The sequence below is a fragment of the Triticum aestivum genome, chromosome 1D, assembly GCF_018294505.1.
Source record: "Triticum aestivum cultivar Chinese Spring chromosome 1D, IWGSC CS RefSeq v2.1, whole genome shotgun sequence".
NCBI classification, from domain to species: Eukaryota; Viridiplantae; Streptophyta; class Magnoliopsida; order Poales; family Poaceae; genus Triticum; species Triticum aestivum.
In genome coordinates this window covers 497,312,203-497,384,291 of record NC_057796.1, presented here as the reverse complement: position 1 = coordinate 497,384,291, position 72,089 = coordinate 497,312,203, and the positions used below count along the sequence as shown (strand labels likewise).

At 43.6% G+C, this 72,089-nt stretch overlaps 3 protein-coding genes across 3 annotated transcripts; 1 reads left to right on the top strand and 2 right to left on the bottom strand.

Annotated features, from left to right (window-relative positions):
* Positions 1-27,350: 27,350 nt before the first annotated feature.
* LOC123179737 (two-component response regulator ORR42-like) lies at positions 27,351-27,836 on the bottom strand. The gene is made up of 2 exons (XM_044591609.1): positions 27,639-27,836; positions 27,351-27,530 (listed from the first exon to the last, which is right to left on the bottom strand). Exons 1-2 carry the CDS (start codon positions 27,834-27,836, stop codon positions 27,351-27,353), a joined length of 378 nt encoding a protein of 125 aa, XP_044447544.1.
* A 15,850-nt stretch (positions 27,837-43,686) lies between these two features.
* On the top strand, positions 43,687-53,646 carry LOC123183433 (structural maintenance of chromosomes protein 5). The gene is made up of 28 exons (XM_044596244.1): positions 43,687-44,189; positions 44,413-44,486; positions 44,569-44,718; positions 44,845-44,949; positions 45,049-45,194; positions 45,595-45,706; positions 45,801-45,956; positions 46,142-46,263; positions 46,331-46,475; positions 46,563-46,628; positions 47,147-47,275; positions 47,669-47,767; positions 47,860-48,025; positions 48,108-48,253; positions 48,347-48,410; positions 48,475-48,599; positions 48,694-48,771; positions 49,097-49,169; positions 49,634-49,737; positions 50,523-50,639; positions 51,240-51,317; positions 51,422-51,521; positions 51,608-51,662; positions 52,371-52,419; positions 52,522-52,609; positions 52,723-52,795; positions 52,915-53,018; positions 53,111-53,646. The coding sequence occupies exons 1-28, from the start codon at positions 43,784-43,786 to the stop codon at positions 53,167-53,169; spliced, it is 3,189 nt and encodes a 1,062-aa protein (XP_044452179.1). The 5' UTR covers positions 43,687-43,783; the 3' UTR covers positions 53,170-53,646.
* Positions 53,647-54,861: 1,215 nt separating this feature from the next.
* LOC123179736 (putative RING-H2 finger protein ATL12) lies at positions 54,862-56,744 on the bottom strand. The gene has a single exon (XM_044591608.1). It carries the CDS (start codon positions 56,536-56,538, stop codon positions 55,234-55,236), a length of 1,305 nt encoding a protein of 434 aa, XP_044447543.1. The 5' UTR covers positions 56,539-56,744; the 3' UTR covers positions 54,862-55,233.
* Positions 56,745-72,089: the final 15,345 nt, after the last annotated feature.

Genomic DNA, 72,089 nt, shown 5'->3' with positions numbered 1-72,089 from the left:
ACGATAATAGTAATAATATAAATATATATAATGTGGTTAAAAAATACATTCGGCTGCCGATCTTTAAGAAAAAGCCCATAGGCCGGTATGGACCTCAAAAAATAAGTTGAAACCACTGTCACCCGTATGTCGTGGGCTACGCATGTTAAAATACAAAACCTAGGCCTAGCTGATACTTGTTCGCCCTCTGGAAAAAAATGATACCAGATCCCCGAGCAAACTGGATTATAGAGGGGGCCGGCGGCACGACTGAAGAAGCACATCAGGAGAGATTTTTTTCTTCAGTGGATGGCTCTCGATGGCGTTTTTTTACTTGCCTCTGCACCATACAACTTGTATTTTTAGCCTCCCAGTCCGTGGTGGACCAGCAGCCCATTTGCTGGGCGGGCCAACCTATAGAAACCAGCACTCGATTTTTCATCAAGCCCCAAAAACAACGCAGTACTATGTTTGTTTTGAGGCCGAAAACATTACGGCAGGGGTTGAGCGGGGGAGGGGGCAAGACAGAGCAAAAAGATTAAAAAGAGCTGATGCGCCGTTGCTACCCTAACAAAGCAGGTGCAATTCTTCTCGGGAAGAAGGTGTGCCATTGACACCCACACGTCACATACCCCACAGTAGGCATACTAACAAGTTCACACACAAGCACAACAGAAAAGGTAAACATTCGTATCAAACTCAGGTTCACAGGACACGTTCATATTCATAGCCAACATTCACTATCAACAACTCAAAAGATTCATATATACACAAGAGGCAGCACAGACAATCTGAACTTTTCTTGTAGGTTTATCCTCAAATAGTGGCCTCGTGTCGAGGGAGGTTTGAGCAACTTGGCCACTACTTTCATCCAACTAGTTTACTGGCTCATCTTGGTCTTGTATCTCGCCAAAATTCTACATTGCAGACGAGAAAGGAGGCGGTTGAGAAAATGAACCACCCAAATTTTTTGTGCAGTTCAACTGAAATGGAGCATCCCTGGCCTGTAGACTGATTAAGTGCTAGATGAATATATGTGTCAACCAACTTGTCTGGAATCTTTAGACTCCATGCCATACAGTTCGCTACCATATGTGCAGATAACCAAAAGGCACAAGTTGGGACCAAAGACTGGACTGCGTTTTTCTGGGCTATGCGCCAAGCAATATTTTTGGCGTTCACTCTCCTAATACTTGGAGTTTTACAATTGGTTGACGTCGGTTGATACTCGAATGAATATAGGCACTTCTTCTTGTCAACATCGATGCTTGTCTGAGTGAACTTTGGAGTACATAGCAGCAGCATAAGTACCTGTCCATCTGATCTTCAGTTCTACTGAAATCACCCGATGTAATGATTTGCCTGCGAGTTCAGGCTCCAAGTTACTCCTTTATGAAATCGGCAAACAGTAGCACAATACCAAATTACCAATACATATGACAAGCACAATAATCAGGATAAAGACCAGTACCAACCTGTGTGTGGTAGCATATCAATTACTATTTCCTTTGACTGGAAGCCGAGATAAGCCAAGCGACTGACAGCAAAGGAAGAATGCAAGTCGAGATTAGCGACTAACAGGAAAGGAAGGAAGCTGTCGAGGCAATGAAGCACCCAAAGTTTTTGTGCAGTTCCACCAAAATCGAGCATCCTTGTTGGCACATATATTGAGAGAGTGAGATTACTGTAATAGTGGGACTAGTTGATGAAACATACACTAACAAATAGAAGCACCCTCATTATCTTAATGGGTAAAGTTAGCATTCCCTCCCTGCTCCACCACATGATTCACCTCATAGACAAACATACACACGTACATGATTCAGCATAGGGTGCTACTAAAGATTTGTTTAACTCCGACAGGAAAATTAGGCAGCAATAAATTAGTGGTACTTAAGTACTCCTAATTAATTAAGTGAGACAGCAGAAGTGGAAGGGCTCCCTGGAGGATCGTCTCACATGTAAGGTAGTCATTGCCGGAGCCCTTGAATGGCCTCGACTGAGGCCTCTGGCTTCAGCAAGATTGCCTTGGCACTGTTTACTCTTCTTCTTCCTCCTCTTCATGCTCTGTTTCTCAGTCTCCTCACCAGTTGGTGAAACCAAGTACATGATTGGCCTTCTATTTCAGAATTGGTTTTATCAGTGAGGGAGTACAAGTGTACTATAAAAAATAGCATTATTTTCTCATGGCAGTCGCAGAATAGAGATGAACACATGCATTAAATATCATTCTTACCTAAAGGAAGGTTATGGTGCCAGCATGGATGATGAGGATTGGAACACAGATCTCCCTTTGTGCAGTTCCACCGAAATGAACCAACTGTTCCATTCTGACATTCCAGTTAAACAGCACAAAAGTCACTTCTTTTAAGAAGAGTTTTGTTCAGTGCACCAAAAGGTCACAACAGCAACCAGGTGAAATGGATATCCCTGTTTGCACAAAAAGCTACAGAGGAAACAGTCAGAGTCTCAAATAATTACAGGCAAAAACATTTGGCTAAACTTTTCATGGCTTATAACAGTGGCATGGCTTCATTTTTACCAGGGGCATTAGATTAAGAACAGCTAAATATTTGGTATAAGGGCATGGGACAGTGGGTGCACCAGCAGTCCAGCACCAGCAGTGGGTGCACGGAGCTACTCTAGCTAATTGCTCCCACTTTCAATATGTATCCAGATTGAGACTTAGAGTCATCTGGATCAGTGTCAAAATTTGCAACAACGTAACCCTTTACGACGAACCTTTTTGTCACCTCCATAATCGAGAAACATATCCTTATTCCACTAAGGATAATTTTGACCGCTGTCCAGTGATCAACTACTAGATCACTATTGTACTCCCTTGCCAAAATCAGTGTAGGGTATACAATAGATCTGGTACACAGCATGGCATACTTTATAGAACCTATGGCTGAGGCATAGGGAATGACTTTCATTCTCTTTCTATCTTCTGCCGTGGTCGGGCTTTGAGTCTTACTCAATTTCACACCTTGTAACACAGGCAAGAACTCTTTCTTTGACTGTTCCATTTTGAACTACTTCAAAATCTTGTCAAGGTATGTACTCATTGAAAAACTTATCAAGTGTCTTGATCTATCTCTATAGATCTTGATGCTCAATATGTAAGCAGCTTCACCGAGGTCTTTCTTTGAAAAACTCCTTTCAAACATTCCTTTATGCTTTGCAGAATAATTCTACATTATTTCCGATCAACAATATGTCATTCACATATACTTATCAGAAATGCTATAGTGCTCCCACTCACTTTCTTGTAAATACAGGCTTCACCGCAAGTCTGTATAAAACTATATCCTTTGATCAACTTATCAAAGCGTATATTCCAACTCCAAGATGCTTGCACCAGTCCATAGATGGATCGCTGGAGCTTGCATATTTTGTTAGCACCTTTAGGATTGACAAAACCTTCTGGTTGCATCATATACAACTCTTCTTTAATAAATCCATTAAGGAATGCAGTTTTGTTTATCCATTTGCCAGATTTCATAAAATGCGGCAATTGCTAACATGATTCGGACAAACTTAAGAATAGATACGAGTGAGAAACTCTAATCGTAGTCAACACCTTGAACTTGTCGAAAACCTTTTGCGACAATTCTAGCTTTGTAGATAGTAACACTACTATCAGCGTCCATCTTCCTCTTGAAGATCCATTTAATCTCAATGGCTCGCCGATCATTGGGCAAGTCAATCAAAGTCCATACTTTGTTCTCATACATGGATCTCATCTCAGATTTCATGGCCTCAAGCCATTTCGCGGAATCTGGGCTCATCATCGCTTCCTCATAGTTCGTAGGTTTATCATGGTCTAGTAACATGACTTCCAGTACATGATTACCGTACCACTCTGGTGCGGATCGTGCTTTGATTGATCTACGAAGTTCTGTAGTAACTTGATCCGAAGTTTTATGATCATCATCATTAACTTCCTCACTAATTGGTGTACGCATCACTGGAACTGATTTCTGTGATGAACTATTCTCCAATTCGGAAGAAGGTACAATTACCTCATCAAGTTTTACTTTCCTCCCACTCACTTCTTTCGAGAGAAACTCCTTCTCTAGAAAGGTTCCATTCTCAGCAACGAATATCTTGCCTTCAGATCTGTGATAGAAGGTGTACCCAACATTTTCTTTTGGGTATCCTATGAAGACGCACTTCTCCGATTTGGGTTTGAGCTTATCAGGTTGAAACCTTTTTCACATAAGCATTGCAACCTCAAACTTTAAGAAACGACAGCTTAGGTTTCTTGCCAAACCATAGTTCATACGGTGTGGTCTCAACGGATTTAGACGGTGCCCTATTTAACGTGAATGTAGCTGTCTCTAATGCATAACCCCAAAACGATAGTGGTAGATCGGTAAGAGACATCATAGATCGCACCATATCTAATAAAGTACGGTAACGACGTTCGGACACACCATTACACTGTGGTGCTCCAGGTGACGTGAGTAGTCAAACTATTTCACATCGTTTTAACTGAAGGCCAAACTCGTAACTCAAATATTCGTCTCCGCGATCAGATCGTAGAAACTTTATTTTTTTGTTACGATGATTTTCCACTTCACTCTGAAATTATATGAACTTTTCAAATGTTTCAGACTTATGTTTCATCAAGTAGATATACCCATATCTGCTCAAATCATCTGTGAAGTTCAGAAAATAACGATACCCGCCGCGAGCCTCAATAATGCTATACTACATGCATATATGGCTGGTGGAAAGCTCTATGGTTACAGTTTTGCGAAAAGCCAATTTTTCCCTACTGCAAAGGAATAAGTTATGTTTAACTATCATGGTGGTTGTTAAACATTGAGAAGGTACCTCCAACTCAATCCCAATTAAGTGTCATCATTAACCCAACAAAATTAATTAAAGTAACATGGTGATGAGATTCACATGATAATCCAGGTACTAGATACTCAAGTTGTCCATAACCGGGGACACGGCTAACCATGATTAGTTTGTACACTCTGCAGAGGTTTGCGCACTTTTCCCCACAAGACTCGATCGCCTCCGCTTGATTCTCGCACTGCATGATGTTTGAGAAACGGATGACCGAGACACAGTCTTTCAGAAGCGTTAACTCTCTACTCCGGGTAGACCGTACCACCTACATCCCCTACATCTGCTAGTCTACCTCTTCAAGAGCTCACACAACTTAATCAACTATGCTAGAGCCCATAATAGCTTGTGGCTGCACACGGAAGTTTCTAGCATGAAAAATCTCATGATCCCTTTTAGCCTGGGTGGCGGTCCATAGGATGATCACACGGGTACCCCGGGATATCCAAAAATACAGGCAGCACTAGGCTCCCCAGGTGCCTCAATCCACCCAGATGTGAGTTTTAGTTGCCACCTTAAGTAAACCATTATTAACAATCTCACATCTGTCATGAATATGTCTCAAACCCAATCCACGTCTACGAGCATAGCATGGCAATATAAGCAACGTAGAAGTAACTCCCAAGGGATTGATAAATAAAACAGGTAATAGGTACTACCTCAACTACTTCCCAATACCCACAATTTAATTAGATCCTAACCATGCAATGTTTGAGGATTGATCTAATGCAATAAAAACTGGGTATGGAAAAGTATGATCAAAGTGTTACTTGCCTTGCTGATGATCCGCGAAACCTAGAGATTCGAAGTAACAAGCGGCGCACTCCGGGTACTCTATCGCAAACAAACAAGCAAAGAATAAGTACTCATCTAATGCACAGGTAAAACTCGAATAAAAGATACAACCAGAAAGTTCAACTTAAGAACTCCGGTTTGCAGAAAGAATCAAATCGAACGAAGCAACGAAAGTCAAACGGCGAAAGAAACAAGCTTCGTTTACTAAGCTGGATCTAGGTCAAATTTAACAGTAGCAAAAACTTGTTTGAGTAGGTTAAACGGAAAGAGAATTTCGAGACGAAACTCTAGGCGCTTGAATCGCCTGATTTCCGATAAACGAGCAAAAAGTTAAATGAAAACGAAGATCCGATCAGGAATCGGGATCTGGAAAATCGCGGAAAAAATCCGACAAAAAAGAAAACTGACGAACGGTTAAACGAACGAACGTTCGTTAACAGCGAAAATCCGACGAACACGTTCGTTAAAACGAACGGGTCGGTGAACGTTCACTAAATAATAAAACCGAAAAAAAAATAAACCGATCTAGGGTTTAGAAAAAAACGAACGGTTTTTTTTAGAAAACCAGCAAACGGTGGCGGCTCGGTACCTCGTCGGGACGGGCTCCGGCGGGGTCGGCGAGGCTCCGGCGGGGGCTCGGCGAGGGCGGCTTGGGGCGGCGGGGCGCGGGGCGGCGAGGGGCGGCGTCGGCGGCGGCGCACGGCGAGCGGGGTGGCGGGCTCGGGCGGCGGCGCTGCGGGCTCCGGCGGGGTCGGCTTGGGGCGGGGACGGGGTGAAGGGGGGGCGGCGGCTTATAAGAGAGGGGGGCTGGTGGCGTGGGGGAGGGGGCAAGGCGGCGGTGGCCGTGCTCCAGGCGGACTCGGGCGCGGCGGCGGCTGCGTGCGCGCGAGGGAGACGAGGGAGGTGGGTCGGCCGGCTCGGCTGGGCCTCAGCCCGGTCGGGCGCGGGTTTTTTTTAATATATTCCGCCGAATCTAAAAAAATCGCAGAAAAATAAATAAAAATCCAAAAATGATAAAACAAATTTTCGCCGTCTAATAAAATTAATTAGAACAAGGTGAACATTTTTTTGACCCAAAAATGCAGTTTTGAAAACGTGCAATTTTTTAATGCAATTAAAATTGCAAATAAAATCTGAATAAAATCCAATATATGATTTTAATATTTTTCCTCCAGTATTTCAATTGTTTTGGAGAAGTCATATTTTCTCCTCTCATTTATTTTAATGTGAAATATTTTTCCGGAGAGAAAATAATTAAAACCAAAATCCTCGTTTTATTATTTGATGAAAATCAAATATGAAAAATCGGGAAAATCCCCAACTCTCTCCGAGGGTCCTTGAGTTGCTTAGGATTTATCGAGGATTTGCCAAAATGCAATAAAATATGCTATGCAATGATGATCTAATGTATAACATTCCAAATTGAAAATTTGGGATGTTACAAACCTACCCCCCTTAAGATGAATCTCGCCCTCGAGATTCGGGTTGGCTAGAAAATAGGTGAGAGTGGTCCTTCCGTAGATCTTCCTCTCGCTCCCAGGTGGCTTCATCTTCCGTATGGTGACTCCACTGGACTTTGCAAAACTTGATAACCTTACTGCGGGTAACTCGGCTGGCATATTCAAGAATCTTAACTGGTTTCTCCTCATAGGTCAAATCACTTTCCAGCTGAATCGCTTCCAGTGGCACTGTATCTCTCAGTGGTATCTCAGCCATCTCTGCGTGGCACTTCTTCAACTGGGAAACGTGAAATACATCATGAACTCCTGACAATCCTTCAGGCAATTCCAGCTTGTAGGCAACTTCTCCCATACGTTCCAAAACTCTGTATGGTCCAATAAAACGGGGCGCTAGCTTTCCCTTAACTCCAAAGCGCTTCACTCCTCGAAGTGGCGATACTCGCAGATAAACTCTGTCTCCGACTTCGTGAACTGTCTCCTTACGTTTTGAATCCGCATAACTCTTCTGCCTGGACTGGGCTACCTTGAGCCTATCGCGAATCAACCTCACTTTCTGTTCAGACTCCTTAATCAAATCTGGTCCAAACAACTGACGGTCTCCAACTTCGTCCCATAACAACGGTGTTCTACACCTCCTTCCGTACAAAGCTTCGAAAGGGGCCATCTTCAAACTGGTTTGATAACTGTTGTTGTAAGAAAACTCTGCATATGGCAAATTGTCGTCCCAACTAGATCCATAATCTAGTGCACAAGCTCTCAACATGTCCTCCAAAATCTGATTGACTCTCTCGGTCTGTCCATCTGTCTGTGGGTGAAAGGCTGTACTAAATTCTAGCCTGGTTCCCAATGTTTCATGTAACTGCTTCCAAAACTTCGAGGTAAACTGGGTTCCTCTGTCTGATACAATGGTCCTCGGAACTCCATGCAAACATACGATCCTGGTCATGTATATCTTTGCCAACTTAGCACTGGTGTAAGTGGTCTTCACTGGAATGAAATGAGCTACTTTCGTCAAACGGTCGACTACAACCCATATTGAGTCATAGCCTGAACGAGTCCTGGGCAATCCCGTGATAAAATCCATGCCTATTTTATCCCACTTCCATTCGGGTATTGGCAATGGTTGTAGCAATCCTGCTGGCTTCTGATGTTCTGCCTTCACTCTCTGACATACATCACAAACTGCTACATACTCCGCAATGTCCTTCTTCATTCCGGTCCACCAGAAAGTATCCTTCAAATCCAAATACATCTTGGTATTTCCTGGGTGAATCGAATACGGTGAATCATGGGCCTCTTGCAAAATCAACTTCCTGATCTCCGGATCATTGGGCACGTAAACGCGGTCCTCAAACCATAAGGTATCGTGCTCATCCTCACGAAATCCCTTGGCTTTTCCTTTGCTCATCTTTTCCTTTATCTCATCAATCTCCTTGTCTGTCTTCTGAGCTTCTCTGATCTTTTCCATCAAGGTAGACTGAATCTCCAATGTCGCTAAATAGCCTCTTGGGACTATCTCCAAACATAGCTCGCGAAGGTCCTCGGCTAACTCCTGAGGTAACTCTCCTGTCATGAGGGTGTTGACATGGCTCTTGCGGCTCAACGCATCTGCTACTACGTTAGCCTTCCCTGGGTGATAATGCAATCTCATATCATAGTCCTTAATAAGCTCCAACCATCTCCTCTGTCTGAGATTTAACTCCTTCTGCGTGAAAATGTACTTCAAACTCTTGTGATCCGTGTACACCTCACAATGGTTTCCGATGAGAAAATGTCTCCATGTCTTCAACGCATGCACTACGGCTGCTAATTCCAAATCATGCGTGGCATAATTCTTCTCATGGGGTTTAAGTTGTCGTGAAGCATATGACACAACTCTTCCTTCCTGCATAAGCACTGCTCCAAGTCCTCGACGAGAAGCGTCGCAATAAACTTCATAATCCTTGCGTTGATCTGGCAGAATCAACACTGGTGATGTAACCAATCGTTTCTTCAATTCTTGGAAACTAGCTTCACATTCCTCAGTCCAATTGAACTTGGTGTCCTTCTTTAATAGCTCAGTCATGGGTTTTGCAATCTTTGAGAAATTCTCAATAAACCTCCGGTAGTATCCTGCAAGTCCAAGGAAACTCCGGATCTCTCCAACTGACGTGGGTGATTCCCAACTTGTTACCGTGTCAACTTTGGCGGGGTCTACTGCTATTCCTTCTCCAGATATAACATGTCCGAGGAATCCAACTTCCTTCAGCCAAAATTCACATTTGCTGAACTTGGCGTATAACTGATGTTCTCTGAGCTTCTCAAGTACCAAACGCAAATGCTCCTTATGCTCTTCTTCATTCTTGGAAAAGACTAAAATATCGTCTATGAACACCACGACGAACTTATCCAAAAACTCCATAAACACTTTGTTCATCAGGTTCATGAAATAGGCAGGTGCGTTAGTCAGACCAAATGACATAACGGTATACTCATATAGCCCATATCTGGTGGTAAAGGCCGTCTTAGGTATATCCTGCTCTCGAATCTTTAACTGATGGTATCCTGATCGTAGATCGATCTTGGAAAATACTTTAGCTCCTTGTAAGCGGTCAAACAAATCATTGATCATCGGCAGTGGGTACTTGTTTTTGATGGTCACTTCATTCAATCCACGGTAATCAACAACCATCCTCAACGATCCATCTTTCTTCTCCACTAGAAGTACTGGTGATCCCCAAGGTGACGAACTTGGGCGAATATAGCCTTTATCCAATAACTCCTTAATCTGCTTCTTAATTTCCTCCAAATCTTTTGCGGGCATCCTGTACGGTCTCTTAGATATTGGCCCTGTGCCTGGCAAAAGTTCAATCAAGAACTCAATGTCTCTATCTGGTGGCATGCCTGGCAACTCTTCTGGAAATACATCCGGGTAATCCTTCACCACTGGTACCTCCTCCTGTACAACTCCTGATAAGGAATTCACTTGAGTCCTCTTTGGCACATGCCGGGATACATACTTGATCCTTCTTCCTTCCGGGGTGGTAAGCATAATCGACTTACTGGCACAATCAATGTTCCCTCCATACTTTGATAACCAATCCATGCCTAATATCACATCCAATCCTTGCGATTCCAATATTATTAGGTCTGAGGGAAACAGGTAGTTACCAATCCTTAACGGTAACCGTTCACACCATAAACTAGCCATATACTCTGCTCCTGGTGAGGTTACTAACATGGGTGACCTAAGGGCTTGGGTTGGCAGTTTATACTTATCCACAAATCCCCTTGATATGTATGAATGCGATGCGCCAGTATCAAAAAGAACGAGTGCAGTAAATGACTTAACCATAAACTTACCTATTACTGCATCAGGCTGTGCTTCAACCTCTTCCACGCTCACGTGGTTCACATGTCCTTTATTGAAAGGGTTCGGCTTCTTCCCAGAGCTTCCATTGCCATTTCCATTCTGGGCTTCAGGACAATCATTTGCATAGTGTCCAGTCTTCTGGCACTTGAAACAATTAATGTGGCTTAGATCCCTCTTGGCTGGGGTAGATGGGTTGGTGCGGTTCTGTCCGTTGCTTCCTCCATTCCCATTACCATTCTTGGAGCCATTATGGTTGTGCGAACTACTTCCTCCATGGGTATGTTGAAACTGCCCTCCTGGTTTCGGGGCAAAACGTGGCTTCTGCTGAGCTCCAGAATTGTACTTCCCTTGTCCATACTTCCTCTTACGGTTTTCAATCTGCTGCTGCTTCCCTTCAATCATGAGTGCTCTATCTACCAACTCCTGGTAGTTGTTGAAGGTTGCTACCATTAGCTGCATGCTCAGCTCATCATTCAGTCCTTCCAAAAACTTCTCCTGCTTGGCTGCATCTGTAGCAACGTCATCTGGTGCATAACGTGCTAACTTACTGAAATCCTCCACATACTGGCCTACGGTGCGTCCTCCTTGGCGTAGGTTGCGAAACTCACGCTTCTTCATAGCCATAGCTCCTGCTGAAACATGAGCTGTACGGAAAGCTTGCTGAAACTGGTCCCATGTGACAGTGTCAATAGGGTGTGTGGCTGTGTAATTCTCCCACCATGATGCTGCGGGTCCATCAAGCTGATGTGCGGCAAAACGCACTCTTTCCGCATCTGTGCATCCTGCAGTGGCCAACTCCCTTCCAACTTTGCGGAGCCAATCATCTGCAACAATCGGCTCGGTGCTGCTGGAAAACACCGGCGGATTTAGCCTCAAGAAACGGGCTAAGTGATCAACAGGTGGAGGTGGTGGGTTGTTGTTGTTGTTGTTGCCTTGGTTCTGTACCAACACTTGCATCAGGGCATTCTGTTGCTGAATCAACTGAGTGATCTCTGGTGGGAAAACAAATCCGGTGTCGCGTCTCGGAGGCATCTGATGGGTTAGAAAAGATGAGAGTTAAGAATAGAATGAGGTCTAGAGAGGAAACACTACCCATATGCTCATGAGACAAATACAATCAATATCACTCAATCAATTCAAACAAGGCATACAATCGATCTAACTAGCGTTACAAAGTGCTTGAACTATACTATTAAATGGGGGAAAACTACTACTGATATGGTGGTCTACTAGAAATTCTGATCAGTTGAAGACTCCATGATATCTGCTCCAGCTTCATCAACAAAGTCATCTTCACTGGGGTCCGAGTCGGTGTCGTCGATGATGATGTAGTTATCCGGGCAAGCGCATTCGTCATCTTCTGCTTTTGACACTGGATTTCCCATGAATACTCCAATCTTCTTCTCCAGGTCGTCATTCTTCCCTACTAGTGCGATGATTTCCTCCAGATAATCCTCGCGTGTAGCCTTGAGTTCTTCCTCCAGCTCCTTGATCTTCGTCAACGCCTTCTTCAGCTCTATCTTGTCTGAGCACATCTGGTTCTCCTGGCGACGAATGTGTTGGTTTTGCTCCTGGATGAAAGCTGCAATTGATCCATCCTTCTTGGTGCTGATCATCTCCCATTGCTCGTCTCGGCGTCCACAAATCTGATAAATAGTATCCTTAAGCTCCCTGTGGTAGACTTCTCCAATGCGTCCCATAGCGATGTGGGCTGCCATGCTCTTCCCTAAACTCCAGGTTGGTGCTTCAAAAGCCAATCTTATAGGTTCAGTAACTGGCGCAAACGTCCTTCCTGGAACTTGAACTTGAATCTTCCAGCTCTCCTCTTCAGGTAATGTGGCGTTGTAGGTTCCGGTGATGCTTGGTATTCCTATGTTCAAGTACGTAGTGACTTCCTTCAAGTGACGTCCAAAAGGCGTATCTTCATCTGGTTGCATGAACTTGCTCCTTGCATCCGCCATTCCTAAAAGAGTAGAAAGTGGAGAGGGGTCAGAAATGAGAAGAGAGAAGTGTTCTAGGGTTTAAGCTTAGTGGTCGTGTCCTACAGTCAGCGTGTGCTCTGATACCACCTTTGTAGCGACCAGACCTCAAACAGTCTGTGCTGCTGTGCACCAGTGTCATCCCTGGATCTATAATGCTGACACGCACAGTACAAATGGAGGATTTATAACAGAGTAGCAATCACACACTTATTACAATAAATATCTCAAAAGAGAATAAGTATGATAAATATGGCTTAAGGCCATCTAAAATGATAACAGCGGAAGGCTTCGAAGATAAGTGAGTCCATCAACTCCAACGGCATCACTGAGTATAAGACCACGACCTAAGGCACCTTACTCGTCGTCTGAAAAGTCTGCAACATGAAACGTTGCAGCCCGAAAACGGGTCAGCACATGGAATATGCTGGCAATATAACACATAGAGAATAATGAACATAATAATGCTATACTACATGCATATATGGCTGGTGGAAAGCTCTATGGTTACAGTTTTGCGAAAAGCCAATTTTTCCCTACTGCAAAGGAATAAGTTATGTTTAACTATCATGGTGGTTGTTAAACATTGAGAAGGTACCTCCAACTCAATCCCAATTAAGTGTCATCATTAACCCAACAAAATTAATTAAAGTAACATGGTGATGAGATTCACATGATAATCCAGGTACTAGATACTCAAGTTGTCCATAACCGGGGACACGGCTAACCATGATTAGTTTGTACACTCTGCAGAGGTTTGCGCACTTTTCCCCACAAGACTCGATCGCCTCCGCTTGATTCTCGCACTGCATGATGTTTGAGAAACGGATGACCGAGACACAGTCTTTCAGAAGCGTTAACTCTCTACTCCGGGTAGACCGTACCACCTACATCCCCTACATCTGCTAGTCTACCTCTTCAAGAGCTCACACAACTTAATCAACTATGCTAGAGCCCATAATAGCTTGTGGCTGCACACGGAAGTTTCTAGCATGAAAAATCTCATGATCCCTTTTAGCCTGGGTGGCGGTCCATAGGATGATCACACGGGTACCCCGGGATATCCAAAAAAACAGGCAGCACTGGGTTCCCCAGGTGCCTCAATCCACCCAGATGTGAGTTTTAGTTGCCACCTTAAGTAAACCATTATTAACAATCTCACATCTGTCATGAATATCTCTCAAACCCAATCCACGTCTACGAGCATAGCATGGCAATATAAGCAACGTAGAAGTAACTCCCAAGGGTTTGATAAATAAAACAGGTAATAGGTACTACCTCAACTACTTCCCAATACCCACAATTTAATTAGATCCTAACCATGCAATGTTTGAGGATTGATCTAATGCAATAAAAACTGGGTATGGAAAAGTATGATCAAAGTGTTACTTGCCTTGCTGATGATCCGCGAAACCTAGAGATTCGAAGTAACAAGCGGCGCACTCCGGGTACTCTATCGCAAACAAACAAGCAAACAATAAGTACTCATCTAATGCACAGGTAAAACTCGAATAAAAGATACAACCAGAAAGTTCAACTTAAGAACTCCGGTTTGCAAAAAGAATCAAATCGAACGAAGCAACGAAAGTCAAACGGCGAAAGAAACAAGCTTCGTTTACTAATCTGGATCTAGGTCAAATTTTACAGTAGCAAAAACTTGTTTGAGTAGGTTAAACGGAAAGAGAATTTCGAGACGAAACTCTAGGCGCTTGAATCGCCTGATTCCGATAAACGAGCGAAAAGTTAAACGAAAACGAAGATCCGATCAGGAATCGGGATCTGGAAAATCGCGGAAAAATCCGACAAAAAAGAAAACTGACGAACGGTTAAACGAACGAACGTTCGTTAACAGCGAAAATCCGACGAACACGTTCGTTAAAACGAACGGGTCGGTGAACGTTCACTAAATAATAAAACCGAAAAAAAAATAAACCGATCTAGGGTTTAGAAAAAACGAATTGTTTTTTTTTAGAAAACCGGCAAACGGCGGCGGCTCGGTACCTCGTCGGGACGGGCTCCGGCGGGGTTGGCGAGGCTCCGGCAGGGGCTCGGCGAGGGCGGCTTGGGGCGGCGGGGCTCGGGCGGGGCGCGGGGCGGCGAGGGGCGGCGTCGGCGGCGGCGCACGGCGAGCGGGGCGGCGGGCTCGGGCGGCGGCGCTGCGGGCTCCGGCGGGGTCGGCCTGGGGCGGGGACGGGGTGAAGGGGGGCGGCTTATAAGAGAGGGGGGCTGGTGGCGTGGGGGAGGTGGCAAGGCGGCGGCGGTCGTGCTCCAGGCGGACTCGGGCGCGGCGGCGGCTGCGTGCGCGCGAGGGAGACGAGGAAGGTGGGCCGGCCGGCTCGGCTGGGCCTCGGCCCGGTCGGGCGCGGGGTTTTTTTTAAATATATTCCGCCGAATCTAAAAAATCGCAGAAAAATAAATAAAAATCCAAAAATGATAAAACAAATTTTCCCCGTCTAATAAAATTAATTAGAACAAGGTGAAAAAATTTTTGACCCAAAAATGCAGTTTTAATGCAATTAAAATTGCAAATAAAATCCGAATAAAACCCAATATATGATTTTAATATTTTTCCTCCAGTATTTCAATTGTTTTGGAGAAGTCATATTTTCTCCTCTCATTTATTTTAATGTGAAATATTTTTCCGGAGAGAAAATAATTAAAACCAAAATCCTCGTTTTATTATTTGATAAAAATCAAGTATGAAAAACCGGTTAAATCCCCAACTCTCTCCGAGGGTCCTTGAGTTGCTTAGGATTTATCGAGGATTTGCCAAAATGCAATAAAATATGCTATACAATGATGATCTAATGTATAACATTCCAAATTGAAAATTTGGGATGTTACAATAAGGCATGGTTCGCAAGCATCAACTGATTCATAATCAACTGATTCCAAAAGCCCATCAGCATGGATTTTCTTCATGCGCTTTACACCAGTATGACCTAAACGGCAGTGCCACAAATAAGTTGCACTATCATTATTAACTTTGCATCTTTTGGCTTCAATATTATGAAAATGTGTATCACCACGATCGAGATCCAACAAACCATTTTCATTGGGTGTATGACCATAGAAGGTTTTATTCATGTAAACAGAATAACAATTATTCTCTAACTTACATGAATAACCGTATTGCAATAAACATGATCCAATCACATTCATGCTCAACGCAAACACTAAATAAAATTTATTTTAGGTTCAACACTAATCCCGAAAGTATAGGGAGTGTGCGATGATGATCATATCAATCTTGGAACCATTTCCAATATACATCGTCACTTCACCCTTAACTAGTCTCTGTTCATTCTGCAACTCCCGTTTCGAGTTACTATCCTTAGCAACTGAACTAGTATCAAATACTGAGGGGTTGCTATAAACACTAGTAAAGTACACATCAATAACATGTATATCAAATATACCTATGTTCACTTTGCCATCCTTCTTATCCGCCAATTACTTGGGGTAGTTCCACTTCCAGTGACCAGTCCCTTTGTAGTAGAAGCACTCAGTTTCAGGCTTAGGTCTATACTTGGGCTTTTTCACTTGAGCAGCAACTTGCTTGCCGTTCTTCTTGAAGTTCCCCTTTCTTCCATTTGTCCCTTTACTTGAAACTAGTGGTTTTTGTTTACCATCAACACTTGATGCTTTTCTTGATTTCTACCTTCGTCGATTTCAGCATCACGAAGAGCTTGGGAATCGTTTCCGTTATCCCTTGCATATTATAGTTCATCACGAAGTTCTACTAACTTGGTGATGGTGACTAGAGAATTCTGTCAATTACTATTTTATCTGGAAGATTAACTCCCACTTGATTCAAGCGATTGTAGTACCCAGACAATCCGAGCACATGCTCACTGCTTGAGCTATTCTCCTCCATCTTTTAGCTATAGAACTTGTTGGAGACTTCATATCTCTCAACTCGGGTATTTGCTTGAAATATTAACTTCAACTCCTGGAACATCTCATATGGTCCATGACGTTCAAAACGTCTTTGAAGTCCCGATTCTAAGCCATTTAAGCATGGTGCACTAAACTATCAAGTAGTCATCATATTGAGCTAGCCAAACGTTCATAACATCTGTATCTGCTCCTGCAATAGGTTTGTCACCTAGCGGTGCATCAAGGACATAATTCTTCTGTGCAGCAATGAGGATAAACCTCATATCACGGATCCAATCCGCATCATTGCTACTAACATCTTTCAACTTAGTTTTCTCTAGGAACATATCAAAAATAAAACAGGGGAGCTAAACGCGAGCTATTGATCTACAACATAGATATGCTAATACTACCAGGACTAAGTTCATGATAAATTTAAGTTCAATTAATCATATTACTTAAGAACTCCCACTTAGATAGACATCCCTCTAATCCTCTAAGTGATCACGTGATCCATATCAACTAAACCATGTCCGATCATCACGTGAGATGGAGTAGTTTCAATGGTGAACATCACTATGTTGATCATATCTACTATATGATTCACGCTCGACCTTTCGGTCTCAGTGTTCCGAGGCCATATCTGTTATATGCTAGGCTTGTCAAGTTTAACCTGAGTATTCCGCGTGTGCAACTTTTTTGCACCCGTTGTATTTGAACGTAGAGCCTATCACACCCGATCATCACGTGGTGTCTCAGCACGAAGAACTTTCGCAACGGTGCATACTCAGGGAGAACACTTGTACCTTGATAATTAGTGAGAGATCATCTTATAAAGCTACCGTCGAACTAAGCAAAATAAGATGTATAAAAGATAAACATCACATGCAATCAAAATATGTGACATGATATGGCCATCATCATCTTGTGCCTTTGATCTCCATCTTCAAAGCATCGTCATGATTTCCATTGTCACCGGCATGACACCATGATCTCCATCATCTTGATCTATATCAATGTGTCGTCACATGGTCGTCTCGCCAACTATTGCTCTTGCAACTATTGCTATCGCATAGCGATAAAGTAAAGCAATTATTTGGCGCTTGCATCTTATGCAATAAAGAGACAACCATAAGGCTTCTGCCAGTTGCCGATAACTTCAACAAAACATGATCATCTTATACAACAACTTATATCTCATCACGTCTTGACCATATCACATCACAACATGCCCTGCAAAAACAAGTTAGATGTCCTCTACTTTGTTGCTGCAAGTTTTACGTGGCTGTTACGGGCTGAGCAAGAACCGTTCTTACCTACGCATCAAAACCACAATGATAGTTCGTCAAGTTAGTGCTGTTTTAACCTTCACAAGGACCGGGCGTAGCCACACTCGGTTCAACTAAAGTTGGAGAAACTGACACCCGCTAGTCACCTGTGTGCAAAGCACGGCGGTAAAACCAGTCTCGCGTAAGCGTACGCGTAATGTCGGTCTGGGCCGCTTCATCCAACAATACCGCCGAACCAAAGTATGACATGCTAGTAAGCAGTATGACTTGTATCGCCCACAACTCACTTGTGTTCTACTCGTGCATATAACATCAACGCATAAAACCTGGCTCGGATGCCACTGTTGGAGAACGTAGTAATTTCAAAAATTTCCTACGCACACGCAAGATCATGGTGATGCATAGCAACGAGAGGGGAGAGTGTGTCCACGTACCCTCGTAGACCGAAAGCGGAAGCGTTAGCACAACACGGTTGATGTAGTCGTACGTCTTCACGATCCGACCGATCCAAGTACCGAACGCACGGCACCTCCGAGTTCAGCACACGTTCAGCTCGATGACGTCCCGCGAGCTCCGATCTAGCAAAGCTTCGAGGGAGAGTTCCGTCAGCACGACGGTGTGGTGACGATGATGATGTTCTACCGACGCAGGGCTTCGCCTAAGCACCGCTACGATATTATCGAGGTGGACTATGGTGGAGGGGGAAACCGCACACGGCTAAGAGATCCAAAGGATCAATTGTTGTGTCTCCAAGGGGTGCCCCCCTCCCCGTATATAAAGGAGTGGAGGAGGGGGAGGGCCGGCCCTCTCTATGGCGCGCCCTAGGAGGAGTCCTACTCCCCCCCCCCCCTTCCAAGTAGTAGGAGTAGGAGTCAAGGAAAGGGGAAAGAGAAGAGAAGGAAGGAGGGGGCGCAACCCCTCCCCCTAGTCCAATTCGGACTAGGCCTTGGGGGCGCGCAGCCTCTCCTCTCTCTTTCCCCTAAAGCCCAATAAGGCTCATATACTCCCCGGCGAATTCCCGTAACTCTCCGGTACTCCGAAAAATACCCGAATCACTCGGAACCTTTCCGATGTCCGAATATAGTCGTCCAATATATCGATCTTTACGTCTCGAGCATTTCGAGACTCCTCGTCATGTCCCTGATCTCATCCGGGACTCCGAACTACCTTCGGTACATCAAAACACATAAACTCATAATATAACTGTCATCGAACTTTAAGCGTGCGGACCCTACGGGTTCGAGAACAATGTAGACATGACCGAGACACGTCTCCGGTCAATAACCAATAGCGGAACCTGGATGCTCATATTGGCTCCCACATATTCTACGAAGATCTTTATTGGTCAAACCGCATAACAACATACGTTGTTCCCTTTGTCATCGGTATGTTACTTGCCCGAGATTCGATCGTCGGTATCTCAATACCTAGTTCAATCTCGTTACCGGCAAGTCTCTTTACTCGTTCCGTAATACATCATCCCGCAACTAACTCATTAGTTACAATGCTTGCAAGGCTTATAGTGATGTGCATTACTGAGTGGGCCCAGAGATACCTCTCCGACAATCGGAGTGACAAATCCTAATCTCGAAATACGCCAACCCAACAAGTACCTTCGGAGACACCTGTAGAGCACCTTTATAATCACCCAGTTACGTTGTGACGTTTGGTAGCACACAAAGTGTTCCTCCGGTAAACGGGAGTTGCATAATCTCATAGTCATAGGAACATGTATAAGTCATGAAGAAAGCAATAGCAACATACTAAACGATCAAGTGCTAAGCTAACGGAATGGGTCAAGTCAATCACATCATTCTCCTAATGATGTGATCCCGTTAATCAAATGACAACTCATGTCTATGGTTAGGAAACATAACCATCTTTAATTAACGAGCTAGTCAAGTAGAGGCATACTAGTGACACTCTGTTTGTCTATGTATTCACACATGTATTATGTTTCCGGTTAATACAATTCTAGCATGAATAATAAACATTTATTATGATATAAGGAAATAAATAATTACTTTATTATTGCCTCTAGGGCATATTTCCTTCAAAGAAGAAGAGAGGCCCAAGTATAATCTCCAGCCAGGATTTATGATGATTTTTATGAATTGGCTGAGAATGCAGGCCTCACCGACTTCCTCCGCGACAAACGTGAACAGTACCTCTTACTCACTAATATCTTTGTGCAAAATTTTCATTTCCATTCTAGGAGGTCACCACCTTTGGTGGATTTTTATTTATATGATGAGTATAAGGAGATGACCCTTCATGAATTTTGCGAGGTTTGCAAGTTGCCTTATCCGGGCAGCGTAGACGAACCACGTCGTGACGATGTGGAGGGGTTTATTGAAACAATTGTCGTAGGGGAAACTAGGAAAGTTTCCGATGCAAGAATCACTAGCATACATTTTCCTGTTTTAGGTTACTTTGCATTATTTGCTAGTAGATGCTTAATTGGTCGCGGAAACTGTGGCAACCTAAGTGCCCCTGATATTGTTATTTTGTGACATGCCTTGTTTCGTGACGATTCATTCAGTATGGGCGCTATTGTTGCAAAGCGGTTAAGTCTTAACCGTACTAAGGGCCCCATCTTGGGAGGCATCTTCGCCTCGCGCCTTGCTGCATACTTTAACATACCTATTAGGCATTATGAGAAGGAAGAAAAATTGTTGCCTACTGTTCTTCTAGATTACAAGAGATGATTGCACATGATTTCATTGTTAAGAACAGGAAAAAGGAGCTTAACTATAGACTGTTATTTGATAAAAATCACCCTGAAACTATTACCTTGCCTGCTCCTTCCTTGTTTGATTTAACTGCAGGCGAGTACCTTGTTCCGTTAGAGGCCATTCACGCCTACTGGAACCCCACATCAGCTACAGAGCCAGATCCGGAACCACAATTTGTTCCCCCACGCCAGTCTGTTTACCAGTGGAATCCGGAGGAGGTTGCCAACCAGTGGCAACCCGAGGCTTCATCTCAGTACGACCCCAGCTATAACTTTGGATATCCGCCAGGCCAGCTGTGGCCATAGACCAACTTAGGCCAAAAGCCTAAGCTTGGGGGAGTACGTATTTCTCACCGACATTACATTCATGTTTACACACTCATTGCTCGATGTCGGTGCTCATACTTTTTCATTGTACTATCCATGCTAGTTTATTTTCCTTTTTATGCTTTCTTCTTGTGTGTTTTAGAAACCTTAAGAAAAACTAGAAAAATCAGTAGTAGCTTTTAGCTAGCTTATTTTCTTGCTGTAGTAGTAGTACTTAAAAAGAAAACCCAAAAAGATTTCTCGTTCTTCTTTTGCTTGTTGGGAGCTTTCCCGTGTAAATAGTTTTATTTCTTTTCTTTTCTTTGGGGGTCGATAGGAGAAGACCATAATAAAATTGTTGAAGTGGCTCTTATATGCATTATTGTTGATTTAACCAAGAGCCCATATTGCCTTGTCTTCTCCTGTTTATTGAATGCTCGCAGATTCCAGCTTAGTCCAATGCACGTGCACTATTATTATTATTCACATCGTTCGGTCGTGCAAGTGAAAGGCAATAATGACGATATATGATGAACTGATTGAGATGAGAGAAGCTGGTATGAACTCGACCTCTCTTGTTTTTTTAAATATGATTAGTTCATCGTTCCTAATTCAGCCTATTATGAATAAACATGTTTGCAATGACAATTAGAGATTATAGTTGCTTATGCCATGCTTAATTAGCTAGGAGTTTATAATGGTTTACTTTGTGTGCCAACATGCTATTAAAATGGTTGTGATGTGGTATAATAGGGTGGTATCCTCCTTTGAATGATTCAAGTGAGTTGACTTGGCACATGTTCACGCATGTAGTTGAAACAAAATCAACATAGCCTTCACGATATTTATGTTCATGGTGGATTATATCCTACTCATGCTTGCACTTAATGTTTATTAATTTTAATGCATGTTCATGACTGTTGTCGCTCTCTAGTTGGTCGCTTCCCAGTCTTTTGCTAGCCTTCACTTGTACTAAGCGGGAATACTGCTTGTGCATCCAATCCCATAAACCCCAAAGTTATTCCATATGAGTCCACCATAGCGGTATCTACCTGCCATTCCAAGTAAATTTGTATGTGCCAAACTCTAAACCTTCAAATGAAATTCTGTTTTGCATGCTCGAATAGCTCATGTATCCACTAGGGTTGTCTGTATCTTCCATGCTAGGCGGGTTATTCTCAAGAGGAGTGGACTCCGCTCCTCACTCACGAGAAAATGGCTGGTCACCGGGATGCCCAGTCCCATGCTTTATGCAAATCAAATCAAAATAATTGCAAACAAAACTCCCCCGGGACTCTTGTTAGTTGGAGGCACTCATTGTTTCGAGCAAGCCATGGATTGATGCTTGTTGGTGGAGGGGGAGTATAAACTTTACCATTCTGTTTAGGAACCGCCTATAATGTGGTAGCATGGAAGATATCGCCATCTCTCGGTTGTTATGTTGACAAGGAAAGTATGCCGCTCAAAATATTATTTATCTCTATTTCAAAATCGAGCTCTGGCACCTCTACAAATCCCTGCTTCCCTCTGCGAAGGGCCTATCTATTTACTTTTATGTTGAGTCATCACCCTCTTATTAAAAAGCACCAGCTGGAGAGCACCGCTGTCATTTGCATTCATTACTATTAGTTTATATTGGGTATGACTATGATTGGATCTCTTTTACCATGAATTACAATGTTTAGTCAGTCCTTGATCTTTAAAGGTGCTCTGCATTTATGTTTTGCGGTCTCAGAAAAGGCTAGCGAGATACCATCTTGTTATATCATATTATGATTGTTTTGACAAAGTGTTGTCATCCGAGATTTATTATTATTGCTCGCTAGTTGATTATGCCATTGATATGAGTAAACATGAGACCTAAATGTTATTGTGAATATGGTTAGTTCATAATCTTTGCTGAAAACTTGAATGCTGGCTTTACATATTTACAACAACAAGAGTAAACAGAGTTTGTAAAAGTTTTTCTTTATCACTTTCAGTTTATCAACTGAATTGCTTGAGGACAAGCAAAGGTTTAAGCTTGGGGGAGTTGATACGTCTCTGTCTTATCTACTTTTCCAAACACTTTTGCCCTTGTTTTGGACTCTAACTTGCATGATTTGAATGGAACGAACCCGGACTGGCGCTGTTTTCAGCAGAATTGCCATGGTGTTATCTTTGTGCAGAAACAAAAGTTCTCGGAATGACCTGAAACTTCAAGGAGATTATTTTTGGAAATATAAAAAATATTGGCGAAAGAATCAAGGCCAGGGGGCCCACACCCTGTCCACAAGGGTGGGAGGCGCGCCTGCCCCCCCCCCCATGGCGCGCCCCCCTGCCTCGTGGGCCCCCTGGAGCTCCACCGACCTCAACTCCAAATCTATATATTCGTGTTCGGGGAGAAAAAAATCAGAGAGAAAGATTCATCGCGTTTTACGATACGGAGCCGCCGCCAAGCCCTAAACTCTCTCGGGAGGTCTGATCTGAGTCCGTTCGGTGCTCCGGAGAGGGGAATCCGTCGCCGTCGTCATCATCAACCATCCTCCATCACCAATTTCATGATGCTCACCGCCGTGCGTGAGTAATTCCATCGTAGGCTTGCTGGACGGTGATGGGTTGGATGAGATTTATCATGTAATCGTGTTAGATTTGTTAGGGTTTGATCCCTAGTATCCACTATGTTCTGAGGTTGATGTTGCTATGAGTTTGCTATGCTTAATGCTTGTCACTAGGGCCCGAGTGCCATGATTTCAGATCTGAATCTATTATGTTTTCATGAATATATGTGAGTTCTTGATCCTATCTTGCAAGTCTATAGTCACCTACTATGTGTTATGATCCGGCAACCCTGAAGTGACAATAATCGGGACCACTCCCGGTGATGACCATAGTTTGAGGAGTTCATGTATTCACTATGTGTTAATGCTTTGGTCCGGTACTCTATTAAAAGGAGGCCTTAATATCCCTTAGTTTCCAATAGACCCCGCTGCCACGGGAGGGTAGGACAAAAGATGTCATGCAAGTTCTTTTCCATAAGCACGTATGACTATATTCGGAATACATGCCTACATTACATTGATGAATTGGAGCTAGTTCTGTGTCACCCTATGTTATGACTGTTACATGATGAACCGCATCCGGCATAATTCTCCATCACCAATCCAATGCCTACGAGCTTTTCACATATTGTTCTTCGCTTATTTACTTTTCTGTTGCTACTGTTACAATCACTACAAAACTATCACTGTTACTTTTGCCACCGTTACCGTTACTTCCATACTACTTTGCTACTAAACACTTTGCTGCAGATACTAAGTTATCCAGGTGTGGTTGAATTGACAACTCAACTGCTAATACTTGAGAATATTCTTTGGCTCCCCTTGTGTCGAATCAATAAATTTGGGTTGAATACTCTACCCTCGAAAACTGTTGCGATCCCCTATACTTGTGGGTTATCAGTCATCGAGCTAAACGTGTGCAGAACTCGGAGGTGCCGTAAGTTTGGTACTTGATCGATCGAAACGAGAAGAAGTTCGACTACATCAACCGCGTTGTCAAACACTTCCGCTTTCGATCTACGAGGGTACGTGGACACACTCTCCCCCTCTCATTGCTATGCATCTCCTAGATAGATCTTGCGTGAGCGTAGGAAATTTTTTTAATTGCATGCTACGTTTCCCAGCAGGTTTGACCCGCAATTTTGTATGGCACTGAGTGTTGGCCGACTAAAAGGCGACATGTTCTACAGTTAGGCGTGGCGGAGATGCGTATGTTGAGATGGATGTATGGCCACACAAGGAAGATCGAGTCCGGAATGATGATACACGAGATAGAGTTGGGGTAGCACCAATTGAAGAGAAGCTTGTCCAACATCGTCTGAGATGGTTTGGGCATATTCAGCGCAGGCCTCCAGAAGCCCCAGTGCGTAGTGGACGGCTAAAGCGTGTGGAGAATGTCAAGAGAGGTCGAGGTAGACCGAATTTGACATGGGAGGAGTCCGTTAAGAGAGACCTAAAATATTGGAGTATCACCAAAGAACTAGTTATGGACAGGGGTGCGTGGAAGCTTGCTATCCATGTGCCAGAGCCATGAGTTGGTCGCGAGATCTTATGGATTTCACCTCTAGCCTACCCCAACTTGTTTGGGACTAAAGGCTTTGTTGTTGTTGTTGTTGTTGGATATGCTGGAGATGCTTTAAGAGCATCTACAGCTTGACCCCTCTCATATCGTCCCTGAAAGTCCAGAGAGATGGCCCGGTCAGTGACTGCTGACGGAAATGCGACCCAACCGCACCCCTTAAACCGGCCCTATACGTCTGGGTTGTCTGGCCCCCTCAAACCCATCCCATATATAGGGCGGATATGGGGAGGCCCGGACGCGTCTGCCACATCGGATCCGACAGACCAGACCCACCCCAAATCCCTCCAAATTGACCTAGTCCACCTAATTGACCGCCCTCCTCCCACGTATGCCTCCATTTCTCGCGTCCGAGTCATCGTCGTCCTCCATCATTGCTCCCAGTCCGCGTCGCCTCCCTCATCCACCGTCGTAGATGTGTACCGCGTCCCCCACCTTTGCCATGCATGTTGCCTTGGCGGAGTCTGTGGGGTCAGTTGTAAGGTGGAGAAGATCACCCGGAGGGAGCGACATGCCAGGTGGCGTGAATTGGAAGCTGCGACCAAGGAGGTGATCCACATCAACATGGATGCATCCGATCCAGTGGAGCCGACCGCCCCATACGCATCTGCCCCACCACCGAGAAAGAAGGTGCCATCCGCTTTGCTCGTGGCCGAGTCCGTTCCGCCGTCCGAGTGGGCGGGGATTCCGGATGGCTTGGCGAAACAAGACGCATCAGAGATGGTGTACAACTCGCCGCAACTCCATTGGGTGTAGACAACCCTAGGAACCATCGGCGCCAGGTTTGCCTAGGTCATGTTTGACGAAATCGTGGCGGAGGACATGGTACATTTTTTGCCACACTTTGTATTGATTCGTTCATTTGTTGCGTATGCCATTCAATCAATTGTCATTGAATCATTTTTTTGTGTATGCCACTGAATCTTTTAGTTGCACATGACATTAGTTTATTTGTGATCATGACCATTTTAGGAGGTTATCATGACATACATGGTCAATGACGGTCAATATCCTATGCATTATGACTTGGGCGATACCTCTTTTATGTATGATGTCGGGCAAACACCAACCACTCTAAACAAAAAAAGATGCTCAAGGCAATAGGTGTGACATTCTCAATTCATGAGATGTTTTGTTGTGTGAAGCTTGGTTGGCCACAAGTATGAACCCTATATATGGGACCAAGCAAAAGGGAAATAAGTATTGAGAAAAGATCCACAAGATTACCATCAACACAAGGAATATGTGGATTCGAGCCCTAACCACACCACCTGCAATGAGACCTCTCTCCAACATAGATGGTCGATCATCCAAGAGAGTGTGAACAAGTTTTGCTGCCACTATTCTTCCATGGTTAGCCGGAAACAAAGTGGCGTTGGAATCAAGAGTCATGTAAGGTGACTTGCTTCGTTTTAACATCATTATGCTAGCTTTGTTTGTTGCATTCTCATGAGTGATTCTTGTTTGCTAGATGAGGTCTTGCACCAACAAATCGAGGGGAAGTCATTCACTATGTGTCATTGTTGGTTGAAATTGAATGGGAAACCAAACTGGCAAAAATTCATCTATGACCTCAAGAACGACAACAAGAAGTTGAAGAAAAAATGATGGCTCAAGCTCCCAACAATCCATTGGATTGGGTGACGAAGATGAGGAAGGTGGAGGAGAGGAGGGACAAGCCACCATGCCAAAGAGGGACAACCAAGTGATGGGAAACAAGTGGGATAAAAGCAGGGTCTTGCATGACGTTGTGTCGAGCAAAGTGTCTGCCATCATGGAGAAGAAGGAGGAGGAGAGGTACAAGCTCTTCTTGGATGTGAAAAAGAGAGGATAGATTGGGACCGGGAGAGGATGAACAACAAGTTACAACTTGAGAGAGAGAGAGAGAGAGAGAGAGAGAGAAGATAGACTTGTAGGAGCATGAGGCGTATGCCAGATGGAAGCTCGAGAAGGCAAAGACTTTCGGATCAGTTGAGCTCGAGAAAGAGAGGTTGTAGCTAGCGCATTTGATTTCATTCAAAAAGTCTTTCAATATCAATCTGTGCCGCTTTTCTAATTTCATCAAGAAAAAATCAAATATTGGTTGGCGTATCTTTAGTGATTAAATGAGCCATGTATAAATATTTATTTATGTATTTATTTCATGTTTCTAGAAAGAAATTATGTGCACGCATGCGGTATGCTTAGCTTCACAGGTGTCGTTAGTTAGACGTACCATGCCAACAAGAGAAATCCAATCCATGAAACAATTATCAAATTAATTGGGTGTCGAATAACTTGCCTCTGGAACACTTGCACATGGCACACACACCCTGAAGCACAAATTAGCGAGAAGTAATAGAATAAATCATAAAGGTTACACATTACATTGATTCCAACTATCTCATTACTGGTAGCCTCTCTGCTTGTTCTTTTTTGCTTATCACGCCCGACCTTTAACATGACCTTGAAACTAAAATGACAACACGACAACAATATAATGCAAAACAAATTAAATCTATCAAACATTCACGGTATATCCCTCGCAAAAAATAACATTCATAGTATATGAGCTAGCTTAATTTATTCATCCATGGCTGGATCGAGCAAGCGTCACTAATTATTCTTCACGTTGATGACCTCCTGAATCATAGGCCCGAGAACCTCAAGCCTCATTGGTTTGGGCACAAAGTCATCAGCACCGGCACTCATGAAGGCCTCCATGGCGTTATCATCAGCGGACACCCCGACGATCTTCACATCGGTGGCTCCCATAGCACGGATCTTCTTGATTGCCTATATGGAGTAACATGTACAAGTGTCCGATGAGGTGACCATCCAATATATGTTATGTTCAAGCAAAAAAGGAAAAGAAAGAAACCGTAAATTAACTCAAGTACATACCTCAGGACCAGTCATTATGGGCATGTCCTTATCACACACAACAATGTCAAACTTGTTACCCTCAAGGAACATATCAACATCTTCTTTCCCATTCTTAGCCAGGATGACCTCACAGTGAAATTTGCGTAGCATGAAGGAGAGAACCATTCTGTCAACCGCAGTATCCTCAACAAGCAGTGCCTTGAGGGATGATGCCATGATCAGCTAGCTAAAGTAACTACAAACAGAATTAAATAAGGAGATTAGTTATATCTGATACACACCAAGATCAGCACACGTTTCATAGGCAACAACAGCCAGTGCAACAAATATTGGCAGTGCATGGTTTAGGCACCACCTCTAACAATCTCGATCTGTGTATGCATGGAGCCAAATTAAAAATAGTGCACCAGCAATGATGCAAAAAAAGTCAGAAGAAACAAATTAAGGAAGGAACAGATACAATCATCAGAGTACCTAGTTGTTGTTGCAAGAGGTACACTCTCTTAATTGGTAATCTACCCCTTTATGAAATGCTTCACCAGAAATAACATAAGGATACAAAAGTCAAAAAAATACAACCCAAAATGTTTTTTGGCCAAAATAGATGCCTATACATGGCTGCCAACAACAACCAGAAAGTGTGCTGCATGGACGATCAAAATGAACAATCTCGATCGATCTTTTAGGCATGCATGCAGAGAAAACTACTCCATCCGTTCCTAAATATAGGTCTTTCTAGAGATTTCAACAAATGACTACATACGGAGCAAAATGAGTGAATTTACACTCTAAAATATGTCTATATACATCCGTATGTGATAGTTCATTTGAAATCTCTATAAAGACTTATATTTTGGAACGGAGGGAGTAGTGGAAGATGCACGACAAGACAGAGATGGAGGACAGTGGGTATGAACCTTTGAGCTTATGACTGAAACTACTACGCGTTGCTCTTGCTTGCTGCTTGGGGCTTTGGTGGTGTTGTGTGGCTTGTACCCGGCCAAGGTACAGGGGCATTTATAGGGGTGGCCGGTCGATCTCGGCCGTCCACCCGTAATCGGGTTGCTTCACACATGCAAGTATCCATGTTGCACCGCTTTCTAACTCCACCAGGAAAATCAAATATTTCGCTGGCTGGCGTATCTTTTGTGTTTAAATGATATATGGAGTATCAAAGTATTTTCATGTTTCCGGAAAGAACTTACTACAGCAGAGTATATATGGCGTCAAAGCTTGTCGATTATGGCGCGTATATCTGCCTCGATCACAGCTAGCGTATATACGAGTATATCTGTCTCGATCGCCGCGTATATAGCTGAATCCCACAGCATGATTAAAATTAATTAATTCCTTGTTTAATTTGCAATCAGCGATGTGCGAGTGGCAGTTCATCCCGAGATCAAATAGATCGTGGCAATTAATTCTTGGTTTCATTATGAAAATAGACGTATTATGAACACGCCAAGATATATAAAGATCCATAATGTATATACTCCGTAGTATACTACAGTGTATTCCAGCTAGTGTATATACGTAGTATATCTGTCTCCATCCCAGAACATGATTAAAATTAATGTTTTTGTTTAATTTGCAATCTGCGATGTGCGGGTGCTAGTTCATCTCGAGAATAAATATGTCGAGGCAATTAATTCTTGATTTCATTATGGCAGGAAAAAGCAGACGTATTTTGGACGTGCCAAGATATATAGAGATCCAGACCATATATTGCGTACTATAGTGTATTCTTTTTTTTTGAGCATCAGTACAGACACAAGCGCTCATATACACGCGCATACACTCATCCCTATGAACGTACACACGCACACCCTATCCCTATGAGCACCTCCGAGAGACTGAGCCGGCATATCATCTTGAGATTTACGAAGTCACCGTAGGCGCCTCGTCGTCGACGGGAACGTCTCCTCCCACTAAAGCGCATCGCCGGAAATCCTGAAATAAATTCAGGAATAATGCGAGCATCATGATTTAAACCCTGGTGGGTTGGGGATACCACTGTCCACCTAACCAACTCAACCACTGGTTGATTCGCTTCTACAGTGTATTCTACCTAGCGTATATATGGAGTATATATGTCTCGATCCCAAAACATGACTACAGTTAATTTCTTTGTTTAATTTGCATTCAGCGATGGGCGGGTGGCAGTTCATGTCGACATCAAATAGATCATGGCAATTAATTCTTGGTTTCATTATGGTTGGAAAAAGAACAAATGTATTTTGAACGTGCCAATATATATAGAGATCTAGACCTTATATTGCACACTGCAGTGTATTCCAGCTAGCGTATATACGGAGTATATTTGTCTCGGTACCAAAACATGATTTAAATTAATTTCTGTGTTTAATTTGCAATCAACAATGTGCGGGTGACAGTTCATCTTGAGATCAAATAGTTCGTGATGATTAATTCTTAGTTTCATTATGGCAAGAAAAAACAGACATATTTTGAATATGCCAAGATATACAGAGAATTAATTAGTTAATGTAAGATCTATATTTATATATATACCTTAATTTTTTTACTAATGAACCAAGGTGTGTTTCTTCGATTAATTCATCCGTTCACTTCTGATTTTTTTTTTCCAAGGTGGTAACAATTTTTTGTGTGTTCGTATGCTAGAAAAGACAAAAACGGTTTTTCAGAATTCTGTATGTGGGCCGCGCGTGCTATGGCGCAGCTAAGCCAGCCCACTATTTTCCTGCCCACGTAGCTTGGAAAGCCATATTTGCCGCATGTGCCGGCAAATAGTCGCAGCCTCCCACAGGGTGCCTAAGATTGGGCTGGCCCATTTTCCTTTCTTGTTTTTTCTGTTTCTTTTTTCATTTTTTTGTTCCTTTCTCTTTTTCTTTCATGTTCCTTTTTTTCTTTTCCAAGTATATTTTTCTGATTTAGCTTTTTGTAAATTCGAATTTTTCAAAAGACTTTCGGAATTTCAATTTTTGTTATACTTTTTGAAAAGTGTTCAGAATTTCAAATTTTTGTTCCTGTTTTGAAAACTGTTCGGAACCTTTAAACTTTTGTTCTCATTCCAAAATTTGTTCATTTTAGAAAAAATCCCATTTTCAAAAAAATGTTTGTGTTTTCTAAAATAGTTCGAGTTGAAAATGATGCATTTTTTAAATGTTCCAAATTAAAAAAAACTTATTTTAGTGAAATGTTCATAAATTCAAGGGAAAAGTATTTTAAATAGTCCCACATTGCTTCTTTACATACGGTCCTACAAATTTATATACATGTTCGAATATGCCTATACTAATAACTGGATGAAGGATGGATGGATTAACTTGGATGAAGGATAGATGGATTGGTATGTGAGCTAGCTGGAATAGGACCCTGGATCTCTTAAACTAAAAAAAAGGTTCCCAACTTTCCAAAAAAAATGTGTTTTTCCAAAATTGATCGAGATTTTCAAAAAAAGATAGCAAAAAAATGCTCCAAATTTGAAAACTATTCTTATTTTAGTGAAACATTCACAAATACAAAATAATGTCCACGTTAAAAAAATACACATTTTGTAATACTGTTCTGAATATTAAAAACATATTCCCGTTTCAAAAATTGTTCACGAATTCAAAAAATATTTGTGTTTTTATAAAAGGTTCGTGTTTTCAAAAAATGTTTGTGAATTTTAAAAAATGTTCCTGTTAAAAAAATGTGTTTTCCTAAAATGTACGGAATTTTCAAAAAATTGTTCCCATTTTTTAAAATAGTTCGAGATTTAAATTTTTTTTCATCTTCCCACGAATATTTGGCAATTCATAATAATTATTATTTTTTGAATATAAGAAAACAAAAAAATCGATTCTAACATTGTACTAGTATATTCTTAAATATTTGTGTTGGTCATTAGTTAGCAGGACGTGTTTGTTTGGTGGCTGGCAACACTTTGTAAGGTCTTTGAGGTTGTGAGTTTGATCCTTGAACTTAACTTTTTTGGATTTTTACTCGTGCCTTAGCCGGCCTAACTATTTGGGAAATAAGGCAACAATATTTTAAAGAGTCCCACATTGCTCCTTTACCATACAATCATACCAATTTATATACGTGTGTGAAACTACATGTAGTAGGCTAGATGAAGGATGGATGAATTAAGCTGGACGAAGGATGGATGGTACATGAGCTAGCTGGAAAAAGACCTTAAATTTAAGAAAAAATAACTCTAGTACATGAGCCAGATGGATAGATTGTTACGTGAATTATCTACAGAAGGACTATGAGCTAGATGCATGAAAAAGATAAGACCCGGCTCACTTTCATATTATGGAACTTCACACCTTAAATCACGTCGATCAATGAATCAAAAAATAGCGGAGTAGAATTAATTCCGCTTGTACTATATCTGTGACTTGTACATGGAAAAAAGAAGACCCGCCTCACTTTCATATTATGGAACTTCATACCTTAAAATCCCCTCGAATGAATGAAAAAATAGACTGAATAATTCGTGGGCCTTCTCTGGCGTGCGATGACCTAACAAAACCCTTAAGTCCCCTCGATCATGAACCAAAAAATAGCGGATTGATTACTTCACACGCGGCGAAACCCAGAACCTAAATGTTCCTTCTCGGCATGCACACATAGTTTTGCTTGGAGAAAGCACAAGTGCTCCCTGGGTGGTTTTGGTAATTAATGTCAACATATCTCTGGTTGGACTAATGTTTTTGTCTAGAATATTTCAGACAAGTTCAACAGATGGAGTGGCGTGGACAAAAGGATGTGGAACCCCTTCAAGATGCTAAGGACAAAGGATTGGCTCAAGACTCTACATTTTACTTTTAGTGATCCAAGATCACATTGAGTCCATAGGAAAAGCCAATACTATTAAAAGGGGATGAGGTGTTGCTTAATGGCTTGCTTGCTCAAGATGCTTAGTGATATGCTCCAACAGCCCTCAACCACTTTCTCATATCTACATATGTCCCAAACCAAAAGTCAAACTCGGCCCCACTGAATGTTCTATCCGGCGCCACCGAGTTCACTTTACATAGCCACTGCCAGAAACCCTGGTCAATCCGGTCTCACCGATGGGATCCCGGTCTCACCGAGATGGGATTGCAAACTCTCTGGTTCCTATTGCAATAAATTCGGTCTTACCGAGATTTGTAATCGGTCTCATCGAGTTTGCTTGACCAACTCTCTGGTTAGCTCATTACCAAAATCAGTCCCACCGAGTTTGTGTAATCGGTCAAACCGAGATGAGGTTTTACCCTAACCCTAACACATCGGTCCCACCGAGTTGGTCATATCGGTCCCACCGAAATGCCTAACGGTCACATTATGAACTAAATCGGTCCGATCGAGTTTTCTGATTCGGCCCCACCGAGTTTGGTGAATTGTGTGTAACGGTTAGATTTTGTGTGGAGGCTATATATACCCCTCCGCCCACTCTTCATTCGTGGGGAGAGCCATCAGAACATGCCTACACTTCCAGCATATATTTTCTGAGAGAGAACCACCTACTCATGTGTTGAGGTCAAGATATTCCATTCCAACCACATAAATCTTGATCTCTAGCCTTCTCCAACTTACTTTCCACTCAAATCATCTTTCCACCAAATCCAAACTCGTGAGAGAGAGTTGAGTGTTGGGGAGACTATCATTTGAAGCACAAGAGCAAGGAGTTCATCATCAACACACCATCTATTACCTTTTGAAGAGTGGTGTCTCCTAGATTGGTTAGGTGTCACTTGGGAGCCTCCGTCAAGATTGTGGAGTTGAACCAAGGAGTTTGTACGGGCAAGGAGATCGCCTACTTCGTGGAGATCTACCCTAGTGAGGCAAGTCCTTCGTGGGCGATGGCCATGGTGGGAGATAAGGTTGCTTCTTCGTGGACCCTTCGTGGGTGGAGCCCTCCGCGGACTCGCGCAACCGTTATCCTTCGTGGGTTGAAGTCTCCATCAACGTGGATGTACGATAGCACCACCTATCGGAACCACGCCAAAAATCTCCGTGTCTCCAATTGCGTTTGCACACTCCAATCCCATCCCTTTACAGTCTCGCAAATTGCATGCCTTACTTTCCGCTGCTCATATACTCTTGTCATGCTTGCTTGATATGTATTGTGAATGTTTAAACTTGTGCTAAAACTCCACCTTAGCTTGAAGAAATTAAAAACTGCAACTTTTCTTTGCTAAGAGTCTATTCACCCCTCTCTAGACACCTCTTCTCGATCCTTTCAATTGGTATCAGAGCATTGGTCTCCATTGCTTTGGTTTAAACACCTTTGGAGGAAGATGGATGAGTCTACGTTGGGGAGTCTTAGACGTAGAGTGCCTATACTTGATGGAGAGTACTTTCATGAGTGGAAAAATGAGATGCTTGTGATTTTCAATGAATATCATTTGAGCAAGTATATTACTAGCCCTTGTGCACCTCATGTTGATCCTTTGCATCCTACCCTTGATGAGTCTATTGACATGATTCGCAACCTTAGAACTGTCAATCTTATCACTAGAGGTTTGCCTAGAAACTTGATTGGATGTTTGCCTACTCTTGATTGTGCTTACACTATATGGAGATTTCTTGAGGAACGATTCCCAAATTATTCCTTGAAAAATCTAGATGAGATTCTTCATAAGTCTATTGCCTTGAATAGGATGAGTACTAATGATCCTAAGTATGGTGATTGTTTGTTTGAGCTTCGTGATCTTATGCGTGCCAAAGGAGATGTTGGAATCATTAGCAATATCATTTCCGAAGTCATTAGAATCCATAGAGATGAACATTGTTACGGTCATACTTCTAATGAATCACTCTCTCTAGGAATTGAACCATCACAAGACGATGTTGAACATGGATACTATGATGAGGATGATGATAGTGACTTCGATCTCGATGAGTCTATGAGACACTTTGGTCTTATGGCTAATCTTCGTGGCTACATGGCTGGAGGAAAGGAATGGGTCCTTGATAGTGGATGTACCGATCATATGACCGGAGATAAGGATATCTTTCGTGAGCTTGCTGAAAACAACGACCCTCGAAAGTATGTCACTTTTGGTGATAACTCAAAGGGTAAGGTGGTTGGCCTTGGTAAGGTGGCCATCTCACATGATAGCTCCATACAAAATGTTATGCTCGTTGAATCTCTTGGCTACAATTTACTTTCCGTATCTAGACTTGCTGATTTTGGCTTCAATGTCCTATTTACTGAAGTAGATTGCCAAGTGTTTCGTAGAGATAACCATAACATGGTCTTTACCGGTATACGTAGAGGTGATATATGCATTGTTGATTTCACTAAAAAGGCTCAACCTAGAACTTGCTTTATTGCTAAATCTTCTAAAGGTTGGTTGTGGCATAGAAGGTTAGGTCATGTGGGCATGCGAAATCTTGATAAGCTTATTAAAGGTAATCATATCCTTGGAGTGAAAGATGTTATATTTGACAAGGATAGATTGTGTCGTGCTTGTCAAGCAGGAAAACAAGTTGGAGGAAGTCACACCGTGAAGAACATTATGACCACGAGAAGACCGCTCGAGCTACTTCATATGGATCTCTTCGGTCCCAATGCCTACAAGAGTCTCAGTGGAAACTCATTTGGTTTAGTTATAGTCGATGATTATTCAAGATTTACGTGGGTGTTCTTTCTTGATGATAAATTGCAGGTCCAAAGGATCTTCAAGAACTTCGCTAGGAAGGCCCAAAATCATTTTGAAGTGAAGATCAAGAAGGTTCGGAGCGACAACGGAACGGAGTTCAAGAACACGAATGTGGATACCTTTCTTGACGAAGAAGGGATTTCACATGAGTTCTCGGCTACGTACACACCTCAACAAAATGGAGTCGTTGAGAGGAAGAACCGAACTCTTATTGAGATGGCGAGAATGATGTTTGATGAGTACAAGACTCCAAAACACTTTTGGCCGGAAGCAGTTGAGACGGCTTGTCATGCAACAAATCGCTTGTATCTTCACAAGCTACTCGGCAGGACGGCATACGAGCTCCTCACCGGTAACAAACCCCAAGTTGGATACTTTCGAGTATTCGGCTCAAAGTGTTACATTCTTGATAAGCATCGTCGTTCTAAATTTGCTCCTAAGTCTCATGAAGGTTTCCTACTTGGTTATGGCTCAAACTCTCACACTTACCGTGTCTACAATAATTTCACCCGAAAGGTTGAAGAGACGGTAGATGTGAAGTTTGATGAATCTAATGGCTCGCAAGTAGAGCAATTGCCAATTGATGTAGGAGACAAAGACCCCTCGGAAGCAATTCAAGACTTGTATATTGGCAAGATCCGTCCAACGGAAGTGAAGGAGAGTACCTCGTCTGTCCAAGTGGAAGCTTCTACCTCACGACAAGGTGAACCAAGAGTTGACATGGAAGCATCCACAAGTGGGACACACCAAGATGAAGAAAACGAGGAAGTGCATCAAGATGAACCTCATCAACCCCTTCTCCACCACGACGAGAGAACGACAACGTCAACAATGAAGAAGGCCAAGAAGAAGGACAAGATGATGAAGAAGATGTTCCACCCCGACCCAAGCAAAAGCTCTCACGAGTTCGAGCAAGAGTCTCAAGAGACCATCCCGTCGAACAAATCTTCAATGATATTCAAACCGGGAGAATCACTCACTCTAAAACTCGTTTTGGCTAATTTTTGTGAACATTATTCATTCATCTCTAGCATTGAACCTATGAAGGTCAAAGAAGCATTGGAAGATCCGGATTGGATAAATGCCATGCATGAAGAGCTACACAACTTTGAGAGAAACTAAGTGTGGACATTGGTCGAGAAGCCCGACAACAACCACAACATCATCGGTACCAAATGGGTGTTTCGCAACAAGCAAGACGAAGATGGACAAGTCGTTCGCAACAAAGCACGTCTCGTCGCCCAAGGCTACACTCAAGTCGAAGGTATGGACTGTGGTGAGACATATGCCCCCGTTGCTAGACTTGAGTCCATCCGCATCTTACTTGCCTATGCTAATCACCATGATATCACCTTGTACCAAATGGATATTAAAAGTGCTTTTTTAAATGGTGAAATCGAGGAGGAAGTTTATGTTAAGCAACCTCCCGGCTTTGTCAATCCTAAGCAACCTAATCATGTCTACAAACTTCACAAAGCTCTTTATGGTCTTAAACAAGCTCCTAGAGCGTGGTACAAATGCTTGACCAAGTTCCTTATTGAGAAAGGCTTTGAGATTGGAAAGATAGATTCTACTCTTTTTACTAAAAGGGTTAATGGTGAATTATTTGTGTGCCAAATTTATGTTGATGATATCATTTTTGGTTCGACTAACCCTCATTTTAGTGAAAAGTTTGGGAAGCTAATGTCGAAGAAGTTTGAGATGTCTATGATGAGTGAACTCAAGTTCTTTCTTGGTTTGCAAATCAAGCAAACTAAGGAAGGCATCTTTGTCTCTCAAACAAAGTACACCAAGGACTTATTCAAGAAGTTCAACATGCAAGAAAGCAAAGGTATGAAAACACCCATGCCTACTAGTGGACATCTTGACTTGACCAAGGATGGCAAATCGGTTAACCAAAAGGTTTACCGATCTATGATTGGTCCATTGTTATATCTATGTGCCTCCCGTCCCGATATTATGCTAAGTGTGTGCATGTGTGCACGATATCAAGCGGCCCCCAAAGAATGTCATCTTAAGGCTGTGAAAAGGATAGTGAGATACTTAATACATACACCAAATTTTGGCATTTGGTATCCTAAGAGGTATTCTTTTGATCTTGTTGGCTACTCCGACTCGGACTATGCCGGTGACAAGGTTGATACAAAGTCCACTTCGGGTACTTGTCAATTTCTTGGTAGATCTCTTGTGTCTTGGTCCTCCAAGAAATAAAACTCGGTATCCTTATCCACGCCGAAGCGGAATACATTGCCGTCGGTTCATGTTGTGCTCAGTTACTTTGGATGACCCAAACTCTTAAGGATTATGGGATCAATGTGAAACATGTTCCATTGCTTTGTGACAATGAGAGTGCTATTAAGATTGCTCATAATCCCGTGCAACATTCCCGAACTAAGCATATTGAAGTTCGTCATCATTTCATTCGAGATCATGTTGCTAAAGGGGATATTGATCTTAAGCATGTTCATACCGATAAGCAATTGACGAATATATTCACTAAACCGCTTGATGAGAAAGTATTTGCCGTTTGAGAGGTGAATTGAACATCATTGATGCTTCAAACTTGGAGTAGAAACTCCATTTGGATACATGCAAGGCATGAGCCTATGACTAATCCTTGACTTTTCTCTTATGATCAAGTGTCTTGGATATATTTGTACCCTTGCATGCTATCTAACCCTTGTAGGAACTTGGATGGATCTAAATCCATGGGATTGCAACTCACTCACATCTTGAGCAATCTCTACATCACCAAGTCTCTACACCATGGTGGTTGAAGACAAGGAAGCTTGAAACCCCTCAATATATCCTTTGACAAATTCTATATATCAAATTTCATTTGGTATCAAATTTCATGATTGTCATTTTGGATACACAAGTGATGTTCCTTGCAAGACTAACCCATGTAGGTAGATGAACACAAACTACAAAGAGGTGCTCCAAACCAATGATGCGCTACATCAACCTTGAGCATCCCACACAAGTTCAACTACATGACCAAGTTCAACACCACCACCCAAGGTATGATATTCCATCTTAGAGAAGCTTTGTCCCAAGCCATGGGTCAAAGCAGCTCAACAAGATGCGAATACATCAAAATGCTTAAACGAAAAATGATAATCCAATTTTGAGCTTAAACGATGAGTATGACCTACGATCAAGTGTTCTCACTTGACTCCTCAGTCAATATACTCTAACAACTCGGTGTCACCGACTCCACTGCAGAGAAGACAATTGCCACTTGTTCCTGCATTTTTGTTCCATCTCCACTTGATGATTCTTGTCCTCTACCAGCATTAGGTTCTATATGCTGCTTTGCTCTGTGACTCAAGGACCAAACTTATCTTGACTCACACTCCAGAAGATTCCTTCTTGGAAATTGATGTCAAAGGGGGAGAGAGAGATCACATCAAAGCTTAATTACTTCAAAAGGGAGAGAGAGTACTTCAACAGGGGGAGAGAAGTAATCACATCAAAGGCCCAGATGCTTGGTATTCTAGAGGAGAGAAGTCACATGTCTTTGAGAGGGGAAAGACATGTTTATATTATGTTTCTGTGATCTGATCTGTTTTTGCTTTGATTTTGCTTCGTTATTTTCTCCCATTATCCAATATAAGATTCAGGGGGAGAAAGACTGCTAGGGAAGAAAATCTTTAAATTCATTGCATATTTTTTACCTTTGGGGACATGTCTATATCCAATAGAGTACCTTGTACTCACTCTCTACATGTCATCCCAGTCTTGGTACTCTTGTGGCTCTTTTGTTTGCTCTGTCTAGTAGTTATATCTGTGTTATCTAACCTTGTTTACTCAGGTTCATCTCTTCCTAAGCCAGCTCAAGACCACAAAGTAGTATATGCATCACACTCATGTGCATGAAGATCTCTTGCTAATGTACATATTGTTTGCAAGTAGGAATCATGAACATGAAGTTACACTTCATATATTCATATCATTTGCTCTGATGCATATAGCCAAGATACATGTAACACATTGCTTGCTCTGTCATGTCTATGCATTCACATGCTCTTACATTCCTTATTTACATGACTGCATACATGTAGGGGAGCCTATGCATTTTACATGTCTTTCCAAAGCTTTACTTGCTATTCTCTATATATTTATCTAAAGCTTTGATGTATGCTGTCATCAATTACCAAAAAGGGGGAGATTGAAAGCACAAGTGCTCCCTGGGTGGTTTTGGTAATTAATGTCAACATATCTCTGGTTGGACTAATATTTCTATCTAGAATATTTCAGACAAGTTCAACAGATGGAGTGGCGTGGACAAGAGGATGTCGAACCCCTTCAAGATGCTAAGGACAAAGGATTGGCTCAAGCTCAAAAGCTCAAGACTCTACATTTTACTTTTAGTGATCCAAGATCACATTGAGTCCATAGGAAAAGCCAATACTATTAAAAGGGGATGAGGTGTTGCTTAATGGCTTGCTTGCTCAAGATGCTTAGTGATATGCTCCAACAGCCCTCAACCACTTTCTCATATCTACATATGTCCCAAACCAAAAGTCAAACTCGGCCCCACTGAATGTTCTATCCGGCGCCACCGAGTTCACTTTACATAGCCACTGCCAGAAACCCTGGTCAATCCGGTCTCACCGATGGGATCCCGGTCTCACCGAGATGGGATTGCAAACTCTCTGGTTCCTATTGCAATAAATTCGGTCTTACCGAGATTTGTAATCGGTCTCATCGAGTTTGCTTGACCAACTCTCTGGTTAGCTCATTACCAAAATCAGTCCCACCGAGTTTGTGTAATCGGTCAAACCGAGATGAGGTTTTACCCTAACCCTAACACATCGGTCCCACCGAGTTGGTCATATCGGTCCCACCGAAATGCCTAACGGTCACATTATGAACTAAATCGGTCCGATCGAGTTTTCTGATTCGGCCCCACCGAGTTTGGTGAATTGTGTGTAACGGTTAGATTTTGTGTGGAGGCTATATATACCCCTCCGCCCACTCTTCATTCGTGGGGAGAGCCATCAGAACATGCCTACACTTCCAGCATATATTTTCTGAGAGAGAACCACCTACTCATGTGTTGAGGTCAAGATATTCCATTCCAACCACATAAATCTTGATCTCTAGCCTTCTCCAACTTACTTTCCACTCAAATCATCTTTCCACCAAATCCAAACTCGTGAGAGAGAGTTGAGTGTTGGGGAGACTATCATTTGAAGCACAAGAGCAAGGAGTTCATCATCAACACACCATCTATTACCTTTTGAAGAGTGGTGTCTCCTAGATTGGTTAGGTGTCACTTGGGAGCCTCCGTCAAGATTGTGGAGTTGAACCAAGGAGTTTGTACGGGCAAGGAGATCGCCTACTTCGTGGAGATCTACCCTAGTGAGGCAAGTCCTTCGTGGGCGATGGCCATGGTGGGAGATAAGGTTGCTTCTTCGTGGACCCTTCGTGGGTGGAGCCCTCCGCGGACTCGCGCAACCGTTATCCTTCGTGGGTTGAAGTCTCCATCAACGTGGATGTACGATAGCACCACCTATCGGAACCACGCCAAAAATCTCCGTGTCTCCAATTGCGTTTGCACACTCCAATCCCATCCCTTTACAGTCTCGCAAATTGCATGCCTTACTTTCCGCTGCTCATATACTCTTGTCATGCTTGCTTGATATGTATTGTGAATGTTTAAACTTGTGCTAAAACTCCACCTTAGCTTGAAGAAATTAAAAACTGCAACTTTTCTTTGCTAAGAGTCTATTCACCCCCCCCCCCCCTCTAGACACCTCCTGTCGATCCTTTCATTTGGACAGATAATTCTCACTAAATTTGAATGCACACTATTGTTTTCTGTTTTTTATGGTATATATGCATGCATGATTTGGACCATTTTTTGGCGGGGATTTTTGGACCAAATTTTGTATGTATGGCGGTCCGTTGCTTTCTCAGAAAATTATGTGTTCCATCAAGAATTAATTAGTTTTAACTATTGTGGACAATATGAGGTTTTTATAAATAAATCTATAAACCGCTACAAAGCTGGATGCACATGTGAGCACCTCATTTTCCCCTCATTGTAATCACGAAAGAAAATGTTTAAGCAGTAATAATGCTCTTATTGGAGTTCTATATTATATATCTAATATAGAATATTTTAGGAAACTGAAACACAAGTATATAAACTAACTTCCACAAATAAACTTATATATCTAATATAGAATATTTTAGGAAACTGAAACACAAGTATATAAACTAACTTCCACAAATAAACTTGTCACATGGATTTTTTGTCTCTCATGCACACCGCACCCTTAAGCCCTTGCTACAGGCATCACCGTACGCGGTGTCACGCCCTAAATCAACCAGTTTTGATAAGCTTCTAGAAGCTTCCGACCAGTTTTATTTCATTTGTTTTTCATTTTCATTTTCTTTTAATTCAAATTTGCAAAAACTTAATTTAATAGTTTTTCATTTTAAATTAGATTTTTTCTGAAATTCTCAAACCTTTTTAATTTCGCATTTTTTTCAAATTTGCAAACTATTTCCCTTTTTTTTGTCATTTTCCAAATTTATGAACTTTTTCATATTTATGAACCTTTTCGACTTCAGGATTTCTCAAACTTCATGGACTTATTTTCAAATTCGTGAACTTTGTTCAAGTCCACAAACCTTTTCACATTTAAGATCTTTTTTCAAGTTTATGATTTTTTTTTCATATTCCTATATTTTCAAAAGAAATGGACAACAACCAACGTTTGATAGTCAACTAGTCAACCGGTCAATCAAGCGAACAAAGTGCCAAAGCGTCCAAGCTACTCACGTTGTTGGGTTGGCCCATGCCAGGGGGGTGAGCATGAGCGATGGATTGGCTGCTCGGCATTGACGCGCCGACTAGGAGGTTTCACATCTTAGTCCTTGTCTTATTTCTTGATCTTAGATCATTAAGCGGATGGTCCTAAGCAGGGGTGAATATAGGCCTAGGGCGAATGGAGCTTCAACCCTAGCCCTTTGGACAAAAGTCCCAAAGAGACAGTATCTTTTTGTATAAGCCTAAGCATAGTAAGATTTATGGCTAGTTCTTTTGGCGATTTAAAAGATAAGCTATTTTCTTCCTAGCTTATTCCATAAGCCTCCTCTCTTATTCACTAGGGCTTATAAAACTAGTTATGAGATGACTAGTTCATAAGCCTCAAAAATTTAGGCGGCGACTTATTTTTTAAACTGGGGAGAGGCGGCTTATTTTTCAAGCCGCCAAAAGAACTGGCCTTTGGGCTATGTCGTGTGTGCTCTATTGATGGCTCTATCCCAATAGTAGAATATTTTGTTCCTCTCGAGCATCATATGAGTGGTTTTAAGCAAGTACAAATATGGACTCAAGGCAACCGGGGCTTCTACTCCAGCCTAGGAAAAGTAAAAAATATGGGTATATCTTATAATAAAAATTATAAAGTATAGCCCAACATGAGACTTGCTATAGGGTTGGCTCTACCACTCCTGCCTCATCCTGATAGTGTTAACATATTCTCTAGCCAAGGTATGGAGTGATTGATGACGATGCATAGCTTTTAGGATTTTTTTGGAAACTTACATCATTAGATATTCTCCACGGTATTCATTGAGCACCAATTCCAAAGGGTTCGGTGCCTTCTTTCTTCCTAAATATCTGACCCTTTCTTTCTAGATCTTAGATCACTCAGCGAAGGTCATCGTGAGAGATGCCACAGCCCACCTACTTGAGGTGGCGAGTAAAGATTGATTGGTAGAATGTTCGGCGAAGCAAGCACGATGATATGTCATAGCTTGAGATGTCAATTGTAACACAATATGGGTAGCCCCAACTTATAGTTTTCATGTTGTGGAGGTGCCATGGGGTGGCTAGCCATTCACAAGAATATGAAGATGAGTGATATATACCATGGAAGATGGAGAGGGGGAGGATGAGGTTGACTGGAGGCCTTGGCGGTGGCAAAATTGGGTTAGAAAAAACCTCTGGAGGATTTGGGTTATTGTGTTGTAGAGGTGCCAGAGGCTCGTTGGCGAAGTCCTGAGGCGAGGAGTTCTTCCACATAGCTGCATTCGCTTGTGGGTCATAAGAGATCATCTCTTAGCTAAGAGATGATAAGGATCTTTTTCCATGTCTTTCTTTTTCGGCTCATCCTACGTGGCATCATTAAGATAACACCATTCATTGTACAAGCCTAAGTTCCATCTGAAGATTTGGCCAAAGGAAAAAAAATACTTTACAAAAACGGTATTTGGCAGCATGAAAGTAAAACAAATATCTACTAGTTGTGAGGAAGCAAGTATTTGATTTTAACTCGAATCAATGCTTATTTTAAGTAATTTTAGTTAATTACTCTATTGTTTTTTTTTTGAGGCAAATTACTCTATTGTTGGAGTTGCTTTTATATTCGTGGGCCAAAAACGAAAACGTTGCTTTTATATCCGTCGGCCGCAGCCGCACTCCCAAATTCCCCACCCCGTCCCGCCCAACAAGGAGAGCCCAAACCCCAAAAAAGCCCTAGCTAAGCCAGCCATTCCCCTCCGGCCGCCGACCCGCCGGCGATGGCGCCCGCCCGGGCCGCCAAGCGCCCCAAGCTCGAGCCCTCCACCTCCGCCGCCGGCGCGCCCCATCAGCGGGGCGACGACGACTACGTGCCGGGCAACATCGTGGAGATCGAGCTGTGCAACTTCATGACCTACGACCGCCTCGTCTGCCGCCCCGGCCCGCGCCTCAACCTCGTCGTCGGCCCCAACGGCTCCGGCAAGAGCTCCCTCGTCTGCGCCATCGCCCTCGCCCTCGCCGCCGACCCCGCCATCCTCGGCCGGGCCGCCAGCGTCAGGGCCTTCGTCAAGCGCGGCGAGGAGTCCGGCCACGTCCGCCTCTCACTCCGCTCCCAGGACCAGGGCCGCGACATCGGCATCACCCGCAAGATCGACACCAACAACAAGTCCGAGTGGCTCCTCGACGGTACAAACCCTATCTATCTATCTATCCCCTTCCAGTAGAGATCCCCTTTTGTTGCTGCTTGCTCAACACCATATATAGATAGAGAATTAAAGATTCATCCATTATCTTGTAGGAGTAATAATGTTGCAAGAATTAGATTCCCTCTATTACTACTATTGTTGCTGTTTGCTCAACACAATATACAGAGAATTAGAGATCCATTCCTCCGTTTCCCTTCCTGCAGGCGCCACCGTCCCCAAGAAGGACATCATCGACGTCATCAACAAGTTCAACATCCAAATCAACAACCTCACTCAGGTCTGTGTATCATCCCCCTTTTCTTCATGGATGGAGTAGGCGACTGCATAGCTATACCTGATGACGGTTTCTCTCGATTTAGTTCTTGCCCCAAGATCGTGTGTGCGAGTTCGCAAAGCTAACCCCCATCCAGCTGCTAGAAGAGACAGAGAAGGCCGTGGGCGATCCCAATTTACCTGTTCAGCATCGCCAGCTTATAGAATGGAGCAAGGAGCTCAGGAATCTTCAAGTGGTAAACATCAGTCTTCTATGTTTTCCTCAACATCTCAAGCTTCTCTGGCTTCGTTCATACAGACGGTCTCTTACACACCACTATACCAGCCAATTGATTGACCACCGAGCTTGTGTCCAATTTCAGGCTGTAAAGCAAAAGGAGCAGACCTTGAACAACCTCAAGGCCCTCAACGCCGAACAAGAAAAAGATGTCCAACGTGTCCGCCAAAGAGATAAGCTCCTCAAGAAGGTCCGTTGCATTGTTTCTCTGTGATGAATGCTATCGATATAGCAATTTAATTTCCCATGACATTCTTATAATACCGTTTGTTGGTTGATTTTGCCATAGGCTGAGCTAATGAAGAAGAAGTTGCCCTGGCTCAAATACGACGCCAAGAAGGAGCAATTCCAGAAGGTACAGGAGGAGGAGAAAATTTTCAAGAAGAAAATGGATGATGCAGCCAAGATCTGGCAAGATGCAAAAGCCCCTATCGAGTATGTACCACAGCCAATAGGATACAACTCATGTACTAAATTTCTTCACTTGCCAAATCGCTTTATACATGTTTCTGGAAGTCCCTAGTAGTATTTGCTTCAGTGTTTGCAAGACCTTTTTAATTCGAATGCACACTGTTTTGTTGATCTGTCACTTTTGAACTAGTATTCTTTTAACACTTCTGAAATAATATTCGTTCGTACAGAAAAAAAACTTAACTGGAACTCAATTTCTGGTTACATGGGTGATATATAGCATAATGCTTAATTTTCACATCGTATTTCTGGTTCAGTAATGTTCCTATTTCACGAAGTAACCTTCTGTGTCTTCTTGAGATTCCTAAGATTGAGGTTCCAATTTCTAATGGAATACACATCTTTCTTTACCCTGTTTATGTAGAGGGCTCAAGAAAGAGAAAACGACAATTACTTCAAGTATGAAGAAGATAACCAACCAAATAAATCAAAACACAAACAAACGTCGGGAAGTTACAGACGACGAGATTCAGCTGGTGGGTACTCCCCTTACCCCCCTCCCCGCGCTCAAATCAGCTCCTGTGTGCAGTTTGGTCTGTTGTCAATCCTTGACACATTTCGTTGTATCAGAGTGCACGATTGAAAACCACGCTTGATGACATAGAACATCTGAAAAGGCATGAAAAGAATCTGCAACAAAAGATCTCAAAGGCTAAGGAAGGTCTTGCTGCTGCTGAAAGGGAATTTCAAGATCTACAACCATATGAACCACCTAGAGATGAAATGGTTAGTTTTGTCACTTTAGTTTCCACGATCTTTTGCTTTCCATGTTTCCATCTGTACAGCTCTGTTGGCACCTATAACCAACTGGTATCCCATAACCAACTGGTTCCCCATAACCATAGTATCTAGTTCATGAGCAATGGTATGGTATCTACGCCTGTGGCTAAGTTAAATTTTTTTTTGTGCAGACACAACTAACAAATGATATTGGACATAAAATTTGTGGCATAAACGATCTGAAACAAAGACGGAAAGAGAAGGAGTGGCAGTTATCACAAGAGAGAGAAAATCTTAGGAAGTGTTCTGACAGGTATCCATCCAGCTTATCAACTACCATCTACACTATCAGTGACATAACTAATGCACGTTCACTACAGGCTGATGCAGATGGAAAGTAAGAACAATAAGCTACTCCAAGCATTGCAAAGAGCTGGTGCTGAAAGAATCAATGAAGCATACTCTTGGGTCCAGAACAACAAAAATATGTTCAGGGGAGAAGTTTATGGGCCTGTTCTCCTTGAGGTTTGTTTAGTTGGTTGTATGCCTACCAACTGCTGCCTTCTCTGCATCCAAGATTCTTATGATGATACTTCCTTTGACTGATTTCAGGTCAATGTTCAGAGTAAAACTCACGCTGGTTACTTGGAAAGCCATGTTCCGAACTATATATGGAGGGTACTAATGCTACGATAATTTTTCATGTTCAGTTGCTAAATCCTGGTGTGCTTGCTACTTATTGTTTTCCTTTACCTTAGCATTTCGACTGAATATACCTCTCAATTCATAATATGTTCGGCTAGCATACCTAGGAGGCACAAAATTGAAGTAATACTTGACAGGACTCAGAAGAGTCCTATCCTATACTTGCATTTTGTGCCTCCTAGGTAGTCATGCTGGGCATATACTATGAACTGGAGGTAGTATAAAGCAAGGAGCCTTTGATCGAGCCGGTGCAGGTTTCTGCCGTTGTGCACATGTCCTGTGAATGATTAATATGCAGTGTAGACTGATTGTCCAGTTACTGAAGATGATTAGTGTCCAATAAGATGACATGCCTGCAAACTTTTTTTAGATATTATTCCTTTGCTTACTGTCTGTATTTCTTTTGCAAATCTTGTCAATTATCTTATTGATTTCCATGTGAAAACATTTTATCTGCAACAAATTAATTGCCATTTCGTTGTGTGTGCCAGTCATTCATTACACAGAATGCTTCCGACCGTGACCTCTTGGTTAGACAACTGAAGCAATATGGTACTCCTATTCTCAACTACACAGGGGGCAATAGCATCATGTGTGAGCCATTGAACATTACCCCAGAGGTCAGCACCTATATGCCAATCAAAATTAGCATTTTAGGGCATCGATGTTTGATACTTATTGTTTCTCTCCTGTTTGTTTTATGAGCGCTATTTTGTTTTGAAATCTTTGTGCGTGTTACAACGTGTTTTACAATGCTTGAAATCTTTGTTTCTTTCTTCCATTACTTTCACCCTCTTCTCTAATTGTTTATGCATGAACAATTCACTTCACCACACAAATCGTCATCTCTCATCTTAGGTACACACTAAATGTGAGGACATCATAGTAAAGTAATCGTCTTTGACTTAATCAACATTGGATCTTTCTTTATTGTTGTGCCCAGTTAAAATGTGCTCAGCAAAAATAAAATCAAGGGGTTAAAATTTCAGTGTCTGTTAATTTCATTTTGGCAGATGAAGCAACTTGGGATCACATCAAGACTTGATCAAGAATTTGATGCTCCTCCTGCTGTAAAAAATGTTTTGATTACTCAGGCTTCAGTGGATCAATCGGTATAACACTGCTTATATCCGGTTCATGAATCTGCACCAAGTTGCAGTGGTTATGACTTTAAAGAATTTGCTTCTTTTTTATGTCCATGCAGTATATAGGTACAAATCAAGCGGATCAAAGCGCAGATGATGTGGTAAAGTTAGGTATTAATGACCTTTGGACTCCACGTAACCATTATCGATGGACCAGATCAAGATATGGTGGCCATTTGTCAGCAAATGTAGATTCAATCTACCCGTCGCGCCTCTTCATGTGCGGTATGTGTTATGATCTCAGCCTTGATAAGTTATTCGATTATATGGTTAACCTATGCCTAATGCTTGTCCGCTTTTCTTGCAGACGTGAATGTTAGTGACATTGAAATGCTTCGATCTGAGAAGGATGAACATACAAGAAATGTTGAGGGCATGGAGGAAGCCTTAAAAGAGCTCCAGAAAGAGCAGAGAAAATTAGAAGATGAAGAGGCAGAATTCCGCAAGAAAAAGGTTTCAAATATTTTAATGTCATTCAATAAATTATATTAAACTATATCCCAGTTGTTTCTGATAATGGTTATCTTTTGGTTGTCATGTTATCAGGAAGCAATTGCTGACAGGGTGAGGCTTGAAAAGAAGAAGCGAGAGGACATACAAAGGCGTATCGGTATGGTATTCTTTTCTCTGTTCTTCTGCATGTAGCTTGTATAATATGTTGTTCTTCTATCTAGATTTGAAAAGAAGAACTCTGGAGGACATATCAAAAGAGGAAGATGTGGAATCCAGCACAAGAAAGCTTACTGATAAGCTAGCTAAGTTAAATGATGATCGATTTCGAGCATTGCTAAAACTCAAGGTTAGCACCTCCTAAGCTAGCTACCGATATTTCATTTATCTTTATCATCATCAAAGACTATGTTCTTACGTCAACTTGATTTTCATCCTCTCAGAATTTACTTGGTGAAGCTGTTGCTCTCAAATGGAGTTATACAGAAAAGAACATGGCTTCTATTGAGCTTGATACAAAGGTATGCTCATTAAGCAGTTACATCTGCAAAATTGAAGTTCTTAGATTGGATGTCCTTACAAATTGTTTCTGTAAGACAATGGTTCGTGCTAGTAGTTTGGTGTTACTTCCATCAACAGTGCACAAACCATAAATAATGGCATAGGAAAATGAAGAGCTCATTCAACAACAATAGATAGATGCTTATATTTATGTTGATCCATGTCTCTAAACATTCTCGTGACATAAAATTATTTGGCCTGGCATCATTAAATGGAAATATTAAAAGTTTTGGATATCCAACTTCTGTGTGTGTTTTCTCTTTGACTGTTGTTTTCATCTCATAGATATGGGAGATGGAAAAGGATGTGAAGAAACACGAAAAGGATGTTCTTAGTGCTTCCAGAGACTATGAAAACTGTGAGTTGTTGCCACAAGCCCACAATCAGTTGCGTATCTTTTTTTTAACAAGCATATTGAAATAATTGTTTGTTGGTAGTCGACACAGTATTAATGGGTAGAGTGACTAAGCTGTTCTTTCTTCCCTTTGTGCGTTAGATTTTGCCATGCTATGATATCTTTGGGTCTACAGTTTCCAGACACAAGTTTTATGTAATACACACCATGCAATCCATGCTGCATATTCATTGTTTTGTAAGGTTGTGTTACAAAATATCAGTGAATAATTTATATTGAGTTATTATTTTAATTTTCAGCATGATTTTGTGTGTTACTGCCCAATGCAATGTGTTGTTGCTGCACTGCTTGCTGATCAAAATAGATCTCAGCTGAATAGTTGATATTCCTCGACATTGATTGACGAATAGTTTAGCATATGGTACCTTACTGTTTCATAATGGCAGTTTTGTAAATTTTACCATCAGGTAAAAGAATCACTCAAGAGCATAAGCAGCTGGTGCTTAAGGCAAAACAGCATGCAGAGTCAGTATCTATGATCACGGACAACCTTGCAAAAGAGTTTGAGAAGGTATACCCTGAACTAATTTTAATAAACTCTGCTAAAAAGTTATTGTAGTATTTCAATTTTTTTGCAGTAAAAGTTCAACATATAAGTACTCAAATGTATAAATGATGCAAATGAGACATTTGGGAACAGAACAGAACAAAATTGTAGTATCTATGTTTGTTGTAGTTTCATTTTTTATCACAACTATGGCGCCTAGTGAGTTAGGAGGTATAAACTTTTTGATGCAAGAGGTAGAAATCTCTCTACCTATATTAAAAGCATCAAAAGTGTCACAACAAGGTTAAAAAGTGCAGTAGAAACACCAAGTGCGAACACCCTTGAAGACTTCAACCAATGGAGTGTGTATTTTGTCAGTTATTTGAAGTACCTTTTCTTTTGGATTTTGTGCTTCCTGAGAGAGAATGGTCAGAACTCTCTTTGAATCTTACTGTGATACCCGATACTTCACAATAGGGTAATGGGCCAATAGCCTCTCAGCTTCCGACCCATTCACCCAGAGCGTTGCTCTTTTCTTATAATGAAAGAAAGTTCATTCGATCATAGTTCCTTAGAATGCTCCCCCTCTACAAATCCTCATTCTGTGTGCTTGTGAAGAGTTATCTGATGTATTGCTGTTCACGTGTTTGGATTGGTTATGCTGTTTTCCGGTCTAGCTCATCCAGTTTTTCTGTTCATTCTTGGAATTTGCAATATCCTATGTGCTGGTGTTTTCTTGGACCAGATAAACAACTTGTTGTCTTAGCTGTATACATATGCACTTAACCCCCATTTTTTGATGGTTGCAGATGCCGACCACCATAGAGGAATTGGAACTTGCAATACAAGATACTGAATCAGAAGCAAATTCTATGCTATTCCTCAACCAAAACGTTTTGCAGGAGTATCAAAACCGGCAACGTGAGGTACAACAAATCTACCTACCGATGAGTGCATACTTGCCTTTTACTTTTGTTCAGCAGGGAGTATTTCTTTTTCATTGTTTTTGGTTATCGTTAGCAGAGTTTCTTGAAACTTGCTCTAGAGCGTAACTGAGGGAATCAATGGTGGGGTTATGACAGGAGAATTATAGCTTGTGGAGGTTGCTCATGCTAGAGCGATGTTCCCTTGAAGGAATAATTTCCTTTGTAGGCAGAATGTGCCACTATTTGACTGCAGGAAAGAAAGATCTCCCTACGGAATCTACATATTTGTCAGTTGCTATCCTTGTCCTAATATAGTACTACCTCTGTCCCTGAATATAAGACGTTTTTGCAGTTAAATTTGAACTGCAAAAAATGTCTTATATTTAGGGACAGAGGTAGCAGCATAGATAAAGGTAGATTGGAACCTTGTATCAGTACGATCTGATAGATTCAGAGTTTGAGCCGATAGATTCACGCCAAAGAAAATCTCTTCATGTGCCAGATTATAATATGTTCCTTTGAGCTGCTCATCAGTCTGCTTCTTGCCTACTTATACATGGATTATTGCTGACAGAGACATTGCTTATCTCCATTGTGTAGATTGAATCAATATCAACAAAACTGGAAGATGATAAAGCAGAATGTGAGAGGTGCTGCTCTGAAATAGAAACTACAAAGGTTTGAACATTTCATCTGATGACCTATATTGCCGTCACTTCTCAACCTTTTGCGATCTTGTCACTGCCAAGTCCTGACCTGACTTGACTTTGCTGATTTTGTAGGGTAAATGGCTTCCAACTCTCCGAAGTCTTGTTTTAAAAATAAATGACACCTTTAGTCGCAACTTCCAAGAAATGGCTGTTGCTGGAGAAGTTTCACTTGGTATGTATGTCTGATCTGTTTTATGTCGTTGTTTGTACACTTTTGTGTAACACTAAGTGCTGTATCAAAATTTCCTTTCCTGGCAGATGAGCATGGTCTCGATTTTAGTCAATACGGTATTCTTATAAAGGTGAAGTTTAGGTAAGTTTCTTTTCCCATTGAGCGTGCTATTTTATTATTTATTGCAATTGGGCAAAGAATAAGGTCCACCGCTGCACTTTGCTCAAAATTGCACTGTTTCTTGATGCCTGATAGCAACCACACCAGTTAGTTCTTATGTCATCAGTTTACTTAAACCTGTAGTGGGATGGGGTAGCCATGATTAGTTGTACTGCATGATTACTGGGCGTTTTTTATTGCAAATAGCTGATTGTATTCTAGGATGTGTTTAACCATAATCCTGTGATAGGCAGTCTTGAGTTTTACTCCCTCCGTCCCAAAATTCTTGTCTTAAGTTTGTCTAGATATGGATGTACCTAATACTAAAAGGTGACTTGATACATCCGTATTTAGACAAATCTAAGACAAGAATTTTGGGACGGAGGTAGTATTTATTATGAGAAATAACCTGTTGAAATCGATAATGTATCATGTACTTTTTTACAGCCTATTTCTTCTTTCCCGCCCGTTCTTGACTCTCTAGTTCCTAACCTGAGGAGCTCTGGCCAAGTTGATGCGTGGTCCTTGCATGCACTTCCATCATGAGCTGTTTATCTGTTATACTGTTATTAACATCTAGTTGGTCTAGCATATCGGCAATCTATCAAGTGTTGTTTCAGAGAAGAATACTCTTTATTTGCATGGTTTTAATAGGATTGTAAAATTTACTGTGATTGTTATTTTGGTCAGGCAAACTGGTGAGCTGCAGGTGCTAAGTGCTCATCACCAATCTGGAGGGGTATGGATAAACGCTGTCTGTCTCAGATGTGTATTGTGTTTGCACCTATCTCTGGTGTGTGTTGTTATAGTTGCTATTTATTTTCATGTGATTTGTTTGTAGGAGCGGTCAGTTTCCACGATCCTGTATCTTGTATCGCTCCAAGACCTCACCAACTGCCCATTTCGGGTTGTTGATGAGATAAACCAAGGCAAGCAGACTTTTGTTTTACCATGTGCAGTGCTAGTCAACATTGTTAGACCTGCAGGAATGAATGAAGGATGCAGTGGCTTACTTGTTCACCCCCAAAAAACATGCATGCAGGAATGGATCCTGTAAACGAGAGGAAGATGTTCCAGCAGCTTGTGAGGGCGGCGAGCCAACTCAACACACCACAGTAAGTCTTGCGCAACAAACAGTTTGACCGACCTTGGATCTGCTGGGGTGTGCTTGCTTTCCTTGTAAACCTGGTGGGTCGGTATGGTTCATCGAATGTGGGTGCTGCTGTGTGTGTAGGTGCTTCCTGCTGACGCCCAAGTTGCTGCCTGATTTGGAATATAGCGACGCGTGCAGCATCTTGAACATCATGAACGGTCCCTGGATTGAGAAACCAGCCAATGGTAATGTGTCTGACTTAAGAGTTTTTTGTTTATAGTGGATAGTTGACTTGTCCTTGCCATTTTGGAAGCTGACGACTGCCTTTGGAATGCAGCTTGGCGCGGGGGAGATAGTTGGAGAAGCGTCATGGGGTTGGCTGGGAGCGGGAATTGAGTCTCCTCTCGTGATGGATGATCCACTTGAAATGCAGCTTGGCTGGCTGCTGCTGCTTTTGGGATGTAAATATAGGTAGCTAGCCACTATTGAAGATGATAAAGCAGAATGTGGGTGCTGCTGTGTGTTTAGGGTTTAGTAGGAGGCGTGGAGCGGATAATGGCTTAGCTGATTGCATAGCTTTATTATTATGATTATCCAGAAGAATCGGAGTAGATGCAAACTACTCCCTCTGTAAATTAATATAAGAGCGTTTAGATTAGTGATTCAGTTGAGTATACTACAGTACTATTTATCAGCAAGCAGTTAGTAATTGGGCCGGTGTGAATAGTTAAAAGTAGGGGGCTCGGCTGGAGCAGGTAACGATGATGATGATGTATCTAAGACTAGACTATTACGTATCCTTTTGATTGACAAGTTGTCAAGTTGTACTAGTATGAACTAGTTTGAGTTTGAGTTTGACTCTTGCTCTCTTCTTGTGCCAAGAATTAGATTATAAGAAGAATTAGATTGCAAAGGATACGAGCCAGGCTGGCTAGTACTCCCTCCGTAAAGAAGTGTGATCTGAACGCTGTTATATTTCCGTAAATTTTACAGTGCTGATGCTCGCTGTTTCTCTCTGTTGGGCGTTCGTCATGACAAACTGAAACTGGGTATGTACAGTATGCTCTTGTGTTTGTTTTAGGGTTTATAGTAAATTATAAATACAAACACTAATATAAATTGTCATACGTCGACGACTGACTGACAGCTACTCTCTTGGGACTATTTATTTATTTATTTTACACACACAAATATAAAAGAGAGAGAGAGAGTAGAAGAGAGCAGTTGTGTGCTACGTCTAGTTGGCTAGTGACATTTTAGATTTATTATTATTCCGTTTGCTTCAACCTAGTAGGTATCGCTGACCTCACTACAACTGGGTAGGCAGTAATTCAAAGCAAAGATGATGTTTGGTTTGATGTCTCAACGCAGGCTTGCAACTAGCCTTTCTTTAGTTTTGTCTTGTGCTACATATATGGATGGATGGATTCTTTCTTTCTTTCTTTCTTGTATCTAGATAGATATATTTGCATATACATACATACATACAACCACATTGGTTTGGTTTGGTTTGGTTTGGTTTGGTTGACCTCATCACCATTATGCAATCCAATTCAAGTACACACGGATGTATAAATATATACCTATGTATGTAATGTGGCGGCCGGGAAGGAGATGTAGTATATTCTATCTGTCTTGTCAGCATATCTATCTATCTAGTAATATCTGATGCATGAACGCATTATTATTCATGTCCAGCTCCAGCTCCAGCTCCAGGCAGCCATTGATCAAGCTCCAACTGCAACGGTGGTTGAGCAAGCTGATTAGTATTTTGTTTGAATAACCAAGTTGAATTATTTGATCCTCAAGCATTGCAATTAACTAGTCCCTATTTGTAATCTTGCTGTTTGTGCATACACACATACTACATGCTAACTCTAGCAGCCAACCACATGCAGGCATGCTAATTCTCAGCCAGACTCACATGTTGGCCGGTCTAATATACTATTTCTCATAGTCATGTCATGGCTCAGAGGTGAGAGGTGCATCCAAATAATATACCTACGTTTATGTATGTATGTATGTATGTAACATGTAGCAGGAGCAGTTAGACCTGGCTACCAATTATTGCATAATTGGCTCCTCACATGATTTTGCTGTCAGATTAAAATCATTACAGTATGCACAATTGTATTGTAGTACATACATACAACAATAATTGGCTAGTAAATTTTTGTGGCATTTCAGTATAATAATTGGCTAGTAATTCCATGCATGTGTGCTAGCTACCTAGCCTATGCACAATTGTATCGTACTCCTACATACATACAACAATACACGCATACATGTGCAACATCAGATCACCATCTTCTTCTCGTCGTCAAAGCAAGGACTTGTCTCTCAAAACATTTTTGTCATCTGCTTGCCTTCCTTGAGCACCGGATTTATTTAACCGTTGACTGACTCACTGATTGATTGACAGCGCCCGCCGTAGTTTCTCTTCTTCACATTATTACATTATTACACACGGAGGCGGAGGCGGTCGGCGGCGTTGACGTCCTCCTCCCTGCTCCTGGCCGCGAACCACCGCGCCGTCCGCCGCGCGATGGGCACCCACCGCTGCCGCGCCCTCTCCTCCTCCTCCGTCGCCCTTACCGCCACCCGAGGCAGCCGCACGATCTCCGACATGGACCGCACGCCCGACGACACCAGCCTCGACGCCGCGCGCACCGACGATGGCTCCACCGCCTCCGACCCGCCGCACCCTCCCAGGCTGGGCCCTGTCTTGCTGCCGCTCCCCACCTCCACGTCCAGCAGCCGCTTCTTCTCAATCTCAATGGACATGCGGGCGCCGTCGTCATCGTCTCGGCCCGGCTTTCGAGGTTGCTCCTCCTCGTCGTGCTCGTCTCCCACGAAGATAATGTCGTCGTCGGGGTAGGGGTACGGGTAGGGGAAGCGGCCGCTGGAGACGGAGCGCAGCATCTCGGTGTCCAGCGCGATGAGGTCCGCCGAGTTGAGGTCGCTCCACCGGCTCTTGAACACGCTGTCAGACACCACGATGCGGTGCCGGTGCCGGTCCAGCTCCACCTTGTTACAAGAATCATCGGCAGCACCGGCATCATCATCACCGAAGCGCGCCGACGGCACGCGCTCGACAAAGATGCCGGCGAGGAGGTCGCGGCCGGACCCTGCTGACGACGGCACTGCCGCACCGACAGTAGCGTCGTCGCCTGCTGCGCCGAAGACGAATCGCGCGCTGGCGGCGGCGTACTTGAGGCCGAGGTCGGCGTCGTCGGGGTGGACGCGGGCGCGGCAGAGCGGGCAGCTGGCGCTGGAGTGCAGCCAGCGGTCGACGCAGTCGAGGTGGAAGGCGTGGCGGCAGCGCGGGAGCAGGCGGAGCAGGTCGGCGTCGTCGAAGCGGGCCAGGCACACGGCGCACTCCAGCCCCTGCCGCGCCCCGCGCAGCGCCGCGAACCGGAAGAAGGGCAGCGACTCGATCACCGCCTTGCCCACGCCGGCGCCCGCCTCCTCCAAGGCCGCCGCGGCCTCTGCCGTTGTTGCAGGTGGGCGGGACGGGCTGGCGGTGGTGGCGGGGAGGAGTGGCGTGTTGGCGGGGTGGCAGAACTTGGCGTACATGAGGAGGAGGAAGGTGAGGGAGAAGATCATGGTGAAGATGCCCACCACGATGGCCACGCTCGGCCGGAACGACACCTTCACGCCCGCCCCAGGCGGCGTCTCCTCCTCCGCCGGCCGCGCAGGCGCCTGCGCGTGCGCCCGTGCGGCGATCGTGGCGCAGAGCAGCAGGAGCAGCAGGGTTTTCGCCATGGCCACTTACGATCGGTCGAACGGTCGACGGCAGAGCGATGATCGATGGCGGGTTTATGTGGTCGCCCAGGTCACTAGTCACTACCGTGGAGTTGACCGCGCCATGGAAATGGAAATGAAACGCAGGAGAGGTGGGAGTGGAACCGACGATGATGATGAGAGAAGAAGACGAGAGAGAGGAAGAAGTAGCCGCCCGCTGAGGTCGTCGATCACAAATTGAAGTGGGGTTCGGTTTGGTTGCTTGTCTTGTTCCCTCTGTGCCTACTCCTACGTGCTTGCTTATATCATCAACATTGCCAGGCCACTGACTTCCTCCTCTACGTGGTGGGTCCCATCCATCTCTTTTATTTCCATATTGAAAGTCGCCGTCTTCTTCTTCTTCTTCTTCTTCATCGGACCGCCGGATCATACATACGCAAGGCCGGCCACATATATGATTTGATGTCGCCTGTCATTTTTCTTCTTCAGTTTTTTTTTTGTCACGACAAGTACCTATCGATGGTGTATATATGAGCTATATCATTTTTCTTCTTATGATGAACATAGGTTTTATTGACTTTTGACGTCCGCATCGAGGCCATGTAACCGTAAAGAATCCACACTCAGCTAGCCTGTGCATAATGAGATGCGCACAACTCATATTGACTCACGCAAACATTTTGACCAACGGTTTGACAAAATAAAGGAAAAGCCAGTTCAACAAGACATGCCCGGTAAACAAATCCTCCTTGCTTCTATTTCTACTTTGTGCTCCAGTGGATGTAATACTGGGAATCAACTACGTAGTACAGAGCCAATATAAGTATGCACGTGTGTTTGATCTCTGAGTCTCATGCATGATGACTTGTTGTGGCTGCATGCGTTGTCCAGATGCAGAAGCCGGGGCCATCTTTTTTTATATATAAATGTATAATGACTTGTGTTCATGTCTTGTATTGCCTCTGTAAACAGATATAAAAGCATTTAGATCACTAAAGTAGTGATCTAAATACTCGTACATTTCTTTACAGAGGGAGTATTAGGTATTTTCTCACGCGTGCATGCCTAGTGTCCAAAAGTTTAAATTTTACTAGCAAATGGATGCATGTACAGACTCCCATGTGACTGATAAAAGAGATGTTGTGCAAACTACAAGTTAATAACTTCAACCAGAGCAGAGTGGCAACCAACAAACCAATCCAATTGCAATATGTGTGCTCCCATGGTTGCAATTACTCAAGATGCAACTTGGATAAAAAAATGTTGACGTGGAGTCGAAACACTCGCAACAGATGCTCAAAACAACCGTCAAACTACTATATCGATGTATGTTGCTTAATTGGCACCTTCGGAAGGAAAAAAGCGCTATGACCCCTAGAAAAAAGAGCCCCGTGTTAGAATAAGTTGTATAGGGGTAGGAGATTAGTTTGAATTGTAATCTATCCTTCTATCCCTTCTTCTGTTATTCCCCCTGTAACCGATGAGATCGATCTCTCTTCTCTCAATCGATCTCATCTTCCTTGTAAGCCACGGCAAACTCTCGATATAATACAATGCGGCCCAGATGAAAGGTGGTTCTACGCTTCCCAACTTGTTTTACATGGTAACAGAGCCTCTTCGTCATTAGATCAGAAAGAGATCGCATCTAGCTACCTTCCGCGACTGAAAACATGTCCACCATCTCCGCCGCCATGACGCCCAACACCATGGGTGCGGTCACCACCACCTCATCCTCCGCTTTTGCCTCATCCTCCACCTCCACCAACTCCTCCCTCCTCGGATCGCCACCCCAAGAGAAGCTGACGAGGGGAAACTTCCTGCTATGGAAGGCTATCGTGTTGCCCCAGATCAAGGGCGCGCAGAGGGAGCACCACCTTGACGAGAAGAGCCTGACACTGCCGACCACCCTCACCATTACCAAGGATGGCAAAGAAGAACAGGTGGTCAACTTTGCAAGATCCCTCTGGTATGCACAGCAACAACAACTCCAAGGATACTTGATGGGTTCACTTTCCCGCGACATCCTTCCACAGGTCGCCACACGCTCCAAACGTCGGCCGAAGTATGGCATGCCATCCATGCCATGTTTGCTGCTCAAAGCCAAGCTCAATCGATCAACACCCATATCGAGCTCACGAATCTTCAGAAAGGTAACATGACCATGGCTGAATATCTTGGAAAAATTAAAAGCCTCACCGATGAAGTGGCTTCCATCGCCACCGCGCTCTCTGATCCGGAGATCGTGTCCAAGATCCTTGCCGGGCTGGACATGGAGTACAACCTTGTTGTCTTGGCTCTTGCTGCTCGGGTGGAACCGATCACAGTTCAGGAGCTGTATAGCCATCTCTTGAGCTTTGACGCCTGCCTCAGTCTCCTCCACGGCGCCAACTCTGCCTCCCGTTGACGCGGCCGTGGGCGCGGTCACCAGGGGCAACGCAGCAGTGGGCGCGGGCGCGACAACAATCTCCAGAGCGATGGTGGCTACAACAACACCGGTGGCGGCAGCGACTACAACAACAGGGCAATGGTTTTTTTGACAGATTCTGTGTAATGTGTAATTCTGCCTGTCATGAAGACTGAGCCCACCTTTTCTTTGCATGCAACTTCAGTCAACGGGTTTGGAATTACCTTGGCATTTCATGGATTCTTCAACCAAACCAGACTACTTATGAGATGGCTTTATCTGCTAGGAAGGATTTTGGTTTTCCTTTTTTCACAGAGGTGGTCTTCACTGCCACATGGAATATTTGGACTCAAAGGAATTGGAAGATCTTCATAAATGAGCTGCCTCTTTAGATCCTAGAGGAGAAATTTTGTCCATGACATTTCTCTCTTAGCTCATAGAATCAAATGTAAATATAGGAATAGCCTAACATCCTGGATAGCTGCCCTCCCATAGTTACTCTTTGTAAGTATCTTCTTTGTTTCTTTTACTTGTAATTTGTAACCTTGTAACTTCTCTGGTTCTTTTTTAATAAAGAACTGTGAGGCTGTTGCCTTGCAGTATATAGTAAAAAAAACAGGGCAGGGGGTGGCGGCTTCAACAACAACAACAGCCGCCGTCCCTCTTCCTCCCGTGCGCGTCCTCGATGCCAGCTCTGCAAGAAGGCGGGCCATGAAGTCATGGACTGCTGAAAGTGAAATCACGCCCTTAATCTTATTTTGATGTTGATGACAACATGCATATAGGGGACTAATCATGTTTATCAAGTATATCTCAGGATTAAGTCTCAAGGGCCGTGTGTGGATCATGACTACAGACAAATATATATCACTCAAGAGCGGAGATACAAGACAATAGCTTTGGCTCTTTTTCGGTTTGTTCTTGAGTATAAGGATCCCGCACTATTAAGAGGATCATCGGATTTCGTGAGACTTGCTCAAAACCCACAAAGTATCCTCTCACAACATCTCTGTTTCATCTCTAGTTCTTCCACTACTTTGTGCACAAAATCTGTTGTGAACCTAAGCTAGTGTACTCTGTTATCACCGGACGTCCGGAATTCTACGGACGTTCGACCCCTCACAGCCGACCAGCATCTGGCTGTCTCCGGATGTCTGGTGCATCTTCATAGAAAGAAAATAGCGGATATCCAGTCCTCTCCGGACGACCGGTCACCGGATGTCCATTTCTCTCCGGAAATCTGGTACATCCTCAATAGAATACTTTTAACGGATTTCCGGTCCTCACCGGACGACCGGTCACTGGACGACCGGCTCTTTCCGGACGTCCGGTGGCTGTGTGTCTCGTGCTACTTCGTGGCCTGGTGGATTCCCAGCGACCGGACGACCGGCGGCCTGTTCGGACGTCCGATCCAATCTGTGCCACCGGACGTCCGGTATTATCCGGACGTCCGACAACTAAAGTACGTTAAGTGGCTCAATGGTCAGTTTTTACACTACTACTATATATAGCCTTCTCCCTCCACGGGATAAGGCTGACCATTCACTTTGAGCTTTCCAAGAACACGTTTCACTCTCTCTCTCTTGATCCCCTACACCAAATCCTAGATCCCCAAGGGATTTGGGAACATTTAAGAGAAGTTCTCCAATCAAGTGATAGATCCACTCCTTCCCCTTCTTCTCACCAAAGGAATTCGTGATTTGAGCAAGTTCTTGAGCTTTTCCCATCGTTCTTGTAACTCTTGGAGGTTGGAGACTCCTATGCGGTAGGAGTCATTCGGAGAGGAATCGATCATTGTGATTACCCCCTGAAAAGTTTGTGAGGGTTTGGAGATCACCCAAGGTCTACCACTAGTGGTTGAGAAACGCCTTCGTGGTGTTGTCTCAAAGGGAGAATAGGGTGAGCCTTCATGGCGTTGGTGTGCTTTCATGGTAACATCCACCTCTCTAACGGTGACGTAGCTTCCCTCCAAGGTAGTGAACATCGGCATAAATCCTCGTCTCTCGGAGTTGCGGTTATTCCTAACCCTAACTCTCTACTTGGGTTACTTGTCTCTTAGTCCTTACTTATATCATATTGTGCTTGCTTACTCATATAGTTGAATTACTTGTTTACCTTGCTTAGCTCTTAGCATCATACTTGCAATTGTTAGGCACACTTTCATATTCCACATTATTGCCTAAAATTGCTAAGTAATAATTAAAATTTGTAATTGTACCTATTCACCCCCTTTAGGTCCATCTCGATCCTTTCAATTGGTATCAGAGCCTCGTGCTATATTCTTTTGGCTTAACCGCCCTAGAGCGAGATGAACCCCGATGGGACTCCCCTTGTTGCGGATCTAAAGAGTACGGGCACGGCTTCCACGGAAGTCAAGTCCTTCACTTCCGAGGATCTAGAACGGGCGCTTGCTAAGCAAAAGGAGGAGCATGATGCTTCTCTTGAGGCCTTGGTCCAAATGAGACTAGCCACACTAACCACGATGCTTGCACCACTTTCTGGTGGTGTGGCCTCGAATCCAGCTGTGCCTACTCCTTCACTTGGTCAACAACCTCCTAGTAATGAACACTCCAGTGTTCCTTAGCTTTATGCAAGACCTCAAATAGAGAAACCAAAGTATAACCCTCAAGGCAAACCTCCTTTACTTGATGACACTATCAATTTTGCTTTGTGGAGAGTTGCTATGCAGGATCATCTTCGATATGGAAATGATGAGATGTTGGAAATCTTGGCGTATGGCTACCAAGCTGTTGACCCAAAGAATCTTACTCCAAGAGAGGTATATGACAAGAATCTCAACGACACAACAACCATGTGCATAAGGAGATGTATGACTGACAAGCAAAGGAGACCATACATACATATCACAAGTGCCAAGGAATTATGGATATCATTGTGAGGACCAAGACCGGTACCTCCACTCTCCGGCTTGCTCAGTATGAAATTGCCAAGGGTCAATTGCAAAACTTTTGTATGCAGAAAGGTGAATCTCCTAATCAACTCCTTGAGCGTCTCATGACTCTCACCACTGACATCGAGTCTTGTGAGTGTGACAAGACACAAGATGGATTCAACTTGACTAAGCGATTTCTCGTGGACAAGTTGCTTCATGCTCTTGCTCCATATCATCATCAAATGGTGTGAGACATAAGACAACACCATGGATTCAAGGAAATGACTTCGGATGACATCATATCCACCTTCCAACTATTTGAAGAGTCAAAGGCAAATGCTACAAAACATCTTGCCATGCATGGTACCTCAACATCAAAAATCAATCTTGCATTGAAGGCCAAGCATGTATATGAAGAAGAGGAAGATGATGAGGATGAAGATGTGATGAGATTGACTTCGATGAGAGTCCTTCATATGAAGACATTGCTCTCTTTGTCAAGAAGTTAGCGCGGGAAAATTCAAGGGAAGATTCCAGAAGAAGAAAGTGAGAAAATGCTACAACTGTGAAGAAACCAACCACTTCTCCAACGATTGCCCTTATGAGAAGAGAGAAGATAAACCAAGGTTTCCCAAGAAGAAGTTGCCAAATCCTTTGAACTCCAAGCTCAAGAAGAGAGATGGGAAAGCAATGGTTGCTCATGAAGAATCCGATCCGGATGATGTTAGTGGTGTTGCCGGAGTAGCCCAAGATTCTCAAAACACTTTGAGGCTAGTCAACAAGAGTGGTGATGTTGTCACCTACAACTACATGAAAGACTACAAGGGCAACGCTCACAAGTGCCTAATGGCAAAGGCTGTGGTAGAAGATGGAGAGGATCAAAACTCTCCTGACAAGGTCAAGGTAACCCCACGATCAAACCCTCCTCTTTTCACTCCTTCTACTCCTAGTGATGAGTATCTTGATGCGGAGGATAATTATGATGATAATGATATAGATGACCCCATGTTTGCTAAATTAAATAAGGTCATGTGCTCCCTCAAAGGAAAGAAGCTCACTATGTTTCGTATGCTTATGGAGATGGTGGGTAAGCACACCGTCACCATTAAGGAACTTGAAACCCTCGTAACAGAGGAAAAGGAAAAATATGAAATCCTTGAGCGGAAAGTCCAATATGAGGAAGCACGAAATGATGAACTATGCTTGAAAATTGGTGCAAACATTGATGTTCATGCTAAAGAGCTTGCCTCCTTGAAAAAGGCTAAGGACTCTTGCGAAGAGTTGATGAATGATAAAAGTAAGCTTGTGAAGTCTCATGCATCTCTCTCTAAGGATTGTGAGCTTCTATCTGTGTCTCTCAAGACGAAGGAAGAAGAGCTCACCCTTCTTACAAAGAGTTTTGAGACGCTCAAGCTTACTTATCTTAAAACTCTAGCTAAGGCTCACTCTTCCCCTATTATCAATGTTGATGCTTGTACTACTAACTCTAGTAGTGACCTAGCATCTATTCTTGAGGAGAATCACTTTCTCAAGGCTCAAATCGAGAAAGGTCTCATGACATGTGCTCAAGGACAAAAGAACCTTAATGAGGTATTGAGCCAACACAATGAGGTGTTTGCCAAAGAGGGTCTCGGGTTTGACCCAAGCACAAGCAAGAAGAAGACGCCTTCTCAAAAGTGCACCACCCCTCTAAAAGAAACATTTGTACGAGAAGGGCACAAGGAGAAAGGTAAGGTTGTCAGTGGGAAGGCCACAAGGGGCATGCCCACTCTCAACAAACCAAAAGAGTTCATGTCTCCATCCTATGTACTTCGTAAGACTAAGGATGGAGAAGTTTATGCAAAATTTGTTGGTCCTCGAAATGCATTCCGGTTCTATGCTATTTGGGTCCCTAAGACCCTTGTGACTAACTTGAGAGGTCCCATTGCAAAATGGGTGCCTCTAACCAAGTCATAATTGTGTGTAGGTTGCTTTCTCTGGTGGAGTAAAACGGGTGATCGATAGTGGATGTACCAATCATATGACCGGAGATAGCAAATTGCTCTACGATTTCATGGAAGCTATTCAACCATTTATGAGCATTATGTTTGGTGGAGGATCAAAAGGACAAGTACTCGGGTTGGGCAAGGTGGCTATCACAAATGACATGTCTCTTGCAAATGTCATGCTTGTTCAATCCCTTAAATATCATTTGCTTTCTGGTCGCCAATTGGCTTCTATTGGTTATGATACACTCTTTGGACTAACGGATGTGAAAGTCTTTAAGAGAGATACTCTCGAAGTGGCCTTTGTTGGAGAGTTGGATGGCAACCTTTACACGGTTGATTTCTCGAAAGAGAGCACATTCCATGCAACTTGTCTAATGGCCAAGGCCGACAAGGGGTGGCTATGGCATCGCCGGCTAGCCCATGTCGGCATGAGAAATCTTCAAGATCTCTTAAAGGGTAATCACATCCTTGGACTAACCAATGTCTATTTTGAGAAAGATCATGTGTAGTGCATGCATAGCCGGGAAGCAACATCAATCAAAGCACCCACCCAAGAATATCGTGTCTACTTCAAGGCCTTTGGAGCTCCTTCATGTGGATCTTTTTGGTCCTCCTTCATGGGATAGTCTTGGTGGGAAAAAGTATGGACTTGTCATTGTTGATGATTACTCAAGATATACATGGGTGTTTTTCCTCAAGTCCAAGGACGAGACGAAGATACCTTCATTGATTTTGCCAAGCAAGCACAACGCAAGTTTGACAAAGAAATCTTGGCAATAAGAAGTGATAATGGCTCCGATTTCAAGAACTATACATTGGAAGAATTTCTTAGTGATGAAGGGATTGAGCATCAATATTCAGCTCCATACACTCCTTAGCAAAATGGTGTAGCCGAAAGGAAGAACCGTACACTTGTGGATATGGCAAGGTCCATGTTGGATGAATAGGAGTCGCCACATAGTTTTTGGGCCGAGGCTGTCAACACTGCATGCCATGCATCAAATCGGCTCTTCCTCCGCACAATATTGGAAAAGAATCCATATGAGCTCCTAACTGGGAACAAGCCAAATGTCAAGTACTTTCGTGTATTTGGGTGCAAATGTTTCGTCCTCAACAAAAGGGAAAGGTTAGGAAAATTTCAATCCAAAACAATTGAGGGCATATTTGTTGGCTATGGATCAAACTCTCACGCCTATAAAGTCTACAACAAATCCAATGGATGTGTTGTAGAAACTTGTGACGTGGTGTTTGATGAATTTAATGGCTCCCATGGGGAGCAAGTTGATCTAAGTGATGTAGGTGACGAAGATTCTTCTCAAGATATTTCGACCATGGGTGTTGGTGCACTTCTTCCAATGGAACAAGAACCTCATGATGATGAAGAAGAAGATGGAAGCTTCACACATCATCAAACTACTTCAACACCCATACCATCACAAGCTCCTGTTGCTAAACCGATGCCCTTAGTTCAAGTACAAGAAGATGATCAAGTACCTCTACATGATAATTTTCAGGAACAAGATCATCATCAAGGGCAAGAACAAGAAAGTGCAATCATTGATGATGAACCTCAACAAATGCAATATGAAGAAGAAGATCTTCCACCACACATTAATGATCCATATGTTGAGGACGTGGATGATGGACATGAAGTTGAAGCTCGTGAAACCCTAACCTCCATCATGCCTCGAGTGGCCGGTTGTGTTGATGTTGAGAAAATTCTCATCGGCATATCGGAAGGTAGAGTCACTCATAAACATTTGACAAACTTTTGTGCTCACTTCTCGTTTGTATCTAGTGTTGAGCCTCTCAAGGTACAAGATGCATTGATGGACAACGATTGGCTCGTTGCTATCCAAGAAGAGTTGCACAATTTTGAATGCAACCAAGTGTGGTCATTAGTCGAGAGGCCAACTACGGAACACAATGTCATTGGAACAAAATGGATTTTCAAGAACAAGCAAGATGAGAATGGTGTAATCATCCGCAACAAGGCAACGTTAGTGGCACAAGGGTACTCACAAGTTGAAGGTTTGGACTTTGGTGAGATCTTTGCTCCCGTTGCCCGTCTTGAATCTATTTGCATCTTACTTGCTTATGCTGCTTTCAATGGCTTTACATTACATCAAATGGATGTGAAGAGTGTTGGCGAACGTAGTATTTCAAAATTTTCCTATGATCACGCAAGCTCTATCTAGGAGAAGCATAGGAACGAGCGGGGAGAGTGTGTCCACGTACCCTCGTAGACCGGAAGCGGAAGCGCTTAGTAACGCGGTTGATGTAGTTGAACGTCTTCGTGATCCAACCGATCCAAGTACCGAACGCATGGCACCTCCGCTATCTGCACACGTTCAGCTCGATGACGTCCCTCGAACTCTTGATCCAGTTGAGGCCGAGGGAGAGTTTCGTCAGCACGATGGTGTGGTGACGGTGATGATGAAGTTACTGGCGCAGGGCTTCGCCTAAGCACTACGATGATATGACCGAGGTGGAAAACTGTGAAGGGGGGCACCGCACACGGCTAAAGGTCAACTTGTGTGTCTATGGGGTGCCCCCTTCCCCCGTATATAAAGGAGGGAGGGAGGAGGCCGGCCGGCCCCTAGAGGCGCGCCCAAGGGGGGGAGTCCTACTCCAAGTAGGAATCGACTCCCCCTTTCCTAGTCCAAGTAGGAGAAGAAGGAAGGAGAGGGAGAGGGAGAGGGAAAGAGGGGACGCGCCCCCTTCCCCTAGTCCTATTCGGAATCCCCTTGGGGGGGGGGGCGCCACCTCATGGACGCTGCCCTCTATGATGCCCTCGATTCAATCGTACACTAATCATACACGCAAATGTGTATGATCAACATTAAGGACTCACGGGAAGATATCACAACACAACTCTAGACACAAATTAAAATAATACAAGCTTTATATTACAAGCCAGGGGCCTCGAGGGTTCGAATACATAAGCTCGAATACACAAGAGTCAGTGGAAGGAACAATATCTGAGTACAGACATAAGTTAGACAAGTTTGCCTTAAGAAGGCTAGCACAAAAGCAACATCGATCGAAAAGGCAAGGCCTCCTGCCTGGAAGCCTCCTAACTACTCCTAGTCGTCGGCGGCCTCCACGTAGTAGTAAGCATCGGCGGTGGAATCTGGCTCCTGGGCTCCGACATCTGGTTGCATCAACTGGAAAGAAGAAGAAAGGGGGAAAATGGGGAGCAAAGCAACCGTGAGTACTCATCCAAAGTACTTGCAAGCAAGGATCTACACTACATATGCAACATTATCAAAGGAAGGTTGTATATGTGGACTGGGCTACAGAAATGCCAGAATAGAGAGAAGGCCTAGTCCTATCGAAGACTAGCATCTTCTGGAAACCACCATCTTGCAGCAACAAGAGGGAGTAGAGTAGCATAAAGTAAAGTAGTAGTAGTGTTATCAACCTCGGCCAGAGATCCTTTCTCGACTCCCTGCGAGAAAGCAATCCCAGAGCCATACTATCCATTTCTCATCACATTCCAATTCTCATCACAAGTATCCAGTTCTAGTTGTATCGATCGGGATACAACTCCAAGTGTCCGTTACCGTAGGACAGGCTATCGATAGATGTTTTCTTCCCTGCAGGGGTGCACCAACTTACCCACCACGCTCTATTAACTCCGGCCGGACACTTTCCTGGGTCATGCCCGGCCTCGGCCAAACAATACGCCGCAACCCGACCTAGGCTTAATAGAGAGGTCAGCATGCTGGACTAAACCTATGCCCCCAGGGGTCATGTGCCATCGCCCCGGGAACTCCTGCACGTTGCGTGGGTGGCCGGTGAGCAGACCTAGCTACCTCCTTCAAAAAGGCAGGTGCTTACGCAGTCCAACCCGGCGCGCGCCGCTCAGTCGCTGACGTCTATTAGGCTTCGGCTGATGTATACGATGCAGAATGCCCATACTATGCCCACGTGATGGTTAGTGCTATCAGGCCAGAGGCCCCTCGGATCAAATATCCAAATTGTAGTGGATTAGGAGCACGCGGTAACAAGCAGAGACTCACGAAAGATGTGACCCCGTTGCCCCGTCTCGAGGACTTGCGGCAAGGGCTAGGAATGCCCGGCCACGCCTCGTAAGTATCTCGCGGGCACCTTCCAGGTCAACCCGACTCCACATCACTCCCGGGTACCCCTCAGGGTCGACCCGCCTTTCCAAGAAACAGCTGTAAAGTCCAAGTATCCGTGTGTCCAAACATCAAGGGGAAAACCCGAGGAATCACCCCCGGTGAATTCCACTCGATGTAATCATCAAGGTGAACGTAAGAGGAACCACCCCGAGGTTCACACTTGAGGGGTTGCACGACAGAGTCGTATCGGAAGTGGTTAAGGCGGAATCACCCCCGATGACCACGACCGAATAGCTACACTACAGGGTTAACATCAGAAGTGATGTAGAGGTCTCACCCTCGGCACTCAATAGTAGCCCAGTAGTGTCGAGCAACTAAGGGGAAAGTGATGTGCGGTGCCGGGCCCTGGTCTTCGATCCCATTGATCGGGTCTTCAATGATGAAGCAGGGGCAACAAGGACAAGGTGGGGGTCACTGATGGATCACTAACCAACCTATACTAAGCAGTTTAGGATAAGCAGGTAGGTAACAAAGAGCAGGTTACAAAAGCAGGCTATGCATCAGAATAGGAGCAAACAATAACAGTAGCAAAATCTAATGCAAGCATGAGAGAATGGAATGGGCGATATCGGGATGATCAAAGGGGGGGGGGGCTTGCCTAGTTGCTCTGGCAAGGAGGGGTCGTCGTCGACGTAGTCCATCACCGGAGCATCATCGGCCTCGGGGTCTACCGGAGAGAAGAGGGGGAAGAAACAGTAAATATAAAGCAAATAGAGGTACCACTAAGCATGACAAGATGATAAGCAGAACTAGGGTAGACCTAACGTAGTATTGCACGACATAGGTGAAGGGGGAATTCAACCGGGAATGTATTCCCGGTTCCAGACCTGTGTCAGACAGATGACCGGAGGGGGAATGTTCCATGTTCAGATAGTTAGAGGCATCTGACAGGTAAACGGACCGCGTATCCGGATTCGTTGGATTTTTCTGAGCAACTTTCATGTAGAAAACATTTTCATCGGAGTTACGGTTTATTTTCTATGAATTTCTAAAGGTTTAAACATTTTCTGGAATTAAATAAATTATCAGAAAAGAAATACTACGTCAGCATGACATCACTATGGCGTCAGCAGTCAACAGGACGGCTGACCAGGTCAAACTGACCAGTGGGTCCCACCTGTCAGCCTCTGTTACTTAACAGAGCTTATTTTAAACTAAACTGAGGTTAATTAGCTGCTGGGCCCCACATGTTAGTGGCTGATTAGCTAAACTAATTACTTCTAATTATAAAACCATTTTAATTAGTTATTTAAGCGGTGGGGCCGGCTCGTCAGTGGCACTGTATTGCCATGTCAGCGTGTTGACTTGGTCAACCCAGTCAACGGGGCCCCTAAGGCCCACTGGCAGTGAGCTAGGGGTGGGGCCCGCCCAGCCACGTCGGCGGCGGCCGGCGTCTCGCCGCCAGCGACGCTAGAACGCGGCGGAGCCGCTCGGGCCTCGTCGGAAACGTGCTAGGGGCGGCCGTTTCGCGTGCGGTTGGCACCTTTTCGAACACGCGCACGACGCCGTGTCGGGTGGTGGTGGTGGATCTCCCAGGGACGACCGGAATAACTATCGGCGGCGGCAGCGTTCGGGGCCACGTCGGAAATGGGCTAGGGGCACGAGAGGGCGAGAGGAAGGGCTCGCCGGGCTCCTGGGAACACCAGGAGCACGACGGAGGGCTCGGACGGGGGCCATGGCAGCGGTGGCCACAGCGGTGACGCAACAGGGCGGCGGTGAGCTACGACTACGGCGGCGGGGCGTAACATGGGAAGCGATCGAAGGGGGGAACAGAGGGGAAGCGGGCGGTGCTCACCGAGGAGCACAAGGTGGCTCGTTGAGGGCTAGAAGCGCAGGGGGGTGGCCGGAGTCGAAGGAGATCGCCGGTGATCTGAGGAGGAAGAAGAAGGCGCAGATCCGGGCGGTGGGGCTCGTCGGCTCGCGTTCGTGGCCGTAGTCGATGTAGCGGAGCGGCTGGTTACGTCGGAGGAGCACGAGGGAGGCGGTCGCCGCGGTGATGTGAGGTGGGACGGCGGCGATGGCGCTCGGGTGAGGCGGGCGAGCGAGACAGAGAGGGGGAGGAGCGTGTGGATCTGGGAGGCGAGAGAGGGGAGTGGAGGTAGGTGGGGAGGAGGCCGAGGCGTCGAGGGGAGGGGTTGACCTTATCCTCTCCGGGTAGTCGCCGTCGAGGCGGTCCGGCGGGGCTCGCCCCAGTTGCGACCCCGGTCGGGGGAACAGGGGGGAAGGCGACCCGGGGAGGGGCTGGGCCGGACTAGCTGGAGTGGGCCGAGGCTCGGGCCAGGTACTGTGCATTTGGCCCAGTGCACAAAGGCATGTGCTCTTACTCTTTAAAAAAAAATTAAGATAGAGAGAGGAATGATCTATTTGAGCATCCAAAGGATTTAGGAAAAATATGGGACTTGGCCCATTAATTCCTCCACATTTTTAGGTATTGCCACAAATAGTTTGGAGGCAAGAGGAATTGTCTAGGAATTTTGGAAATTGGGAAAGGCATATTTAAATGCTGCTGGAACACGAATTAATTTCCAGAGGCCAGTTGGGAACTCCAAAGATTTTGGTCTTAACATGAAAAATACTTAGAGAATATTTGTCATATTGTGAACTATTTTGATTGCATGAAAGAAGAAGCAAATATTTGACATGCAAATTGAATTTGAATTTGAAGTTTGGTTTGAAACAAAGTGAGGATTAGCAACTTAAATATGATGACATGGCATCATTAGGCATGAGACTGCTGTAGCATGATTATCCGGGCGTCACACCCTCTCTCCCCCCTAAGGCCCACTAAGGCCCATTACTTCCCCGGGGGGTTCTGGTAACCCCTCCGGCACTCCGGTTTTATCCGAAACTACCCGGAACACTTCCGGTGTCTGAATGTAACCTTCCAATATATGAATCTTTATGTCTCGACCATTTCGAGACTCCTCGTCACGTCCGTGATCTCATCCGGGACTTCGAACAACCTTCGGTCATCAAATCACATAAACTCATAATACAAATCGTCATCGAACGTTAAGTGTGCGGACCCTACGGGTTCGAGAACTATGTAGACATGACTGAGACACATCTCCAGTCAATAACCAATAGCAGAACCTGGATGCTCATATTGGCTCCTACATATTCTACGAAGATCTTTATCGGTCAAACCGCATAACAACATACGTTGTTCCCTTTGTCATCGGTATGTTACTTGACCGAGATTCGATCGTCGGTATCATCATACCTAGTTCAATCTCGTTACCGGCAAGTCTCCTTACTCGTTATGTAATGCATCATCCCGCAACTAACTTATTAGTCACATTGCTTGCAAGGCTTATAGTGATGTGCATTACCGAGAGGGCCCACAGAGACCTCTTTGACAATCGGAGTGACAAATCCTAATCTCGATCTATGCCAACTCAACAAACACCATCGGAGACACCTGTAGAGCATCTTTATAATCACCCAGTTACGTTGTGACGTTTGATAGCACACAAGTGTTCCTCCGCTATTCGGGAGTTGCATAATCTCATAGTCATAGGAACATGTATAAGTCATGAAGAAAGCAATAGCAATAAACTAAACGATCATAGTGCTAAGCTAACGGATGGGTCTTGTCCATCACATCATTCTCTAATGATGTGATCCCGTTCATCAAATGACAACACATGTCTATGGCTAGGAAACTTAACCATCTTTGATTAACGAGCTAGTCAAGTAGAGGCATACTAGGGAACTCTATTTGTCTATGTATTCACACATGTACTAAGTTTCCGGTTAATACAATTCTAGCATGAATAATAAACATTTATCATGATATAAGGAAATATAAATAACAACTTTATTATTGCCTCTAGGGCATATTTCCTTCAGTCTCCCACTTGCACTAGAGTCAATAGTCTAGATTACAAAGTAATGATTCTAACACCCATGGAGTCTTGGTGCTGATCATGTTTTGCTCGTGAGAGAGGCTTAGTCAACCGGTCTACAACATTCAGATCCGTATGTATCTTCCAAATCTCTATGTCTCCCTCCTTGACTTGATCGCAGATGGAATTGAAGCGTCTCTTGATGTGCTTAGTTCTCTTGTGAAATCTGGATTCCTTTGCCAAGGCAATTGCACTAGTATTGTCACAAAAGATTTTCATTGGACCCGATGC

What these genes read in the sequence shown, in the direction of transcription:
- LOC123179737 (XM_044591609.1), bottom strand. Translation starts at nt 27,836, where the DNA reads ATGGCATCATCCCTCAAGGCACTGCTTGTTGAGGATACTGCGGTTGAC. An exon ending in CCATAATGACTGGTCCTGAG is followed by an intron (nt 27,531 to 27,638) that starts GTATGTACTTGA and finishes TACTCCATATAG; the next exon opens with GCAATCAAGAAGATCCGTGC.
- LOC123183433 (XM_044596244.1), top strand. Translation starts at nt 43,784, where the DNA reads ATGGCGCCCGCCCGGGCCGCCAAGCGCCCCAAGCTCGAGCCCTCCACC. An exon ending in CATTGAACATTACCCCAGAG is followed by an intron (nt 47,276 to 47,668) that starts GTCAGCACCTAT and finishes TCATTTTGGCAG; the next exon opens with ATGAAGCAACTTGGGATCAC. An exon ending in GATTGAGAAACCAGCCAATG is followed by an intron (nt 53,019 to 53,110) that starts GTAATGTGTCTG and finishes TTTGGAATGCAG; the next exon opens with CTTGGCGCGGGGGAGATAGT.
- LOC123179736 (XM_044591608.1), bottom strand. Translation starts at nt 56,538, where the DNA reads ATGGCGAAAACCCTGCTGCTCCTGCTGCTCTGCGCCACGATCGCCGCA.